This window comes from Pollicipes pollicipes, unplaced genomic scaffold, assembly GCF_011947565.3.
Source record: "Pollicipes pollicipes isolate AB1234 unplaced genomic scaffold, Ppol_2.1 Scaffold_3087;HRSCAF=3621_pilon_pilon_pilon, whole genome shotgun sequence".
Lineage (NCBI taxonomy): Eukaryota > Metazoa > Arthropoda > Thecostraca > Pollicipedomorpha > Pollicipedidae > Pollicipes > Pollicipes pollicipes.
The window spans coordinates 25,403,683-25,454,457 of NW_023596225.1; the positions used below are offsets into that span (position 1 = coordinate 25,403,683).

A 50,775-nucleotide genomic window follows, 5' to 3' on the forward strand; every position below is an offset into this window, starting at 1 on the left:
CGGTTATCTCCAGAGTTCAGTCTCGGTCACTACCGTTCTGTTTGATCTAATCTAAACTAAACCGAAGGACATGTCCTGCTTTAACCATGATTCCGAGATGCAAATACTGTCTACGGAGCGCCAGCGACTACGGTAGCCACACTAGCACCCAGGCGTCCTGGCGCGACAGGGAGACGAACCCGGCGCCTCCGTGTGAGAGGTCATGACCACCACACGGTCACCCCCCCCCCCCCCTTGAAGGGACTGCCAATCATGTGTAAACGGAATTTAATAAGTTGCAGCAGTTTGTCGCGGTATTTTGTTTGTGTGTCTGGTCGCGCCACTATGTACTTACATGTGACGCGTGCATCACTATTGGGTGAGCGTTCTCGCGTGCAACAAGGTCATGAACCTCACTTGGCCCTCCCGTGATGCCCCCGGTGTCCATTCCGTGAGCCAGCTGACCCTACTTTGGGCCTTCCCCAACACTTAAAGTGTTCAGGCGACAGTCCTGTGGTCCTTTCGTCGCCCTCCCGTGACCTTCTCGCGTTACCCTTCCGTGACTCTCAGTGATCCTGTCGTGAACCGGTCGTGACGCTGTCGTGAAGCGGCCGTGACCGCCGTGACGGTGCCGTGTGACGCGGCCAGGTGCGCGTGAGCCGGCCGCCGGCCGCATCACGCTCGAGTCTCGGCCGGCGGCGGCCCCCTGGCGGCGGGGCCGGCGCGGGGCTCGGCCGGCGCCGCCCGACGACAGCCCGTCGGCCGCCTCCGGGGAGGAGGTCGGCTCGTCGGCGGACGAAGCCGGCCAGCTGTCCGATGACGACATGGAGCCGGCCGACCGCCTGGCCCGGCTGCAGGTGGGCAGCGGGGCAGCGGCGGGATGGGTCAGGGTAAGGCGGGATGGGCCAGGGTAAGGCGGGATGGGTCTGGGTAAGGCGGGATGGGTCAGGGTGAGGCGGGATGGGTCAGGGTAAGGCGGGATGGGTCTGGGTAAGGCGGGATGGGTCAGGGTAAGGCGGGATGGGTCAGGGTAAGGCGGGATGGGCCAGGGTAAGGCGGGATGGGTCTGGGTAAGGCGGGATGGGTCAGGGTGAGGCGGGATGGGTCAGGGTAAGGCGGGATGGGCCAGGGTAAGGCGGGATGGGTCTGGGTAAGGCGGGATGCGTCAGGGTGAGGCGGGATGGGTCAGGGTAAGGCGGGATGGGCCAGGGTAAGGCGGGATGGGTCTGGTAAGGCGGGATGGGTCAGGGTGAGGCGGGATGGGTCAGGGTAAGGCGGGATGGGCCAGGGTAAGGCGGTATGGGTCTGGGTAAGGCGGGATGGGTCAGGGTGAGGCGGGATGGGCCAGGGTAAGGCGGGATGGGTCTGGGTAAGGCGGGATGGGTCAGGGGTGAGGCGGGATGGGTCAGGGTAAGGCGGGATGGGCCAGGATAAGGCGGGATGGGTCTGGTAAGGCGGATGGGCAGGGTGAGGCGGGATGGGTCAGGGTAAGGCGGGATGGGCCAGGGTAAGGCGGGATGGGTCTGGGTAAGGCGGGATGGGTCAGGGTAAGGCGGGATGGGTCAGGGTAAGGCGGGATGGGCCAGGGTAAGGCGGGATGGGGCTGGGTAAGGCGGGATGGGTCAGGGTGAGGCGGAATGGGTCAGGGTAACGCGGGATGGGCCAGGGTAAGGCGGGATGGGTCTGGGTAAGGCGGGATGGGTCAGGGTGAGGCGGGATGGGCCAGGGTAAGGCGGGATGGGTCTGGGTAAGGCGGGATGGGTCAGGGTGAGGCGGGATGGGTCAGGGTAGGCGGGATGGGCCAGGGTAAGGCGGGATGGGTCTGGGTAAGGCGGGATGGGTCAGGGTGAGGCGGGATGGGTCAGGGTAAGGCGGGATGGGCCAGGATAAGGCGGGATGGGTCTGGGTAAGGCGGGATGGGTCAGGGTGAGGCGGGATGGGTCAGGGTAAGGCGGGATGGGTCAGGGCGGGGCGGGATGAGTCAGGGCGGGGAGGGGCGGGGCGGGGACAGCGACAGGTGGGAGGTCGCTTGGGATACTTTCTCAGTTTTGCCTTGTTCCGGTGTGCTTGCTCTGAGCTGTTTTCCTTTTGGAGGTCGTAGACAAAGATGAAAGAGGTGTGATGCATATGTGATGATGCATATGATCACGTAAATATGATGATTATGTTGATATAATGCAAAACAAAGCTATGTAATGTTGGAGTTTCAGAATAAACATGCTAATCTCAAGTACAACATTACACGTTAACACATACTATGGATGTAAAAACAGCATGAACATTCGGCTAACGTGAATCACAATGATATAATTATAATAGAATGTGAAAGGAAGCAGTAGACATTTGCAATCAGCATGAATAGACATGGCGTTGCCAGCCGACAAACCTGGTCTCTCCAGCTGGCTGGGGATGCCTGTGTTACCTGTTCGGCATGTTCGTGAATTTCTGACGCGTCCTCGCAGCATCCCTCTTGGTTACTCATTGTGGCTCCGGTTCCCGGCGCGTGGTCTCGGCTCGTCGCACACGGCACAGCGGCAGAGCTGGAGATACACGCGGCCTAGTTAGTGCTCCTGGTCTCTCTGGTCGTCCTTGGGACGGCTTGTTGCTAGCTGAACAATAGCAAATCCTTGAAAACATCGGACTATCGACCATCCTGTTTGTCAGCAGGCTTATGAGCAACTCTGACAAGTGTGTTATTCAAACGTCCTTCGAACCATTCTCCCTCGGCCTCGGGTGAGAATGGCTGATTTCATCTGATGCGGATCGAGCTTCCTCCGGGCGCTGTGTTCAGTCCAGATGTATGTGTCACCGTATGGTGTGTGGCCTTGGGTCAGTGTAGTCTCCTCCTGCTTCCTCCCAGCGAGGACTCTGACGAGGAAATTCACCGAGCGATCTCATCCCGCGTGGGCAGGACGCCTTCTCTGTGCGCCGATGCTGGTGTTGCTCCATTGTCATGGATTGGCTGGCTCTACGTCATCGTGGTCTCTAACAAACTTATGGGCAACCATTACGCAATGGGCAGCGTAACCTTTTCCTAAACGCTTGCTCGCCGCGTTCATCACCATCGTCGAAATGCCCTGATTGGCCTCAAGCATGCAAACGCCAGTGACCTTGTGCGCCCGTGAGGGTCACGCCGTTGCAGGCGTCCCGCTACGGGGCCCCCTCCGTCAGGCCAGCCCCGGTCGGCGCCTCCCGGTTGCCAGCCGGCCGCAGCGCTGTGTCGGCCGTCAATGTTGTTTGCCGCCCGGCCGGGGCGGTATTGGAGGTCTCGATGGCGCCGAGTTTTTGCCACGTGGAGGCAAAGTCGAACATCGAACCGCGCAGATGGTCCACTTTCAATGCCGCGGACTCGAGATGCTTCCGTGCTCGGTGGTTAATTGATTGATGCGTGTTGTTGTCGTCGCGTCATTTAGCGGTCCAGCCGCTGTGAGCCACTCCGTGAGGAAGGCCTTGATAAGGGCGCGTGTTCTCATGTTGCGCCGCGCAGAACACACGAGAGCTGTCGCGATGCGCTGCCGAGAGACGCGTTGCGCCGTTAAACGCGCCCTGAGCTGCATAGTGTCTCTTGATGCTCGGTTCCCCAGCCGCAGTCGCAGAGACACTCGCCGTAACGGACAGTGTGCGCACGCGCCGAGGCTGTGCCGCCGAGGATGTGTAGTGAGTCACAGCATTAAGCTGTGTTCGGGTGCAGTGTGACGGCGACTTGATTGAGCCAGGTCAGGTTCACCAAGGGCCTGGGCCAGGCGAGGTTCACAAGGACCTGGCTCCATCCAGCGGATTGCTGTTGCTCCGCGGCGATGTGTGTGCTGGGCGTGCCGCTCCCTCTGACCTGACCCGACCTGACGTCACCTGACCTGACTCGACATCAGCGGGTTCGTCGTTAACCAGTAGTGGTTTGTTTGCGTGCGTGCCGTCTGACCCGACTTGACCTGCTGTGATCCGCCCTGACCTGACCTGAACCGCCCTGACCTGACCTGAACCGTTCTAATCTGACCTGACATGGCCGCAGCGGATCAACGCGACCCTGGAGAGCAACCTGTCATCGGTGCAGGACATGCTGTCGTCGTCCAGGGCCGACCGGGACGAGCTGAGCCTCAAGTACAGCGCCGTCAGCGAGCGGGTAAGGGCAGGCGCCGGCCGCCGGGCGGAGGGCACCCGGGTCAGGTGAGGGGGGGGGGGGGGCGGAGGCTGCTGCCGGGCGAGCGTCCGCGGGGGGAGGGGGTACAGGATGTCTCGGGACGCAGTCCGGGTAGCAGGTGGTGGGAGGAGACGAACATCGGACATGAAGTGCTCTGTATAGAAAAAAAACGACCGTAAATGGACGATTTTATCGTGAACAGAGCCTGAACGGCCACCGTGCCCTAGTGCCGGGAGATAGCCGGGCTTTAGTCCACGGCTCGCTCGGAGGTAATGCGCTTGTGAGGGCAGCTCTGGCGTTGGTCTTCATTTGGCGACTGCGATTAGGATGTGGGGATTAAAGTTTGTGACGGCCACGAACGAAATTCGTCTCAGCGGGCCTAGATAGCGCAAAATATATTGCACAAAAGTCGTGCGGAAAGCGCATTAACACGTCCTTGGTATAGATGTGTTAGGTATGATCCCAGCGTATCTCCCAGTACGACCTGACCCCTGTGACCTGCGGCCTTCGTGCCCGGCGGTTTGCTGGGGGCCATGCGACCTGTGCGGGTCACGCGACGTGCACACGTGACCCAGGCACTGGTTGACCACATAGTGGTCAGGGTGGTGGTTGAACCGGATGGTGTTGTGATTAGTGTCTAGCCGTGATCAGTCAGGGACTGCGACCTGGTTCAGGTACATCCGACTGAGAACACGTAACAGGGGCTATTTCACTCCTACATGGGAGCAAGGATTTAAGGCTGGATTGGTGTCCTCACGTGACATATGGCGACGCCCATACCAACGCGTGCAAAGACGCCGCAAGGTCTGGACCAGCAAATAAACTTTCATCATCGAGCGGAGCGAGCGGGCTGCGCGGTCCTGTGGAATGGCGTCATCTAGCCAGCCCATCATGTTCCAAACGGGTGGCGTCTGGTCGCGAGGCCGTCAGTATCTCCCCGCCGCAGACCGCTTCGTCAGAGGTGTGCGGCTGGGCTCGCATCCCAACAGGTCGGCCACCGTGGGGGTCTTTTGAGCATTTTATGTGTTGCGAAAATGCCCCGTCTTTGCCAGATACCCCGGCATTAACGAGGTCTTTATCGCCCCTCAGAGCTCTTGTAAAGTTTTTTCAGTGTATGATGATTCAGTATAAGCTGTAAATAAGCCGTGCCTTGCTTAATGTTTGTCGACACAATGCTCACCACGAGTCGCAGGGAATCCCTACCCTGTCAAGGTATTCTATTTTTTGAAATAAATATGGATGTATTACGTTATGTGTGAATGTCTGGTAGAAATCGTATTTGTTTTTCAGCTAAAAGCCAACATAAAGTGCTCTAAATCCGATAAGTTTGGATTTGGTGGCGGAGAAGGGAATCCATAGTTCGGACCCACCATGTCGGGAGAATTTTGCTACCACTCAAAGTTCCTTAAAGGCGCCCTGGAGCCGCCTTCCAGGCTTGGCTGCAGTCGCTGTGCGTGAACACGCGTCTCTGGTGCGCAGCAGTTGAGGGCGCCTGCACCCACGCACACGCCAAAGTTCACACGCACGGCAGGCCGCGGCGGCCCAGTCCGGTCAGTGGGTCAGCTGACATCGCGACCGGGCGCCGCACGATGTAGGCTGGGTCACACACGGCCGTAACGCGACGCAGGGCGCGACCTGTCGCCACGGCCCGCGGCGATCCGGCCCGGTTCGGTCCGGTCAGGGGGTCAGCTGGCATCCCCACTGAGCGCACCGCACGTCGTCGGCTGGAACACACGGCTGGAGCACGACACGGGGCGCGATCTGCCACCAGGGCTCACGGCGACCCGGCTCGACCCGGTTCGGCCAGGGGGTCAGCTGGCATCTCCACTGAGCGCACCGCACGATGCAGGCTGGCCCACACAGCCAGAGCACGACATGGAGCGCGGTCTGCCACTCGGGGCCGCGGTGTGCTCAGGCCCGTGTTATCTGGGAACTTCGGTCCGGATAGAGGAGCCACGATCTGGTGCGCGGCGTGTTAATGTAAACGGCGGCGGCTCGGTCAGCGGCTCCCGCGCGCCCGCGTCACGGGCCCTTCGGCCGTGTCACCGGCTGTATCTGGGTGTCCTTGGCTGTCGGGACACTAATGAATCCGTACGCACACCGCGTGTGGTTGGGCGGGCGGTCTGTGTAAAGTGCACGGAGGCGCGGCCAGCCCGCCGGGGGCTTATCTGGGAGTTTGTGGTGCGCCGAACACCGCCTGGCCTATCTCAGGGCCCGTTTCCGAGGATCCGTGATGGATTGCGGTGTTGTTGCGTCTGTCGGCCGTGATTGTCCTTCTGTCACGCGTGGCCTGCGCCTTTGGCTGGTATCGAGACGTGTCTCAATCCGTTGCTCAAACAAATGGACAGCTGTCTAAAATTGGATGCTGGCAATAAAGAATGTTGATGTATAGCTCACCTCCCGGAGAAGCGACAGCCGGTGCCACGTGTATATGTAGGCATAGTGGGTCCTCTCACTTCGTTTACGGCTCGTAACTTAGGCTTAAGGGGTTTCAGGCTGTTTCAGGACTTCTTTGTATACCTTTCAATGTACACCAAAACAGGATACGATTAGTATTAGTAACACTATTAAAGGGAGTGTTTCACATTGGTATAGGGGGGGGGGGGGGGTTGGAACTGAAATATCTATTTTGAAGATCATTCAGTGCGGTTTATAGCCCTGTCATTCTAAAGGCCTAAACCCATGTAGTTTCTGAGCCACACGCCCGCGAAGATGTGCATATTTTTCGGGGAAACTATTTTGAGGTCAGCGAGACTTCCGTGGCGCCATAGTAACGCCATTAACATTCCGCCATTACGATAGCCATTCGGCGGTCAAGGCCAATAACAATATAATTGTCGAGTCGTTCATGTCCAACGTTCGTGATTACGATTTCCAGATATAAGGGCTGTCAATTGGTTCTCAATCAATGTCGTGCAAGGTACGATCACGTAATCCAACAGTGACGTGTTGGAGAGTATATTTACTCGACAAAGAAATTGTGTTGCCCAAAGCAGCCTTCTCCACTTAAAAGGATACCAATAGATATAAGCGAGGTTATTTCACCATGGAAAACAACTGCCAAAACATTGTAATTGATCTCCGCACTTAGTAAGGGTGGGACTTTCCAAAAAGGTGCATCATTTTTAATTTGTGGTGACGGAACCGCGCAGGCGAACAAAAAGGAGAATCCTCAGGAATCAAGCGACGGAGTCCAGTATGACACCAAACGACTTCGATGGTCTAATGGCAAGGGCATCCGGCTACCAATCATAAGAATAGTTGGAAGCTTGGTTCTGTCATAAACCTTCGAGTACACCACGCGTCCTTGGCTAAGCGTCAAGCATGCAGTCAGACGTGAAACTCAGGTTCGTCTCAGGGAAAATCAACTATCATGTGATCGCGGTGCAAAATCTGACGGGCCAAAACGTGACATGTGCAAGTCCAAACCATTGACGGGGAAAATAGCCAGAACAATTGTTCCGTCTGTACTGACGCCCGTCACAAGCACTTTGTGATAGGAACAAAATTGTGATGCCAAACGGCCTTTGAGCACCAGCTATTAGCCGGAATTACTAGCATGCAGCCAACTACATTACCGTACTCTAGTTGCGAACCGGGTGTGTGAGGCTGGCCTCCGTAGGGTCCATACTGAGGGCAAGACATTGCTAAGTATTGCGGCGTAACAGACCGGCTGCCGGCAAAAGAATGGATACACGGATCGGGAAATCCGTTCAGTCCCGGCGTACTTAACGTCAAAATAACATCGCCTGATCGATCCATTTCATGTGTTTGGGGGAAAGGGAAGCAAAACGTGTCCCCGTAAGTTTTATAAATGCTTCCATGGTAAAGAAACTCATGCGTGTGTTTTCCAAGCTCAGGTTTAAGTGCGAACATTGCGTTCTTTGAAAAAGTTATCTGACATCGCAAATGTGTGGATAATTGAGCCTTAAAGTTGTGGGCACAAGGGGAACGTGCTCGTGAAAACGCCCGAGCAGTACGCGGCATCGATCACAGATGCGTAAGTCGTGGTTATGTACGTACGTGTTCTGGCTTCCTTTAAGAAGAGCGTAGTTACTTTAACGCATTTTGACAATCTTTGTCAGAAAAAAAACACACACACATACGGGTGTTTGTGCTTCTAGATAAACAAGAGCCTTGCATGCGCGCTTGGCTGCAATCCTGACATATAGCTTACGTCACAAATGCTGCCATGCTGAATGAGCTGCGATGGGAGGCGTGGGCAGGAGCTCACCATGTGTGATTTTATCATACGATCAAAGTCTACTGGTGTCGACATGATCATTTTAGAAAACAACGACAATGAGATAACGTTTTTGCTGCTGTTGGTCAAAGATTTCGGTTGAGTTTCCCCAGCAGTATGTGACCGGTGCGTGAAGTACAGGCGTGTATAAGGGCTACCTGTCCTTGGTGTCTCCGGCCGCCCCTCGTTCACGGATCCCCACCGTTACGTCACGCACCTATGTGACTTCGCTCTGCCATCGCCAAGGTGAGGGTCTGAGGACTGGACCAACGCTTCTGACCATGGCCATCATGAGCCGTATGTGACGCTACTCTACCGTGGGATCCTAATATGTTACAGCGTTGTATAGGCAGAAAAGCCCAAACCTAGAATGCTTCCTGCCCCGCCACCCTGCTCATTGCAGCAAGTTCGCCTGTCTCACCAGTCGCTCGTGGTGTTCCAGCTGGACGAGCTGATGCAGGCTGCGGGCGACGGCGCCTCGGTGGGCTACACGCCGAGCCTCGCCCGTGACCTGGGCTCACCGCGGGGTCAGCTGGGCCGCGCCCTCGCCAGCGGACAGCCGGTGGGTCAGAGTCGCCCCGTCGTTCCTCTCGTGGCTCTGCCGGGGTCCAGAGGGAGGAGATTCGGCAGTACGGGCCGTGCTCATCAGTCGCGGTCGTCAGTTGTGGCTCAGCCGTGCCGAGTCTCGCCACCATCAGCGCTCTCGCCTACGCATCACGGTCTTGTTTCCATCGGGAGTAAGCCGTGTCGCGGGACGCGGCCTGTCGTCTGAGATCGAACTCGCCAAGAGTTTGGCGGAAACTGATTCTGTGGTTCAGACTTTTGGTGCCGTTGAGATGTGTGCGGAATGTTTTTGGTTATTTACCGAATTTTGCGAACGGTGTTTACAGCGCGAGTACATGATAGGAGAGGCGAAAACGAGCCTCATGTCTCGTGTGCTGTGTTTGTCGGCCGTGAAGACTGGCCGCATCTGTTGGACGCCATATGGCCGTGCACAGGCGGTCCGGCCCGGCCGGACCCGACCCATCGGCAGCTTTCATGCAGCGTTGCTAGGCAATGCAGAGGCGTCCGGCCGGTAACTGTTTAGGGACGCAACCGACTCGGGGGCCAGCAGGACAGACAAGCTGCGCTCACGAAACCGTTCTGTAAAGACCGCGCGGAGAGCATGGGCAAGGCTTTCGCTTGCTCGGCCGGAATGTTCTCCAAGAATGGCTGTCCTCTAAAGAAGGTTTCGATTCCGCCATACTGGAGAGGACGCGCCATTGAACCGGACAGGCCAGCAGTGCCGAACAGCAGGCGACAGGCTTTTGCATCACAGTTCGCGCCTGAAATGTCTGCGGTGTGCATGAGGCTGAGAACACCAAGGCTCTCAAATCAGCTGCGAAAACCGAGGGCCGACGTGCATGACACATTCCCTGCGTGCTGATTTTCCCGTGATTCAGGCCTGAGCGTGACGCACAGGCTTTTGCCGCAGCGGCCTGGCTGCGAGCCTAATCGGTACGTCTCACGCAACGCTGTCAGTGGAGAGGTAAACTCACCGCTGTGTACACACACACACACACTCAGCTTTTCCGCGTACTTCTGACCCAGCGGGAGTGACGCAGCGTTTTCGACGCAGCAGTAGGGGCCGACGATTGACCGGTGTACGGGCTACCGACATTTCCGAAGACGCCGCTATCGAGGTGGCTGGTCACGATGTCCGCGGAATGCTGATAGCCGGTGGACCCTGGCTCCCGACACCTCGTCGGTGCCTGGCTTGCGCGGGCCGGCTGGCGCTCCGGGCAGGCGTGGCAGCCGCCCTCCGGTACAGCCCGGGCTCCCGCTGCAGACGCGACAGCTCCGGCGACCTCTGCACCCAGGGTCAGACGCGCAGCGAGCACACACTGGACGGAGAGGGGCTCGATGGTGCGGTCAGTCGTTCGCAGTTACGGAAGGGAGAGCTGGACAGACCGGGCCAGGGCCGGTAGGGCGGGCTGATGAAGGGGAAAGCGAGCAATGTCGTCATGAAGACTATAGATGACGTGGGGGAAGGTTTTGAACCCAGGTCAACCCATGCTTCTGAGTTGTGACGGGTCGAACTGGATCATACTCTGAGAAGTTAGTGCCTCGGTGCCTTCAGCGCCTTCATCCCCCGTAATTGCAACAGGTCAGGAGAAACTCATACAGCGGCGTTACCAACAGTGCTGCTTTCCGGAAGTGTTATGAAAGTGATTGTACTGACCTCAGGCCAGCCCATCTCTGCATTTTTTCTCGTATGCTGTTCACAAAAATCATATCTGTGAAACTTGTTTGGCTGGAAATGGCAAGAACATGTCAGAGATGCCTTGGAGGTTTAACTGTCCTGCAAGCTGTACCTTAGGTCAGGTCAAATATGGCATTTATTCGTAACATTGTCCTGAACAGGACGCCATTATTCGTGGTGTAACAGCTGACCTTGTTTGACATGAATATCATCGTCACAAATCAAATGAAACAGCGATCTTTTTCAGCTTCTGAAGATCGCAGGTAATCAGGGCTGTACCGTGGTCAGTACGCAATAAGTGTGCTCCTTGGAGTCCGAGTGACCCTGATTGACCTAACATGAGAGATTGCCGTATCCATATTGTCTCGGTGCGGTCGGAAAGCAGATGAACGAAAGCTTCAGTAGAAAACCTACAGCGCATCGCTGACATTTTTTCATCCTTACAAGCTATCTGATCTTTGAATCTAGCAACGGGCCGGACTAATGTAACCTAACCCGATTTGTATGTTGAACTGTTCTGAAATGAACTCGTTGCATTATTTGTCCGGGCTGCGGCAGCATCTCAACAAGTGTTATGACCCGCGCGTTCCTGATGATAAATGCTAGGAATCTCATGTATTATAACGTCTTTCGACTCAACTATTGGCATACAGTTAACAACAAAGCTTGATTGACAGTCTACGTTTGGATAACTTTTGAAATCGTACTGTGGTGCGATCGATCCAGTGGCATTATGTCCAATTCAGGAGCGCCCTGACCTGGCATGGAAGATTCCATTTGAAGGATTTAAGGACACGGATTTAGGGCCCACTCGTGCCCTAAAACCTCAAATCACCTCCATCGTCGGCTGGTCAGGCGCAGGTTAAGCGTGCGGTGTTGGGAAATGGGCCGACGTGACGTCATTGGCTCTTGTGACGACTAGGGCGCCAGACGAGTAAACCACGCATCAACTGACGTTTTTTCGGCTAAGTTGATCTTAGCTGCCGTACTAATCCTTCACACCGAAGTCAGATCATTAGGCGTCTATAATCTTCATCAGTCTTGGGGGTTTTACGACGCCTCAGCAACCGAGACAACATGGCGTTGCCTGCCCCCCACCGGGGCAGGAAGAGCGGGCACCGCGGGAATCGAACCCGGTCCCTCCGGTTTCCCAGACGCGCAGACGCGGCGCGCTTAACCACTGCGCCACCGACACCCTCGTCCGCGGCAGACCTCCGAACCCGTCAACAGCAGGCAGTAGCATGCCATGTGAACTGTGTGGCTCTCATCTATAGAGAGATGGTGTCCATATTTGTCAAGCTGCGTTTCCCCTGCAACGTTGTTCCAAAACGCAAGTGTCGTTCTGCAATATTGAACTGCATAGTTGGGTGTGGCTAGCAATACACATACAGCTCCCCGGAGTATCGATGACCTTGAAGCTGTCGTTGCTCTTAAATATGACGTTTTAGGCCAGCTACCTTGAACTTCATGGGTATAAAAACATTCCGTTTGAAGGAAAACATTTACTTCTGTGAAGGCCATTGCCGATTGCACGTGTCGCGGCGCTCACGCAGCAACGCGCAGCTGATGGAGCCGGCCGGAACGAAACCAGACAGGTTTGTCCCATGTCATGAAGACATGTTTAGCTTGGACATGTTTAGTGAACGTTTGTCTGATAAACACACATGGGTGATACTTTACAACACCACGATCAAGGTCATTGGTATCGGTTTGAAAGGCGTCTGGCCTTATGATTTCATTTTTGGGCGTTATTCGGCTGCATGGTAACTGACAAAAAATCGGGCCACATGATAGCTGACAACCCCGCAATTGTCACCTCCTCGTTCGTCCCTCGCAGTGCATGATGTCTTATCAGCTGTTGTCACGTTACACTGGAATGCGTATCAATATTGTATCTACGGCAGTGTTGAGCCGTGTTTGACTTCAGAGCACAGCTCAGTTCGGGTTTGGGGGCGTGCAAATTGTTGCCGCGTGTGTCTTCTGCCAGCCGTTGACCTGCTGAAATTGGCTGCAAAAAATATTTCAGTCGGGTGCTTTTAATTCTGACACCCTCTTGAATCCCAACTTTAAGATTCGCCTTCGTTTCATATGTTGGGTCGGGCGTGTTCTCAGCCGGAATCGCTCTGCACCACACGTTAGCTGATCTTCATGACACGCCATCTGGCATCTCATTAGTTTCAGAATCGAATGCCGATCCGTACGGTGACGCGTCTGCGCGGGCGTGCAGACACACGGGCGGTTCAGGCAGACACACCAGGCTGCACGGTCGCGGCCGCCCTGTGACAATGTGGCGTGTGCGGCGCGTCTCCGACCGTTCGGTCCAGCCGTGTGACGCCGCGTGTCGCCCGCGGCAGGCCGGGGCCGGTGGTGGCGGTGTGCTGGAGCTGGAGAACACCTCCCTGCGCCGCCGAGTGGAGGCGTACCAGCAGGCCCAACGGCAGCAGGCGCAGGTCATCACCACCCTGCATGACAAGGTTAGCGACGCGGGGCATCAGCAGACTGCAGGTCAAGGTCGGTAACGCGGGGGGCAGGCCAGGGATGGCCGTCGCCCCCCCCCCCCCGTCGCTCACCAGGGCCCCTGTTGCCGAGCGGTGAGCAGGGAGGAGCGAGCTGTCCACCCCGCTGGAGGCCACGCTGGTGGGCCCGGTCAGGGCGACGGCTAGCGTGAGCTGGGTAGCTGTTGACCGGTGACGGCGGCGCCGGGCCGGGGCGGCGCCGAGGCAGCCGCGGACAGGCCGGATCAGTCACGCCGTCCCGCTCTCGTTCGCGATCGGTCTTCCAAACGCAAACAGTGAGGCCGGATGGGGCTGTGGAGCAGTTGTTGCGGTCCGGACCGGCCGCCTGGCTTGCTCCCCGCTCGTGAGCCTCCGCCGGCGGCGTCCGACCCTGGCACGTGGCGTTACGCGGCGCGGCGCGGCGCGGTGGACTGGCGCGAGCTGGTGCTGCGGTGAGCACCGCTGTGACGACCGGCGGCGCTGGTGGCGCCGGGGTCGGCCGGCGCCGGGAGACGGGACACACGGGGCCGAGCGCCGCAGGGGGACGGGCTGTCTCTCGGCTAACACGCGCCGGGGACGGGACACACGGGCCCGAGCGCTGCAGGGGGACGTGCTGTCTCTCGGGCTAACGCGCGCCGGGGGTCGGCCGGCGCCGGGAGACGGAACACCCGGGCCCGAGTTCCGCAGGGGGGCGTGCTTTCTCTCGGGCTAACACGCGCCGGGGACGGGACACACGGGCCCGAGCGTCGCAGCGAGACGCGCTCTGTCTGTCGGGCTAACATACGCTAAGCTGACTAGAACTGGACTCAGCTGATAGGTATTCTTGCAGAAAATTGTCCTGCTTGATGTGCTTTTCAGCATCCCACTACGCCTCTGGTTTGTGAGTTGAACCTCGATGCTTGATGGTGACTGTAAGTGTTGTCGATTGTAACCCGCCTTGTTTATCGTCAATGGTAAGTAACGCGAGCTTATCGTGCACATGAGCCGCATGACTCATCGCAAATATCGCGCGGATGCAATCTTCACGTATAGGCTCTTCTGCTCGGCCGTCGCGTTTCCTGGGACGAAAGCACTGCTCCGTTGCACTTGACGGTGTTGCCGGCGGTTTGCAACAGCGCTGACGGTGTGGGCTGCGCAATGTACGCGGTTTTGTTGACGGCCGTTTAAGTCCTTGATCTGTTCGGCGTATCGGACGTGTTGACTCAGTTACCTTCTATTGATACTGGGTGTATCAGGAGGCGAAGGTCCACCCAGCTTCTCAGGTAGGCGATATGTTTACCGTTACAGAGATTTCTTCGCACGTAGGTATTTTTATTTCAGCTAGTTCTCCGCACGTGGCACTTCGCACAGTTATTGTGACGCGCAGTTATATGTCGCACCCTTACCGGCACAATCCATGCTGGATGGTTCACAAGATAAATGGCGCTTTGCGTTTTGCCACCAGTCCAGACCCAGCCAGCGTTACACGAATGGAAACGGTAAGTGGTGCTGCGTGCAGATGAGTTTCCCCGGCCTCCCGCCGCGTCTGTGTTAACGGCATCACACTCGTCGGGTGGAGCAGGTGCGTGGTTTTGCATTAGCCTGAGCTGGTACAGATACAGTTCGGCACGTGTGTACCCGCTTGCGTTGGTGCAACGACGTAGTTCATCGTCTACGCACGCACGTGTCTGCGTATTTGTGCGTACTGCGCGCGTGCATCGGTGCAGACGGGTACAGCTGCCCAAGCCTGCGCTCGCGCCGCGCGTGGGCACACGCGCCAGGTGTTGCCACCATGTAGCGGTTGTGGCGCCGGCCGTCGGCCGTCGGCGGATCTGACGCTGAGCTGTGGCCCAGCGGCGGGGATTGGAGAGGCGTGGTGCGCCGAACCGCGCCAGCGCCGGTGTCAGTGTCAACCGGGGTCAGTGTCACTCGGGGTCAGTATCAGCTGGGACAGTGTCAGCCAGGGTCAGTGTCAGCCGGTGTTACTGTCGACTTGGGTCAGCGGCAGCCGGGGACACTGTCAGGTGGGGTCAGTGTCAGGCGGGATCATTGTCAGCCGGGGTCAGTGTCAGCTGAAGTCAGTGTCAGCCGAAGTCAAGTGGCACGGGTGGCAGAGCTGATGGGAAGGGCATGACACTCGTCGCGGATTACGATACCGCGCTCGTTTAGGGCCTGCGGCGTCCAAAGGTCAGACTGAATAGTTGTCGGAACCAGTGCGCTGTGGGAGTGCCGCGCTCCCGCGATCTTCGTTCTCTTCTTACAGTGACATTCAAAGGTGTGGACATAGGTTAACAGGACTTTTCGGGTCTTGATGCGGGATATGCTGAGATCGGTATCTGCACGATGGATTTGTTTGGTAAGCTCATGGGACTATATGGTGATATTGTTGGTCCGCTGAACCTGACGGGGGCACGGTGGCGCATTCAGGCACATATGGTGATCGAACCATTTAGCTTTTATGAACGTATCCTTTTGCTAAGGATTTCTTACAGTTAAGCGCACTCATGGAAACCAAAACCAAATGAATTACGTGGTACGTTTCTTCTGGCACTTTGTGCACTAAACAAAGAAACAGATGAATGTGCTTTTAGGTAACTAAAATGTAATTAGATAATTCTAATCATGTATTTGTATTGCCTTTCTTAATATTGTTCCTTCCCTACAGCTGAAATGAGCGACAAGAAATCAATCCTTAAATTTCACGTCACCCATAGAAGCAAATTTCTCAAGGTTGGGAAAGGTCGCTCGTTTAGAGTGTAGCTCAAAGTAATCTGCATAGCCAGTGACGCAATATTTGACCGAACAGAATGCCTCTGTGCATACACTACAGAACCGGGCTTAGCAACGTTAACACGGGACATTTCCCAGGCGTGTGCACGCGTATCCCAGCGTGCGTAGCCACACCATAGACGTTTGCTGTGTAGCGACCCTAAGGACGGTTGCTGTGTGGCGACACCATAGGCGGTTGCTGTATCCTGAGCTGGCTGGCCGCTGTTCACTGCTGGGCTGGCGTGGTGACACAGCTCACCGTGATGACCCGGTGAGCGGTCATGCGTGGGGGATCGCCCTGTCGTTATTCTGGTGAGGATTTGAGAGGCCAGACGACGGCAAGCAGGTGCCGGGCTGTTCGTCGTCGGGGATCGTTACGACAGTGCCGGGCGGCGTGGCTTCGCGGACAGTGGACAGTGCCGAACAGTGCGTCGCTGGGGATCGGTACGACAGCGCCGAGCCGCGCGGCTTCGCGGCAGTGGACAGTGCCAAACAGTGCGCCGTCGGGGATCGGTACGACAGAGCCAGACGGCGCGGCTTCGCGGACAGTGGACAGTGCCGAACAGTGCGTCGCTGGGGATCGGTGCGACAGTGCCGGGCCGCGCGGCTTCGGGGACAGTGGACAGTGCCGAACAGTGCGCCGCTACGGACGATGTCGAATAGTGAACACCCTTCCAGCGTGGTGAGGACCGAGCTGATCAGACAGGCTGTTGCCAGCGGGCAGCACGTGACAGTGCTGATGCGGGCAGCTTGAGACGCTGTTGTAAGGTGGTTGGAAGAGCTGTTTACGCGGCGAAACGGCTTTTTATGCGGGTGTAATATTTGTTTGGGTGCTCCAGCTGTAAAAAAATGGTATGGTTCTTGACGATACGGTTAGATGATGCTGGACTGTGATATGCTCGAAAAGATGGGTTCCGGCGGGAATCGGACAGTTATCTCCTCCAAAGATTGCACACGCATTCCACAGAGCTGGAGTATGGAAGGGCATATGTTACAAGAATCTATCTAACATGACCTTGATGATACCGAAAACTTTCATGATCAGTTGGCTATATACCCCATCCCAACGCAAAGCAACTGTTTGACATTTAGCAACAACACACCATGCCTCATCGGCACTGCCATTCTCAGCCCCTTTCTCTGCTATGCCCGTCAAACTTTCCGGACTCATCCTGTCTAGATATTTTGAATTTCACCAGTGTTTCAACGACGTTGTTGGTAAGCGTGACTACGCACTTCGCCGACGATGCCTTCTAGCATCCAAGCTACATCGTTAGCGGACAAAAGGTACATGACATACATGGGACCATGCTTTGTCTGAGGAGTGAATGTCGCAGCATTATGGCATTGTTTAGGACGGCACCTAACATCGCAGTGCGAACAATGACTGGGGATGCCGCGGAGCAGCCCAGCCAATATCGTTACTGCAGTACCGTGCATTGAGTCAAACAGCTGACACATGAGCTTGGTGCTGGCTTAAAGGCAGTGTTCCGCATCTTTGTGGGTTTTGGAAATGAAAGAACCATCTTGAAGATCATTTGGTGATATTCACAGTCCTGCCCATCTTAAGACCTAAACCTTTCTAGTTTTTGAGCTTCATGCCCGCGAAGATGTGCAGACTATTCCGAGGAGACTATTTTAAGGTCACCCAGGCGTCCTTGACGCCATAACGATGTCATTCAAATTTTGCCATTTCAGTGGCCATGCTGTGATCAAGGCCAAGAAAAATATGATTGCCGAATCGTTCATATCTGGCGTTCGTGAGTACGATTTCCACATAAAATGACCGTCAATTTGTTACCAATCAATGTTGCGCAAGGTACGATGACATAATCAAAAAATGGCACATTGAGGGGCTAGTTAGTAATTTCCAATTCCACATAACTTGTGTTGTCTAGAGCAGCCTTTTCCACTTAAAATGGTACCAATAGTTGGAGCTTATTTCATCATAGCTGACACTTAATTATTTTCATATGTGGAGCATTCCCTTTAAGGCAAGACGGGGAATTCACAAGCTGGCAGTCCTGTGTTAGTTGTCCAGCACATACACTCCAATCCCGACCACACAGATGCACTCCCTCCCCAGCATGGCAGACTGATGCAGGAATGCCGAACCCAGTCGCACGCAGCGCCCCGACGGCAAAGGAGCCTGCTTCCAGCGGTCATTCATGCCGGATGCCAACCACTAACGGGACCGACCGACTCCTGCAGACTACCGGACCCATTACTTCCCCGAGCAATTTAGGGCCAGCGTGTGGACCAGTCTGAAGTGCGGCATTGCTCACATTTTTTGGTTCGGGTAGGAAGCAGTGACACATACACACACGTTATCGACTGGGAATGGCCTACACAATCGCCAGTCATCAGGAACAAGAAGCTCCCACCCCGTACGATATCCGGGGTCAGGGAACGGAAAAGCTGCTCCCTTCATATTGCGCTCATCTTTTCAGAAACCCGGAGAAAAACTTCCGAGGCTTGTTTCTGCGAACTGAATGCCGACATTTCACCCTTTTCAGCCAGTCACCAAACTGAAACGCACCTTGACATAAAGCGTCCTGGTGCTTATACCAGCCGGAGCGTGACACGGAAACCTCAAAACTAGATTGATTAAACTTGAGCCCCTTAAACGGAGGCGTGATGGTGGGTGGCGGCACCGGGCCAACTGCTGCTCCGCCTCAGAAACAGGGACGTCACCGCCGCGCATGCGGTCCAGTCAGGCACGTACTATCACGCATAGAGTTTGTAATGACAGCCGGTGTTCGTCGATGTCGCTTAGAGCAAACATATCGCGTTCATATCTCCCAGCAAGAAGTAAGAATCATGAAAACTACGTAGCTGGCGCTCAATCTCGTAAACCTGTTTGCAAAAAGTTAAGTCAGGGTCTGAGGTGTTAGGTATACTAACCTTCTATTTAAACAGAAGCTAGGCATGCATTTTTAGCCTACACGTTTGTTGATGTTGTTTATTTGTATAGGAGTGGTTGCCAGCTACAAGTGGATGTTTTTGCGCCAGTTCACGCCTCCCAACAGATAGCACGGACGCTGTCGTATGCAAAAAGATTGACGTAACACGAGAAACAAAATGTCATATAACGTTTAGGCCTTCTTCTCACGCCGTTTTACGACGGCACGGCGCAACACTAGAAACAAGTTATAATGCTACGTTTATGTCCTCTCCTCACGCCGTCTTACGCTGGCATTCCGAGACAGATCAGCTAGGGGAGAGTCTACTGGACACCAATGAATGGACTCGAGCGATCGGGCGGCCTTCCGACGCAGCAGAGCCGGGCGGGCGTGCAACGGGCGTGATGCGGCGCCGACCTTTGGCAGAGCCGAGCGTCGGTCACGCGCCCGTGTGGCCGCCGGCCGGCCGGGCACGCCGCCGGCTCGTGAGCCGACTTCGCGGGAGCGGCGGCTGGGTCGTTCCGCGCCGTCGCCACCGCCGCCGGTGCGGCAAGACCGGCGGACGGCGCGGGAGAGCCGGAGGACACGACACACGGCGCGGGAGACGGGAGGAGCACGGACTGACGCTGTTGGTGGGGAGGGGGATGCTCGATGTCCGAGGGAGCAGTAGGCGGGCGGCACCTCGAAGATGAACCGAGCGGGGGCTGGCTTGGCTTGGCTTGGCCTGGAGTCATTCCACGTGTAGACAAGACGTGAATGCGAGGGAGCGATTGCGAAAGTGGAACGGAAATTTAGCTTCTTTTTTAGTTTAAAGGTAGGGGAGTTGCGTCTATGTTTAGCGATATGATGCGTTGGTCCGAATTTCGTGCATGCTTCGAGACACTCCTTGAAGCGCTGTGTAGGAATAGATGACCAGATCGTTGAAGCGGATTTTTCGTAACGACCCCAACTTGACCCCAACTTGACACCATGCCATCGTCTTCAGATACAAACAGGCAGCATTCCTGTGGTGGCCGCACGCCCCTCCGTCTTTATCACCTTCACTGATCCTGCCAGCAGGTGCAGTTCGCAGTACAATTCAGCCGTTTTCCAAAAGACTCTGGACGATGTGTTCACGCCTGAGAAGGCCTGGCCGACCCGCTGACCTGTGTGTGGGGGTAACTTTGTGTGCGACTCGGCGGCAGGTGGAGCAGTACCGGCTGCGCTGCTCCCGGCTGGAGGCGGACGCCTCGCCGCGCGGCCGGCCGCCGCCGCCGCCCGACTCCGCCGACCGGCCTGACCCGGCCGACCTGCAGACAGCCCTGCTCCGGCTGGAGGAGGCCGACAGCAGGTCAGATGGTCGGCCCGGATGCCCCTTCCCCCCGCTCCCCTGATTCCCACCTCCGGGTGGAGGAGGCTGACAGCAGGTCAGACGGCCGGCGTGGACACCCCCTCTCCTCTGCTCTGTCACTCCTCTCTTCTTAATCGCTCCTCCGCACGAAGCAAAGTTAACAGGTGGCCTTCTGGGCAGATGCATTGTGCCTGACCACATCTTTTGACTATTGTGGCTTGGAACGCTGTGTCCGCCGACTCTTTTGTGTTATGGAATTTCTTTGTCTGTGGTAAGGTGTGGGTACTGTCCGAATCGCTGTTGGGTTAGGTGTCATTTCCATTCATGATCCTGATCGCTCTTTTTCTTGGTCCTTATTTTAGCGAGGGGGATGAATTCAGAACGCAGTATGGTTAATATTGAACCCTCAACATTTATCTCCAGTGCCCCCAGGTGTGTGACCCTGTCAGACATGTTTCCCCAGGTGTGTGACCCTGTCAGACGTGTGTCCCCAGGTGTGTGACCCTGTCAGAATGTGTCCCCAGATATGTGACCCTGTCAGACGTCTGTCCCCAAGTATGTGACCCTGTCAGAAGTGTGTCCCCAGGTGTGTGACCCTGTCAGAGTGTGTCCCCCGGTGTGTGACCCTGTCAGAGTATGTCCCCAGGTGTGTGACCCTGTCAGAATGTGTCCCCAGATGTGTGACCCTGTCAGACGTCTGTCCCCAAATATATGACCCTGTCAGAGTGTGTCCCCACTTGTGTGACCCTCAGAGTGTGTCCCCAGGTGCGTGACCCTGTCAGAGTGTGTCCCCAGGCCTGTGACCCTGTCAGAGTGTCCCCAGGTGTGTGACCCTGTCAGAGTGTGTCCCCAGGTGTGTGACCCTGTCAGAGTGTGTCCCCACGTGTGTGACCCTAGGAGCGTGTCTCCAGGTGTGTGACCCTGTCAGAGTGTGTTCCCAGGTGTGTGACCCTGTCAGAGTGTGTCCCCAGGTGTATGACCCTGTCAGAGTGTGTCCACAGGTGTGTGACCCTGTCAGAGTATGTCCCCAGGTGTGTGACCCTGTCAGAGTATGTCCCCAGGTGTGTGACCCTGTCAGAGTGTGTCCCCAGTTGTACGACCCTGTCGGAGTGTGTCTCCAGGTGTGTGACCCTGTCAGAGTGTGTCCCCAGGTGTGTGACCCTGTCGGAGTGCTTCCCCACGTATGTGACCCTGTCAGAGTATATCCCCAGGGGCGTGACCCTGTCAGAGTGTGTCCCCAGGTGTGTGACCCTCAGAGTGTGTCCCCAGGTGTGTGACCCTGTCAGAGTGTGTCCCCAGGCCTGTGACCCTGTCAGAGTGTCCCCAGGTGTGTGACCCTGTCAGAGTGTGTCCCCAGGTGTGTGACCCTGTCAGAGTGTGTCCCCAGGTGTGTAACCCTGTCAGAGTGTGTCCTCAGGTGTGTGACCCTGTCAGAGTGTGTCCTCAGGTGTATGACCCTGTCAGAGTGTGTCCTCAGGTGTGTGACCCTGTCAGAGTATATCCCCAGGTGTGTGACCCTGTCAGAGTATATCCCCAGGTGTGTGACCCTGTCAGAGTGTGTCCTCAGGTGTGTGACCCTGTCAGAGTATATCCCCAGGTGTGTGACCCTGTCAGAGTATATCCCCAGGTGTGTGACCACGTCAGGAGTGTGTCCTCAGGTGTGTGGACCCTGTCAGAGTATATCCCCAGGTGTGTGACCCTGTCAGAGTATATCCCCAGGTGTATGACCCCGTCAGAGTGTGTCCTCAGGTGTGTGACCCTGTCAGAGTGTGTCCTCAGGTGTATGACCCTGTCAGAGTGTGTCCTCAGGTGTGTGACCCTGTCAGAGTATATCCCCAGGTGTGTGACCCTGTCAGAGTATATCCCCAGGTGTGTGACCCTGTCAGAGTATATCCCCAGGTGTGTGACCCTGTCAGAGTATATCCCCAGGTGTGTGACCCTGTCAGAGGTGAACGACATGCTGCGGGAGCAGCTGGACGCGGCGCAGGAGGCGAACGACGCGCTGACCGGTCAGGTCGAGAAGCTCTCGGACGACTGGCAGCGGCTCTCCGCCGACCTGCAGGCCAAGGAGGCCGCCTGGAGGGAGGAGGAGCAGGTGATGACCGGGTGTGACGCCGGGAAGAGCGAGAGAGCGTGCTGAAACTGTAGGAGCCAGAGCCGGTGGGCTGTGTGTCTGGGGACGTCTGGTGTTAGCGGGGTGGTCCGTTTTGTCGGATTTGTTTGTACGTACTCGGGAGTAGGGCGTGAAGTGCAACAAAAAGGGGGCTGAATGGTCGGCGCCCGGTTTTGCTGCTCCTTCTCTCTAAGCAAATACTCTTTTGCGTTGTCATATATCGATGAGGACGAGATCTGAAGATAAACAAAGCTTCAAGCGCCTGGTCTGTGTTTTTCATAAGCCTGCTTTTCCGTGAGTTTACCTTTAGGCGCACATTAAGCAGTGAGTAGGATCTTCTGTAGTTGAAGCTATTTCGCTCGGGTTCTACAGAACGTACCATTCACTGTATGAGCGAGTCTGCGTTTCGACACACCGTGAGACAATTGGTCTCGTGTTATTTCGAATCACATGACTTGAAATGCGAAATCAAAGGCCCACCCGCCCAGTCGCAGAGCTCAGGTGCCGCAGTTTGGTCGCATCAAACAATTATCGGGTCATTATTGTGCTACCTTCTGAATTGTCAGCACGACCCAGAAACGAGCACGATGTTGGACTGGGGCATGGCCAGTGCATCCACTTGGTGGAATTCAGGCAAGTGATGGCGTTTTTTACATATGCCGCTTGTGTTCTGTGTTTACCTTTTTGTCTGGACGAACCTAATCTGAATTGCTTCCGTTTCTGCCCCAGCTTCACGAGCACACTGTGGTTTAAGACGAGAGCACAAACCCAGCATGGCAGGATGGACAGGTGATGGACGATATTGCTCCCGTTTTTAAGATATGATGGAAAATTTCTGGTCGGGAGAGAAATTTCCGTTTCCGGCCGTTGATCGCAGGAGGTGAACGTCCGAACTGAAACGCGGCCATCGTCACCCAGTGTTCTGGCGACTTGCGGTCTTCAAATGTCCATTTTTATAAACGGTTTGACTCGTCACCCTAAGTTCTATTTTGTGAAAAACTGGCAACGCATCGTATTTCTACCTGCTGCAATGTATGGGCATGGGAGTTATCCTCATGTGTAAGGGACAACTTAAAAGCCAATTGATGATGTTGGTGCCATCAGCCACCTGGCCAGGCCATAGTTCACGTTGTGCTGGAACGCCAAAGCATACGCGAAAACGCCTAGGTGACTACCGGGAGTGCTGAAAAGGCGAAGGGGATGTAAACAGTCATTCTAACCCGAAGCAATTCAGTTTTCTTTGGAACGTTGAGGTGTTCGTACCCAACGCATACTACCAGTTTTGTGAAAATCTGTTCGTTAGAAATCGCGTGTTGTGATTAATCGCACATATTACGGTTGACCTTTGCAGGTCAAACCCTTCGAAATGTTGTGCAGGTCTCCTGTTCAGCGGATTACTTCTGGCTTTGTTGCTGCGATATGTGCGAATGCCTGCTGATGCCATGCGTGAGGCTTGCAAATAAATACAGCCCAGAACATAGTGATATGCTGCTCCCGGGCTGTGATAGTGATTAATTGTTTTACTCGTCCGTCTGTGCGTGGCGTGTGTCGAAAAATACCGATGTTTTATTTTATTTTTCCGTGGAGGGTGTTGAAGGTTAAAAGTTTGTCATCGACGTGCTGTTTCTGGAGTAACAGCGCAGGTCAGGTCAAATGGCATTGATGCGCTGTTGCGAAGTCTTCGGAGCTTGTGTAATGTGTGTGACACAACCTGGCTCAACTGGGAGTGGGCCCCACTTACCTCGCACGGATAATGCAAAATCAGAGGTCATTGTTTCATGTATTCTTACTTTGCTCATAGACAGCTGTGCACGCAGTAGCGCCCTGCAGGCTCAGTTCGGTTCACGACATGTTCGCCGTAACCTCAAGTGGTGTTTTGAATTGTCACAACACAGGCAGCAACAACGCTCATTGTTCAGCGGCTGTATGCATTGAAAATCGCCAAAAAGAAGCACTATGGTACACAAGATGTATCTTTCTGTGGGCGCAAAATGGCCTTAGTAGTCAGCACGCCCTGAAACTCCAATTATCATCACAGCCCAGAATTCTTACTTAAAGTCGCCAGACTCAGCTGGTCCGAATTTCGCTGCCATCCACGGCTTGGCCCGGGGTGTAACTTAACCTCCAGAGATCAGGACGAGGGGACTGCACCAGCCCTGCCCTACCCTGCCGATGCAGTGCGCTGCGAGCCCATGCGTTGCGGTCAGTAAATCGCCATCTGGTCGCCAGACACATGGGAAGCCATTCCAGAGGACCCGCCGCCGGCAGACCTGGGCTGGGACCCGCCGCCGGCAGGCCTGGGCTGAGACCCGCCCCGCCGGCAGACCTGGGCTGGGACCCGCCGCCCACTCAGAGTCATTCCAGAGGACCCGCCGCCGGCAGACCTGGGCTGGGACCCGCCGCCCACTCAGAGTCATTCCACCGCCGCCCACCGCCCACTCACCGCGCCGATATCAACACGTGTGTGCAGATTGTGACCGGCGCGGCTATCTGCTGCCGTCGAGTGCGCCCCGTGTGCGTGCAGGGGCCGCGGTGTGGACGGAGACCGGAGCGTTAGTGCAGGGCGCAGCCGAGGCCGCCGAGGCGAAAACACTCGGTGGTGTGTCGTTTTTGTGCGCCTCGATCAGGCCTGTGTCTTACCAACACTCGGTCCCCCTCGTCTCCAGACCTCAGCAGCTATCAGAGCACCGGGAACTGCGTGCAATCTGCTGGTGTGTGTTTGTTTTTAGGTTTCTTATTCCGGTCCGTCGCGTCCTGCACACCAGGGTCCCCCCCCCCCCTCAGGCCTTCAACTACGACTTCCACGATACACAACACGCAGTCTCCAGACCTTTGGTAACTACTGCAGCAATACCTGACACCGGGCCTCCCTCCACCGGACCTTCCACTAGCTCAGCGGTTGCTAGGTGCGTAACTCCAGCCTCCTTCCCTCAGGCCTACAGCAAGTACTACAGCGCCGAGCACGCCCGCACGCTGCGCCTGTGGCAGACGGTGGTGGCGTTCCGGCGCGACTTTGGCGACCTGCGGCTGGCCACGGAGCGCGACCTGAGCCGAGCCGGCGGCGAACTGGCGCGTCTGGGCCGGCGCGCCGCCGAGCTGTGCGCCGCGCTGCCGGTCGGGCCGCCGGCCGACGGCATCGCCGGCGGCGGCGACAATGCTCAGGTCAGCGGCGGGCCCGACCATCAGGGGAGGCGTTGGTGGAGGGGCTGAGGACGGGAACAACGCACTGGCGAGCCCGACCATCAGGGGAGGCGGTGGAGGGGTGGCTGAGGACGGGAACAACGCACAGATCAGCGGCGGGCCCGGCCATCAGGGTAGGCGGTGGTGAAGCGGCTGAGGACGGGAACAACGTACAGGTCAGCGGCGGGCCCGACCATCAGCGGAGGTGGTGGTGAAGCGGCTGAGGACGGGAACAACGTACAGGTCAGCGGCGAGCCCGACCATCAGGGGAGGCGGTGGAGGGGTGGCTGAGGACGGGAACAACGTACAGGTCAACGGCGAGCCCGACCATCAGGGGAGGCGGTGGAGGGGTGGCTGAGAACGGGAGCAACACACAGGTCAGCGGCGGGCCCGACCATCAGGGGAGGCGGTGGTGAAGCGGCTGAGAACGGGAACAACGCACAGGTCAGCGGCGGGCCCGACCATCAGGGGAGGCGGTGGTGAAGCGGCTGAGAACGGGAACAACGCACAGGTCAGCGGCGGGCCCGACCATCAGGGGAGGCGGTGGTGAAGCGGCTGAGGACAGGAACAACGCCAAGGTCAGCGGCGGGCCCGACCATCAGGGGAGACGGTGCTGAAGCGGCTGAGAACGGGAACAACGCACAGGTCAGCGGCGGGCCCGACCATCAGGGGAGGCGGTGGTGAAGCGGCTGAGGACGGGAATAACGCACAGGTCAGCGGCGGGCTCGACCATCAGGGGAGGCGGTGGAGGTGCTGAGGACGGGAACAACGCACTGGCGGGCCCGACCATCAGGGGAGGCGGTGGAGGGACTGAGGACGGGAACAACGCACTGGCGGGCCCGACCATCAGGGGAGGCGGTGGAGGGGCGGCTGAGGACGGGAGCAACACACAGGTCAGCGGCGGGCCCGACCATCAGGGGAGGCGGTGGAGGGGCGGCTGAGGACGCCGATGTTTGCGGTGTGTAGGATGGGCTCGGAGGATTGATTCTCGCTGCTGTCTGCCAGCCTTTTGAGCGTCATTTTCAGTTCATGTTCTCGTTGATCCGCTACATAGTCAATGTTCTGTTTCTGGTGAGTCTCCGTGCGTGTGCCCTGGTGATCAGCAGCTACTACTCTTGAAATGTGGCGCTCACGGCTGGCGAGGAAGCCTTAGGGCATCAATGGGCACGTTTCTCCGTGAATGATCCCGTCCGGTTGCTGCCGGTGTATCACACCGCTAGTGAGCTGTCTGACGAGCCCTACGCTGGTGTCAAGCGTAGTTCTAAGACTGGGTCTCATTTGGAGCATCAGCTAGTAGGGCACGATCGACGGTAGAATCGACGTTTAAAAGCCAGGAGACCAGACCAGTAGTGGATCCTCGCAACAGTAGCCTGGGAACGGCTGGAACATCTTTTGCGGGACAAGCCCATCTATTTTGACCTGTGTTTACGTTGCTGCCTCTCTGCACCAGATACAGAACAAATCTGGCGGATGGATTTGACCGAGCAAGCAAAGCCTGTCTTTGGACAATCGAAGGTTATATCCTTACCTCCCAGTTAATTCGGTAATGAAACTGCCGTCGGCTAAACACGCATCGCTCTTGGGCGCAGGCGGCAGCTTCTGCGGCGAGTATCAGTGTGCTGGAGAAGATGCAGGAGATGCAAAAGCAAGAGATGACTTTCCGCTCCAAGACGCGAGAGCTGGAGAGCAAGCTGAAGGAGCTCAACAGCCAAGTACGCTGGAATGTTTCGCATTACTTTTAATAAGCTATGGCGCCTAATGTCCCATGACATCAGGCGATGCAATTCCTCATGTAATTCTTGATTCCAGCTACAAAAAAGAGTACGCATTTGCCAAAGCACCCAATACAAATGCAACGGAAACGTGTCTTACCTTTCTTCGGTAACATGGCGTTATTGTCCGCGTAGATCACCACTGGCCGGGAAGAAAACAGGGAGAAAGAGAGGGAGATCACATCCCTCAAGAAAATCATCCACAACCTGGTGAGTGCTGAGTTTGTTTCCCGTGGCTGCATGTTCCTCCTATCCAGTGATAGCTAGTGCTAGGTCACGCACATTTTATTGACATCGGTGGCATGTCCGGTGCTGGCTCAGTTACCATTCAGTGATCACCCACCCAGTGACTGTTCAATGACCACCCACCCAGTGACTGTTCAGCGATCACCAACCAAGTGACTGTCCAGCGATCACCAACCAAGTGACTGTCCAGCGATCACCCACCAAGGGACTGTCCAGCGATCGCCCACCAAGTGACTGTTCAGTGAACACCCACCCGGTGACTGTCCAGGGACCAACCACCCAGTGACTGCGCAGCGCCCGTGCGATGACGAGCCGTCGCTGGCCGGCAGGAGTCGAGCTCGGCCGAGCAGCAACGCCGCCTGGAGGCGCACGAGCAGCTGCTGCAGGACGGCGAGGTGCTGGCGCGGGCCGTCCGCGAGGTGGCACAGCTAGCGGCGGCACAGGCCGAGCCGTCCGAGCAGCAGCAGCAGCCGCAGGAGGGGGAGGGCGCCGACCGGCTGCCGGTGCTCGTCCAGGCCACCGCCCTGGTCAGGTCAGTCCACGGGTCGGGCCACGTCAGGACACCGTGGGGTCAGGTCAGGCCAGGTCAGGTCAGGTCAGGTCAGTCTTCTGGTGAGGACAGCTCCCCGTCCCGCTGATAAACATTGTTTGTCTGTGCGACTGACACGGCCGGTCCGTCTACGTGCCTGACGTCGCTTCTGCCTGTGTAACAGTGATCGGCTGAATCTGTGCAGTTGGCGCATGATCTGTACAGCCTCTGACACGGTCGGCTTCTATACGCTTTTGCGTATGTAAGAGTGATCGGCTGGATCTGTGCAGTCCGCACATGACCTGTACAGCCGCTGACACTCTCGGCTTACACGGTCGGCTGACACGGTCGGCTTTACGGCCACTGACACGGTCTGCGTGACTTGCGTCGGTCGTCGTGAGGTGATGCCGACATGACCGGCAGGACGCCCTACGGTCCGGCGACGGCCGGCTCGCCGGTGCCGGCCGTCACGCTGGCTGAGAGTACCGTCATGGCCGTACAGGCGGTGCTGAACAGGCAGCAGCTGCGTAACCACGAGCTCCAGGTGAGCCGGCGGCCGGGGATACGCCCCGAGGCGTGCCCTCTGGTCACGGGTCGGCCCCGGATTCGTACCCCTAGCTATGTGTTCAGAAACACGTTTCAGAAGTTGATCGATGCTGTAAGCTTTACCCTGGCTTTCGGCCTGCCACCAGAGCCGAGTAACGCCGATATGGAACAAAGAGCCTGACAGTCAGTCTGGGGTCTGAAGGCCGGCGCAGCATCCCACGGTTTGTCGGTCGCTGCCTGCGTGTCACTGCCGGGCACGTGACTCCCTCTGGCGACCTCACGAGTTGATGTGGCCGGCCTGCGCGCGCACCCGCGGCTCGGTGTGCGTCGTACCTGTAGACCAGCCCGTGACCCCCTCCCCTCCCCCTCTCCTGCCGGCCGGCAGGTGAAGCTGAACAGCTCGGCGGAGCAGCTGGCGCAGCTAGGCCGCCGCTGCGCCGAGGCCGACCAGCTGCAGCAGCGGCTGCAGGCGCAGCTGCTGGAGGCGCAGGAGCGGCAGCTGGTCACGGAGCGCGAGCGGGACGAGTCGCGCCGCCAGGCGGAGCGCGACCAGCTGCAGCTGGTGACGCTGACCGCCGAGCGCGAGCAGCTGGAGGGCGCGCGCGCCGGACTCGTGCAGCAGGTCAGACCCGGCGACCCTGCCCTCGTTCGTGGGCTCTCCGTCTCCTCGGTGACTAGGTCTGAGAGGCAGAGGGAAAGACCACGAGAGATGCTTGTTCTATCATCACGAAGGCACATGTGTTATAAAAGAAACGACGTGCGGGCGTGGCATGTTGTGGCCTCTGGGGCCGGTAAGATCATTGGAGGGGGAGGGGGGGGAGGGGGGGGGGGCTCATGATATTGGGACCGTAAGATGAACGCTCGGCTTCTGTGCAGCGGCGGTCCATGATCGCCGATGGCCCAGCAGGCTGAGTTGGTGTCCGTCGCCTACCACACGGGGAGCGTGCGTTCCCCTCAGGGTGGGGGAGAGCAGGGTGCCGCCAGGGCCGGACCAGAACCGCCGGCGGCCACTGACCTGGCAGTGCAGTGGTCAGACGTGATCTGTGGGGCGGGCTGGCGGCAAACAGCCAGCGAGATGTCAAGCGTGGCGATCGAGTCGGGGTCGTTCTTTTTGATTCACGAATTGGCATGCGTTTTTGTCTTTGCCCCTGGATTGTTAGCAGGGGATAACGAGCTGACGTGGTGCTGCAGGTGGAGACCCTCAACAGCGAGGCCGACAGTGCTCAGGCCAGTGTCCAGGAGCTGCGGAAGCAGAAGGACGCTCTGGAGGACGAACAGCACCACCTCAGCTCCGAAGTGGAGAGACTGAAGTCTGCACTAGAGGACTGGTGAGGGAGCGCCTTCCTCCGCGGCGTGCGGTCATGCCGACAAAGTCCCGTGTGGTCCACCATTGATATGGGCTGGAAAGATTGCCTGCATGTGTGTCCGCGTGTCTCGCCGGCCACAGCAGGGGACAGTTTTTGCTGCCCAAGGATGTTGAGGTGTCATGCACTACTCAGGCCTGGACCACTAGGTGTCATCCTGGTGAGGGGGGACTAAGCTGGGGCAGGACGTTGGTCCGTCTGGTTCGCTCTAAATGACGCGTTTGTGTGTTAATGAACTTCTAGATGCTTCGTCAGGAGAGAATAGTGCAACTTTGTAGTGGTTTTGAACTTTGATAAGAGAACGGTTTATGTGTCTCCCAGGCCGATAATGTGAAGACTCAGCGCTCCCGGCTGGATGTCTAGGCCGATAATTGGAGGGCCCGGCGCTTCCGGCTGGGTTGGTCCTGGTCTTTGCCAGTGCATGACATCGTAACATCTGTGGGCAAAAACTCTCCGTTAAGCCGGAGTCGCTCTACGGGGCTGAACCTAGTGGGGCCATAATATACACAAAAGCTGTGGGTGATCCCATGTGACCGCGTCCCAGAGTGAACCTCACAAGGTATGCAGGCAGCTCGTTTAATTTTTAGGTCCGACGATCCCTACAAGTGCCTGCTGGCGACGGAGTGATGCGTGATGTGTGATGACCCCAGCCATTGTCGGCTGGTGGCCGTGTTTAATGTGTGATGACGGCAAGCAATGTCTACTGATGTCCATGCATGGTGCCCCAGACAGTGTCTAATGATGTCCATGCCTGATGTCTTATTTCCCCAGCCATTGTCCACTGGTGACCACATCTGATGTGTCATGTTTAACGCCCGCAGCCAGCGTCTGCTGGAGGACAAGACGGCCAGGTCGGCAGAGCTCCGGGAGACGCTCGTGGCCCTGAAGGAGGAGCTCAACAGCATGCGACTGGAGCGTGACGTGCTAGCACAGGAGAAGGCCGAACTGGACGACATACTCGGGAAAACGGAGCTTGACAAGGGTGCGGCTGTGCGGCTGCCGCATCGCTCAGCGTGGCCCGGGTGTCTGGGAGCATGGGTTCGGTTCTGCGGCTAGCTTTTCAGCTAGCGAAATGTCAGTCACGAAGCTCAGTTGAATGCCTTGTAGTGACTAGGTGGAATGCAGTTCAGTAGAGATCACTTTTTAGGTCACTGTTTACAAGCTTTCACTCTTGCGCTACCCCAGAACAATCTTGAGCACGGCAGATCATGTAACAGTCATTTGCTGGCTGCTCTGTTCCATAGGTGGTCTGATTGAGCGTCATTTGCCGATTATTATCTGCGGATCCCAGGCTGGGCTAGTAGGGGGCCGATGTGCCCTGACCCCAGGTCACGCCCTGACCCGTCTGACCCCAGGAGACCTGGAGGCTCAGGTGACCCGTTTGGAGGCGAACGAGACTGCTCTTCGTGACGCCCTGCTGAAGATCCAGAACCTGAACGAAGGCCTGGGCGTGGACAAGATGGACCTGAGTCAGATGGTGGAGCAGGTGGGGAGCGGTGCCTCGCTGTACGGGCGCAGTTATCGCCTTCCAGACATACGGTATTAAAAGCTGTGTGGGTGTGCCTGGGGTTGTGGTCTGTGCTAGGAGCGTCAGGTTGCGAAGACCCTGACTCCGCCACCCCCGTGGAAAAATGCCGCCTAAACGGCAAGTTTGTATTGCCTCAGTCTGCTGGCCAAATGGAACAAAGCTTGTTCGTTTCGCCTGGCGACATCATAACGCGTCCTCCCGGTGCCAGTGCGGCGCTCTCCTTCCCAGCGGCCAGCTGACCGGCCTGGGCCGGGCGATCCTGGTATGCTGCGTCGGGGCCACGGCAGAGCGGCGCGCGCGTCGCTGCCGCTCCAGGGGTGACGCAGAGATCTGGCGCCCGGGCCGTCTGTGGCGCGGGACCGTCCCCTGCTTCCGGGGGTGGGGTCCGTGCCCCGCGGTGGTGTCTGTGCCCCGTGTCTCGCGCTGACCTGGTGCCAGTCAGCCGGCCGCCGGACGGCCGCTGACTCGGCCGATCGCGCGCGCCGCTCTGCCGCGACAGCGGCCGATCCGTCAGTTCCGCATCTGTCCGGCAGATGGCAGCGGAGGCGGCGGCGCTACGCTCGGAGCGCGCCTCGCTGGACGCCGAGCTGGCCGCGCTGAAGGAGGCGCTGCTGCGGGCGGAGCAGGGACGCACGCTGGCGGAGGCCGAGCGACTGTCGCTGCAGGACAGTCTGACGCAGAGCGAGCAGCAGCGGGACAAGGTCAGTACTGCGCCAGGCTCGTCCGAACCGCGCCAGGGTCGTCCTAGCCGCACCAGGCTTGTCCGAACCGCGTCAGGCTCGTCCGAGCCGCGTCAGTCTCATCCGAGCCGCACCAGGCTTGTCCGAACCGCGCCCGCTGCAACACTTAAGTGCGCGTTTGCTGCCTCAGCTGAGCTGATGGTGTGGGGTTCCAGCCTCCGTGAGTGTGGTGTATGTACGGTTTCTACCGTTTGACCTCAGCTCCGTCACCTGACACGACCCGGTGTCTTCGAGCGCCTGACCAGATGTGTGAGCTCGTGATCCTTCAGCTCCTCGCCCGACCTGACATGACCTGTGCCAGCAACGGGATGGCCAAACGGCCCGTGACGACCGTGACGATGGCCAAACGTCTGTGTGACCGTGACATCTGTGCTCCGTGACCCCGTGTGATCTCAGCTCCGTGACCCGTGTGACCTCAGCTCCGTGACCCCGTGTGACCTCACCTCCGTGACCCCGTGTGATCTCAGCTCCGTGACCCCGTGTGACCTCAGCTCCGTGACCCCGTGTGATCTCAGCCCCGTGGCCCCGTGTGATCTCAGCTCCGTGACCCCGCGTGACCTCGGCTGCGTGGCCCCTCCTGTCCTCAGCTGGATGACCAGGTGTCTGAGCTGCTGGCCGACCAGTCGGAGCTGGAGAGCCGGCTGGCGGCGCTGGAGCGGCAGCGTGCCGCCCAGCAGGAGGAGCTGTCGCGCACCAGACTCGACTACGAGCGCGCCAAGGCCGAGATGAACCGGACGGCCAGCGAGCGCGAGACGCTGGCGCGCGCTTCCGGCGAACTGCAGGTCCGTCAGAGGGACGGGACAGAAGGCGCCTCGGGGGGGGGGGGGAGGGGTGGTAGAGAGGCGTGAGGTTCTGAACTCGCTGTCCCTCGGAGACAGGGGAACGGCGCAGCGAATTGGACGCGCGATGTGACGTGTACTCACTGTGTCGTGCGGTGGCCAACTGACCGGCGCTGTATGGTCAGAGCTCGGTGGTCCTGTGACGTCTCCGTGCGGTCGTGAGGGAGCCGCGCCGAGGTCTGGCGGCGCTCGGCCGCCGTGTCGGGTGGGCGCACGCCTCGGTCTGACCGCCGCCCGCTCCACAGGCTCGCCACGCGGCCCTGCAGAAGGAGCAAGCCAGTCTGCGCGAGGTGCTGGCCGCCGTGAGGGCTGAGAGTCAGCACGCTGAGGTACCGGCGAGCGCGGCGGCACGGCGCAGGCCGAAGGCTCCAGTCGCAGGCAGACTGCGCTGGCGATGGCCGACAGGCGCACCGAGCTCTTCACGGTGCCGGTCGCTGAGGGCTCGAAGGAGTGGAGCAAGTTGTCGGCGTCGCTCAAATGGATGTATGTCTTAGAATGCTGTGATGAGCCGTGATCTTGCTCCTCAAGACGGCGGCGTGATCTGCTCAAGCAGAGGTGTACGGGAGAAAACGTTCACGGGAAGGCGTACGAGCCGGAATGTCATTAGAAGCTTTATTCATCATGGACAAATATACCGGATGACACGTGAACTGGGTCGGTAGATGCAACTTTACGAGAAGAGCTGCGCCCTGGAGGCAGCCGAGACGGCGCGCCGGCAGCTGGAGAAGGACAACAAACAGCTGACCCTGCGGCGGGAGGAGGTGCAGAACCAGCTGAACCTCGCCCGGCGGGACATGGACCAGGAGGGCGGTGAGTCGAGATGTCGTGCGAATGGTGCGCGCGCTGCCGGCAACAGTACAGAAATACCGAGTGCTGTCTCAGGTGTTTTGATTCTACATGGGCATCTGTGTTTTAAAACTGTGAGCGCCGGTAAAGCAATGTATGGCGGATGTAGCAGCCGACGTTGAATTGAGAACATTCACATTCTCGACCTAGGAGGGTCTGGGAGGAGAACGAATACAAACGCTTGTCCATCCTGCGTGATTGGTCTGCCCGCGGTCACGGCGGTCACCTTGCACCGGGGCTGCGGGAGGTGTGTGTTGTAATGAGGGCAGACGTTCCGTGGCCAGCCCGCCTTGTGACCGCCTGTCCGAGCTGAGCGGTCGTCGCCTGTTGGCCACAGGGCAGCTGCGTGAGAAGTGTGACGAGCTGCAGCGCAGGCTGGAGGAGGCGCGCACCGAGCAGGCCCGTCTGCTCTCCAGTCAGCAGCACCAGCACGATGTGGAGGCGGCCCGGCTCACGCGCGAGAAGGTGACTTCTTCTCTCTTTCCTCGGCCCTTCTCTTGTGCTCCTTCGGCCTATTTATGTATAGGGTACCTCTCTTCTGCAACGCGTCGCGCGCGCGTGCTTTTGGGCGCACAGGATAGACGCTGGGTGTCCGCTGAAGCATTCATCCGCCCGCGTGCCAGAGGAGCCACGTCTGAGGGTCTCCCTGGAGGCTGTTCGCACCGTGTCTGGCCGGTGTGTCCTGCTGCGCGCCGACGACCGCCACGTCCCGGTCCTCGGTGTGGCGACCGCTCCGCCGGGGCGTCGCTGACGAGCTCTGAGCGCCGGTGGCCGCTGACGCCCCCCTTACCCCTCACCGCGGTAGGAGGAGGCGGTGCGTGCGCTGGAGTCGCAGCTTCAGAAGTCGGCACACGCCTGGAGCCGCGAGCAGGACGACCTGCTCGGCCAGAAGAAGCAGCAGGTGCAGGCGCTCCAGCGCGAGCTGGCGCAGCAGGCGCGCGCCGGCGAGGCGCAGCTGCTGGCGGCCGAGGAGAGCAAGCAGCAGGCGCTGACGCTCGGTGTGTGACCTTTGTCCTTCTCGTCCTCTTATCACACCCGTCAGTCGCGGTGCCAGTTGAAATGACTGTGCAGACCGATGCTCTGTGTTTTGGATCATCGGTGATTTATGCCATGTGTTCAGGAGCCCCTGCGCTGTGCATGCCTGAACTTTGTCGCCTTGTGCCCTGATCTTCCACGTGCTCTAGCCCTCTTGGCGCTGAGGCATTCCTGTGCTGTGGCATTATTCCTGTAGTTTGGACCCCTGTTCTATGACATTACTGATATGTTCACCGGTCTGTGCTCCAGTGCTCTGCTCCTCCCGCTGCGTCCCAGTTTATCCTCGTGCTCTACCTTCTCGTACCGCTGCCGCCGCCGCCGCCGCTGACGACCTTTGGACTGTCCGTATGCAGCGCAGCAGGAGCAGCAGGCGGTGCATCAGCGGCTGCAGCAGGCGCAGCAGCAGCTGGAGGAGCACCGAGCCGAGCTGGAACGGCTGCGGGGCGAGGCCTCCTCGCACGGCCAGCTGTCTCGCTCCAGCGTCGGCGCCCTACACACGGACATCTCCCGGCTCCGCACGCAGATGGAGGACAAGGCGTGAGGGCGGCGTACTGGGCCCGCGGACAGGCCGGCATTTGGGGTGATGACTTTGGTTCCTGAATAGCGCGGTGTAATCAGATGCGGACAGAAACGCGTAGCTTGTGCTGGAGCCTATCTTGAATGTTGTACAGGCCGATGTCAGGACAGCGGCGAGAGGGCTGCAGCGTTGTGGATTGCTTGAGGCCCGGCAGCGTTGTGGATTCGTGTGTGGACGTCGAATGAGGCAAGTAAGAATGGGTATGTGCCACCGCGGCTCTGTCTTGTGACGCGATCCCTAGATGTGACGGTATTCTGCTGCGGTCTGCCGCTGTTTTGTATGCGTACCCGGCTGCCGTGGGGCTAAGTGTTCCTCGCAGGCCGATATCCGTACTCTCCCCGGCAGGATCACCCACGAGAAGGAGGTGGCGTCACTCTCCCATCAGATCCTGGACGCGCAGCGCCAGCGTGACTTGACGGACGCGGCGCACGGCCAGGTCAAGGTCAAGCTCAAGGTCACGGAGGAGCACCGCGATAGGCTGGAGCGTGACCTCACCGAACTCAACCGCAAGCTGAGCGAAGGTGCCTGCGGGGGTCACATATGCTTTGCTTAGCGGGCCCGGGGGAAACAGTGCTCTCCTTTGTGAGGTCATGTTTTGTGGGGACATCCATTTGGCTGAGCTGAAATTGGGCATTGGTATTCTGAGATGGGGGAAAATCAAAGTGATGACGGCGCGTACAGTGGTATGCTCATCCTGATCGGCTACAGTGGTGAACTAGTGCACGACACTCGTAATGCATCAGTGCATCGTGCACTGGCGCATCACTGTGCGCTGTGACGGCACATTGATAATCCATTAGAAAGGTATCTTATGTTAGGTTTGATGCAAGCAGGAGCCCTATAGATGCGCTGGGCTTGGGAGCCCCTGCCTGCAAGATATTGCAATGCCATTAAAACATGATCATCCACCAGTGGACCTACTCGTCTTCGGCTGATTCAACAATGTGGCTCTGCTTAACTTGCGCTCGGTACTTTCAGCCTCGTGCCTCTATTCCACATGTATGTATTCCGTTCCAGTGGAGACCCAAAACGCTGACTGCAACCGCTCTTTGGCGGACACCAAGCGGGCTTTGCAAGAGGCTGAACATGAGCTGGCAACGCTAGATGGCATTAACGGCGAGCTGCGCGACAAGATTAAACGGCTCGAGGCTGAGAAGGGTGAACTCAAGCGGGTCCTGGACGAGGCCAACCAGAGAATAAGCAGTGAGTGGGTTTTTGGTTCAGTAGGTAACCTTCTGCTTGATATGAGGAAGCTGGATTCAAAATAACCCAAATATGTGAAGTGTATTTGACTTGTATCGCTTATCACCTGGTTCAAAAACATGTCCGCCGTTGTGCTGCAATCACCTGTAAATTTTCACGCATCACGCCTGCGTATAAAATGCCACAGCTTCTGGAATATAATGTGTAATCCCGCAATCAACACCAGCGATCTCAGGTCCAGCCCTTACCGAGAATAGCAGTCCGCCGGTAATCCCTATATGTTACATCATGACAGACATGGACGTGTTCCGCATTTGTCCACACATGGGACTGTGGCCTCCGGAGACCGGTGGGGTTGGCCACAAACGGGCTCGTGACCCGGTTCTATCGGTCAGCCAGCTTCCTGGCACCACCCCGGTGCGAACCCACGGAGAAGGTCCCGACTCTAGTCTGACTGTCCGTCCGCCGTACCGCGCGGCACGCGTCCGTCACGTCAGGGCCCTGAACCGGCCCGGGTCTGCCGGCATACGGCCTCGGTGATAGATTGCGAGTGACGTCACGGTGCCGCGAACGCCAGCCGTGCTGTCTCCCGTCACGTGACACCGGCGCGCTGCGCAGTTCTGGACGGCGCGCAGGAGAGCTCGGCCAAACAGAGCCACGAGCTGCGCACCCAGCTGCGCGACCTGGAGCGGGCGCAGCTGGAGTCGACGCGCGAGCTGCAGGAGCTGCGCCACCAGGCCAAGCAGCTGCAGCTGCTCAACCAGCAGCGGCTGACCGAGCTGACTGACAGCAGGCAGCAGCTGGCGCGCCAGCAGGACGCCAACGACACGCACAAGAACGACATCCACAACCTGCAGGTCCAGGTGGGCGGCTGTCGCTGCTGCGGCTCGGATGGGTGATGGGCCGTTTGTCGGGCGCTGGGTCTGCCGGGCCCTCCGTGGTCATTCACTATGGTCTGATGAGCAGGCACCACTACGTGGACGGCCTCCGTGCTCCAGTGTCCGGTCCGCACTGAGCCGGATTAAGGAGTAACATTTGCTCCAAGGCATCTCTTTTTGCCTTCCTGGAAGTGACGACTGCCTGAAATCATTTGTGAGGCGGGGTCGAGCCCAGATGTCACTGATGGCGTTCACTGGCCTCACCGCTGCTTTCGGAGCGCACCAGCTGATGTGACGCTGCCGTCGCCCGTGCGGCTCTGCACAGATGCGGGACCTGGAGGCGGTGCGAGAGGGCCTGCAGAAGCAGCTGGCCGAGGCCGAGCGGCGGCTGGCCGAGCTGCAGGAGAAGGCGCGCTGGCGGGAGCGGGACCTCTCGGCCGCCCTGGAGGAGTGCCGCGCCACCGGTCACCGGCTCGAGGAGGACAAGGAGAACCTCGAGATCCGACTGAGCGCCTCCAGCCAGGAGGCCACCGACCTCAAGGTGCGCCTGGTGGCCTGTTGTTGCCCGCTGACTTTAGCCTGGCGGTCCCACTGCGCTGCAGGTGATGCGGTGTTTGCGTGGAGTTGTGTGCTTGGAGGACCTGTCGATAACCAACGATTGGACTAAGCTAAGAAAATTTAACTCAGCCGGTCGTAGCATGGGCTGGGTGCATGTCGCCATCGACTGTAACGCCGCGCTCCCGGAGTCCAGGCCTGTCAGGCAGGTTTAGTTCATGATTTGTCCACCGCTGGCTGGCTGGCGCTGTCTGGTGCGGCTGTTTCCCGACCGTTGACGTTGTTGTGGCTGTGGCGCCGCAGCTGAAGCTGCTGTCGGCCGAGGGCCGGGCGGAGACGCTGGAGGGTCAGGCCGGCCGCCAGGAGGCCACCCGCCGTGACCTGGAGCACAAGCTGGCCGCCCTGTACTCGTCGCTGCGGCGCGTGGTCGGCATGCGGCTGGACGGCGGCGGCAACGGCGGCGGCCCGGTCTGGCGGCGCCCTGCTCCGCCCGCCACCGCAGGTCAGGCGCCGCACGCACTGCCGGCCGGCAGACCGTCGCCTGGGCACCACCACACGCAGAGGGGCGCGGCTCCACCGTGCCGAGTGTTGCTAATAGCTCACGTTTTGTTATTTTGCGATACAGCTGTGTGTGTGCGGAAGTGCTGTCTGTTTACTTATGTTTGTGGCCTTTTTTGTCGCACGATTTGCTTCCAGCCATGCATGACTTCGCTGCCAGTCTGTGCCCGTTTTCATTGGAGTTTTTTTTTAGTGATGGATGAATGTGTATGTGTATTTGGTTTTAGACGTTGAATGTGTATATATTTGGTTTTAGACGTAGAGAGCCCGAATCTGTCCATCACTCAAGACGAGCTTTGCTCTCTGATTATCTCGATGGAAGAGAGCAGTCCCCCGCCGGACCCGACTCCCTCCGCTGGTACGTACCGCTCCGTCTACCTCCGACCCCGTGGTGACCCCCGGGCGTGTTCCCGGCTGCCCCCCCCCCCCCCTACTTGGACGGATCGGTGGTGCTGCGAGTGGAGAGCCAGGAGTCGTAATCCACGATCTACTACGAGACCCGAAGCTGAGTAGAGGCTCAAATGTCGCTCTTTATGGCTGTGAGCCCCTGCTCTACTGGAGAAAGAAAACAGGGAGTCAGACCGAAACAGATGATGCAGACGAATTAACGAGAACGCCGGCGGAATAGATCAGACGCTCCATGGCTCAGTGTGTCGTCACCTGACCCGATCCGTCTCGGCGGCAGGGTCAACCGACCTGCTGGACGCGGCGCCGGCCGGCCCGCCGCCCAACGCCGTCGACGTCGACCCGGAGTTTGTGCGCCAGGGCCTGAAGGATCTGATGCAGCAGGTGGCGCGTGTGGAGCGGCAGCGGGTGAGGCCGCGCCCGGGGCGCCACGCCGCCGCCATCACGCCGACCAGATGACTTGCGACTGGTGGGAGCAGCCGTGCGGTGGTCTGAACTAGAAAACGTGCTGAGGACTTCAGCTGGGGCCGTGTGTGTGTTTACCGCCACGCGGTCATTGTGCATGCTCAGTTTCTGTCGCGTTTTACAGCTCTAAGCGCATCTTTTGGTGAGCATGCAGTTGACCCGCGTGGCCGTGGTGTTCGGCATTGGCGAGGCATCGTGTCCATTCCCCTGTCGTGCCACCACGTGCGTGTACAGCCCAGCGCGGCCGCCACCGCCGCCATCGCTAACCGCAGCTTCATGCCCAGGACGAGGCGACGGCGCGCTGCCAGAGCCTGGAGACGGAGCTGGAGGAGCGCGGTACCGGACAGCGGCAGGCGCAGCAGCGGCTGGAGCGGGCGCAGCAGGAGCTGGCCGCCGCGCAGGCACAGCGCCGCCTCCTGGAGACCCAGCTGGCCGCCGGCCGCGCCCAGGCCGGCAGTCAGGTGCGCGGCCGTTGCTGGCGTCCCCTGTCGGGCTGGCGTCACTCCCCGGCGCCGCCCTCTCTCCTCACTCTCTCCTCACTCCCGCCGCCCGCCCGTGTGCCCGCGCCGCCGGCCGTTCTGGCGCCGGACGGAGCCGTCACGCTGCCGCACTGCATGGCGCCAAAGTCCGTCCGTAGTCCGGGCTTGCGGGAAGGCTGGGGGAAAATTATTTTCCGAACTGCAATTTCAATCACTGGGGGTTGGCAGCACACATAGCAAGCTGTGCTTCGCATATAAAAGCTCTGGTACAAGCGAAAGGTGCGAAAAATTTGGAGTGCGTTTGTCATTGCATTGCCTCAGTATCGGTGCCAGGTATCGTCACCTTGTTACTCGCATTGTCCCCCTGCTGTCAGCTGTTTCACATGGCGCGCGGTCATTCGCCAGTTTGCGTGTTCCGCTTAACCATGTGCGCTTCCGCTTGACCATGTGGTGCCGCCGAGCCTGGCTTGGGCGGTCCATCGGCTGATCGTCCCGGCTGATCACTGGTCGGGTGGCAGGCGGTCCTCCCGCCGCCGATGGGTTGTGCGCCTCGCTGACCAGCCCCGCTCTCTCTCTCTCTTCCCCACATGTCAGGAGGAGGCCAACAAGAAGCGGGAGCGCGAGACCAAGGCCCTGCAGGAACGGCTGGTGCGGCTCGAGACGGCCAACACCAAGCTTCAGCTGGAGAAGGAGGTGCTCGAGGTGAGGCTGCTGGACGGACTGCGCACTGGTGTCTGGGCGGCGCTACTCACTGCAGTCCGCCGGCCGACTTGTTCGTTGAAGCCTGCGAGGCTGGCTGCACACCGAGCTGCGGGTCCGGCCGTCTCTTTGTGGTGCTGGCGTGCCGGCGCCGCGGAGATGATCAGGCAGGCAGCACACCACCCTCCATCGGCGCGTCACGACGGTGGCCCGCGCGCAGCACCGAGCCATGACCAGTGACGCCCCCCCCCCCCCCACCCCACCTCCGTCCCTTGCCCGTGTGACCCGGTGCTGGCGGCCCGCGCAGGACAAGCTGGGCATGCTGCGCAGCCAGGAGAGCCAGCAGGAGGAGGAGCGACGCGCGCTGCGCCACAGCCTGGAGACGGTGGAGGCGCGCGCTGCCCAGCAGGAGACGGCGCGGCGCGCGCAGGAGGCCGAGCTGCACCGCTGCCAGCGGCTGACGCTGGACAGTGACGCCCAGCTGCAGGTGGGTGCAGGCTCGGCCGGTCGCCGCAGATCTCTCTATGCGTGCTCAGCGTCAGCTCCGTCGCGTAGCGAAGTGAACCCGTAAGCACTTCTGGTAACCAATTGTGTTCATAAAAACACATAATGCCGGTGTACGTCCGTATGTGTGTGTGTGCGCGTTTGTGTGTGTGTGTGTGTGTGTGTGTGTGTGTGTGTGTGTGTGTGTGTGTGTGTGTGTGTGTGTGTGTGTGTGTGTGTGTGTGTTTGTGTGCGTGCGTGCGTGCGTGCGTGCGTGCGTGCGTGTGGTGCGGGTACGTTAGGTGCGTTCCTTAAAACAATGACGGTTGAGAGTAATGAATACAGTTGCCAGATAATAGGATACTCGGCTTAGCTAGTCGTACAGGATGTAGTTTCCTATTTAGACGGAGGGGAGTTAGAAGGCGGAGCGCCCCTGGCCCCTGGTACCAGAATGCAGAGCCCAGCCCACCACCATGCGTGTCACCATGAAACTCAACACCAGCCAGCGTTTTCCCCATAGCTCATGCCCCAAGGCTCAAGCCCTTGAATCCCCCACGCGAAGGAACCCCACCTACCGCTTATGCAAAGTGTAGCACTCTATACGCAATCGAAAATATGCCGGAAAAACTTGACGATCTCTAAGTTAAAGGGAGTGTTCGAAACGATGTCTAAGTGAAAGGAACTGTTCGAAATTTGAAGATTTTGAAGGAAACATGAGATATGGAATAAGCTCCCTGATACCTATTAGGTATACTCTAATTGTAGATGACTGCTCTAGACCGTCATTGTTTGGCTGCGTACTGGAACGTTTGTATGACGAGGTGCCGCCAAACTAGCCGTCCGAAATTGCCGTCGTAGCACTCTCTTATAGTATTCCAATCTCTCGAGAGGTGGCGGTGGAGGTGCTGGAAGTGTGCTGAACCAGATACCGTTGTGTGCTCGTGTTTTGGCCTTTTCTCGCGATGTTCTTGCGTAGTTATTCGTGAGTTTAAGATGTGTACTTGTATTCACATACTCGATTATGACGCCATTCTGGAGTTATTCGATTATATGTCTAGTTTCCGTAATAACTGGCTATCATGTCCAACTTTTTATATTATGTAGAATAAAACTTGATCCCCGTCGCATTCGTCCTCATCTCCCATCTTCTTTGTATCGTCGTGGTGTGTTGATTGTCTGGGGTAGGCTCCATGCGTTAGCTGCGAGTGAGCCGAGAGGTCCCGTGGGAGGGGGGCCGCAGCCGGATACTTAGCGCACATGCGAGGGTGAAAGCTTAGCGGTTGGCTCCCTCCCTCAAACGCATGCTAGTTTGCCCCACCGGCAATCATTTTTCTTTATTCTTCGCACTGCTCTGAAATGGCAATTTGTGATCGAAAGGTCTGTATTCCAAACTAGATCCGGGCCGGATTATCTTTTCATTACTCTCGCTATATCTTGAATCCTCGCGACGTCCCGCTTGTCCGAGGCAGGTGAATTGGAATGACCTATGAAATTGCAGGATTCGAATTTCGTTTCTATGGTGGTATGCATACCTGAATGACTTTGAAATAGTTTACACATCTTCGCGGCCGTGTACCTCAGAAACTAGGAGTCTTTAGGCCTTTAGAAGGGCAGGATTATGATCTGCATAGAATAATCTTCGAAGTGGCCAATTCAATTCAAAACCCCGAACAAATGTGGAACACTCCATTTAAAGGGCGAAAATTCCATGAAAGTTAGCGATTTTGTGAATGGCGTTGGCGTCAACAAAATCGTTAATCCGTTGAAAGATTATTTCAGTGATATGACGGATGAACTGTTGAAGGATGTGTGCACACCTCTGGCTTTTACCGCGCCCCGTAAATGTGTCTGCACTATCGCTCAGGATCGTTACGAGCAACAGCCCCCCCCCCCCCTCCCCCGACGGAGGCAGCATGAATAACCGAAATTAAGACTTTATCTTAAAGTTTCGAAAACAACTTTACAGGCGAAGATATTTGTCACAATATAGGAGGTGGATCAAGATCAAATAGGATTGCCTTGTGCCACTGTGCCAGGGTGTTGCTAATGGTTCCGGAAATACGGTTTGTCAAGTTTGGTACCATTACATTTGCAGAGGCCTGCACCACTTTCGAGCTCTTTTTATTCTCGCTTTACGGGCGTGCGGGCTTAAATGGGACACCTCTGGGGCGCAACAGCTGACGACTGCATAATGTGCAGAGGGCTCTGTAGCCAGTCAGCAAGATGTGAAAGGGCCTTAGCTTCCTGGCTGTAAATCCAAACGCTCATGAAGACAGTGCCACCTTCCCACATGTTGGTGCATTCCATGCTTTCGACCATATTCGTATTTGGAGTCATATCGCAGGGCGCTCGAGCTGGTCGAGCGCAACAGTGCGAGCTCCTCGCGCCCAGTGTGACAGGCGTCGCTTCGGACGCCGAGCGGCGCACCCCTGCTGGTCGTGGGCTGGTCAGGTCCCGAGCCCAATCCACTGGTCCGACAGAGGCCCACACTCCGTAGCTCCCAGCGCTGCAGGCCACTGGATCACGTCGACGGTAGCTCGTCCGCTGTCTCTGCGGCGCACGGTCCGCACGCACCTCCGTTGGCGGGCGGCCTGGCCGGTCCGCCGTCGGCGCCGTGCCCGACGGATGGCACCGGCCTGGCCGGTCCGCCGTCGACGCCGTGCCGGACGGACGACGCCGCGCCGCCCCTTCCCTCCACGTCGGCCACCGAGTCGGGCAGACCGGCGCCGTGCGTCTCCGGCAGCAGCAACGTGGCCAGACCGGCCAATAGCGTGGCGGCACCAAACACGGCTGACGGCGCGCTGGCCTGCAGCTCGCTCACCAGGTCCACCACGAACGGCGAGACGGTGGCGCCCAGCCGCAGCGCCACCTGGCACACGCCGAACCCGACAGCACGCGCGCACGTTGGCATGTACTCGGGCGAGTAAGCGAACAGTATGTTGAACGCCATGCTGACGCTGAGCTGGCCGACCAGGCCGAACGCCAGCCGCACCGGCGGATGACTGACGGCGAAGATGACGAGCATGGCGGCGGCTGAGAGGAACAAGCAGGCGGCCGTGGGCCCGCGGCGGCCCAGCCGGTCGATGATGGGGAAGTAGAGGATGCAGGGCAGGTTGAGCAGGCCGAGGAGCACGCCGGCCAGGTGCGGCTGCCGACTCAGCTGCGTCATGTCGAACGCGATGCCGAAGTACGCGCCGGCGACGACGAACCAGACGAAGGCGCTGACCAGTGTATTGCGCCGCATACGGGGCGTCCTGATCAGCTGCAGCAGCTGGCTGAGGAGCCGGCTGCAGCGGCCGCCGGTATCCGCCTCTGGCGCCGGCTTGCCAAACTGTACCCGCGTCATCATTTTCAGCACGACGTCCCGCGGCGGCATGGCGGCGCCGTTCCAGCGGGCCGCCGCCGCCAGCACGTCGTAGGCCTCGGTTGGCCGGCCGCGCATGAGCAGCCAGCGCGGCGACTCGGGCATGAGCCAGATGTTCGGCAGCAGCGCCAGACAGGGCACGGCGTAGACCAGCTGCAGGAGCCGGCGGTTACGCACGGCATAGGACAGCGCCGCCATCAGCGCCGTGCCCACCGGGAACGGCAGGAGCGTGAACGCGCTGTAGCGTGCGCGCTGGTCGATGCCGCCCAGCTCGGTGACCAGCACGTACTGGCTGCCGATCATCAAAGCCATGGCCAGCCCGCTTAGCAGCCGGCAGGCGGCGAACAGCGCGTAGCTGGTGGCCAGCGCCGACGTGAAGGCCATCAGCACGATCAGCAGCATGGCCGGCAGGAAGACGGGCCGCCGACCGAAGCGGTCCACCAGCTGGCCGGCAGCCACGGCGCCTAACAGGCCGCCCAGCATCAGCAGCGACTGCAGCAGCGACAACAGCGGCTTGCGACCGCACACCAGCGCCCACTCCGTCACCACCGTCGACTCGTACACGGACCGGTCGAACACCCAGCGTCGGCAGGCGGCGCTCGCGTTGGGTGGGTGGCAGCGCTGGGCGGCGGCCGGCAGCGAGGCGTATGTGGCGTTCGCGTCGAAGCCGTCGGCGCACTTGAACGGCGGCGTCGCGCCGATGAACATCATCGACATGGAGAAGAACGGCAGGATGAGCCACTTCAGCGACATGTAGGCCAGCAGCGCGGTCTGCCAGCGGCCGCTGCCGCACGTCTGTCGCAGGAGGTCCTCGAAGCTCTCCGTGTCGTGCTCGGCGCCGCCGTCGGGCCGGGCCGCGTCGGCTGGCTCCGCGGACGGCCGGCCCTTCTGGGCGCCACGTGTCGGCTCCATCAGGGACCGGAGCGGGGCGGAGAGAGGTCCGCCCAACTCTGCGGCAGGAAACGACGCCGTTCAGATCGTTTAAAGCAATGATGATGTTCCCACATTCATGTCATGGCACGCAGCGATTCCTCGCGTTGCAACATTTCTAAATACGGGCGCCAACTTCATGCTCGGGCGCGAGCAGAATTCAGTGCTTGGGCAATGCCGGCACGAGAACCTCCCTACAGCAGGGCAGGCAGTGGTGAATATGGTGGAGAAGACGCGTCACGCGAGTTGGCCTTCAATAGAGTCAAGGAACAATTGGTAGCCTAGTTCTGAATGATTCGAACTATGCCAGGCTACCAGAGTTTGTCGATGTGCCCTCCGATCAAGCAGCGACCTTCCGGTCAGGCCAGGCCCAGTAAATGTGAGGGCGGTTTCACGATAGTTTTGCTAAAAAAAGAGCTCGCTCCGGCAGGAGTGCTACGACATTGCTTAAACACGACACTAGGGTACGTGACAACACTTGTGCTGCAGGAACTTATCCTCGTCATTACCTCTACGGCAAAAACAGACGCAGTCATTACTTATATACGACCCTACTTCTACTGCAGAAACTTATACGCGACAACTTAAACTTATCTGATTTATCCTTACCACTATGTATCCCGTTCTTTATCCCTGTCGACGGTTTGTCCTCCCGACTTTTTCATATTCGACTTTTATCACCTTCCGCCATTTTCGCACGATTGTTTCGTTTGATTTTTGTCACTCGACTTTTATCTCCACTTGACCTGTTGTCCAGGAGCGGGAGTCAGCGACGCCTGCTTGATGTACGTATGCCGAACGCCCGCCATCCCTGCATAACGGGCGTCTGGCGTCTATGATGTCTTCCCGGCATGTCTGCCTTCTGACGTCTGGCATTCCTTCCCTTACCTTTATCATTCATTGCCTGATCTTTGTCATTCCTGGCTGGCGTCTGTCATTCCCGCCTGATATTAGTCTTGGCTGCCCGAAGCATGCTTACCTGACGTCTGTCCGCCCTGCTCGACGTTTCAATCCTGTCTGAAGCTTGTCTTCTCCTCCTGACGCCGGCATTGGGCATTGACGTCAATGATGTCATTATCAAAGCAGTTGAGTCCCACCCGTCACACTTGACCTGTGGCAAGATATTGCGCCTTGCGACCCGTGCCGCTGGCCCAGCCTCGACTGTCAGGGCGTACCGCCCTGACTTTGAGGGCTCAGCGTCCTGGGTTATACAACTTCGCTCCGTCCTTTGTCCTGGTCCGTCCAATCCAGAGGAGGCTTCTCATAGGCGCGCGGCTTCTCATACGACTTCGGTACCCAATCAAACGTACCTTCTCTGTGCCTGGACCCGCCGTTGCTTGCCCGCCCACAGTTAGCTTGCGCAGAGGCTGTTTTTTTCATAGCCAATTACTCCGAGATGAGTCCATTCCTTACGTATGACATCATGACACGGGCCCATTCCCTACTCGGCCGCGAGGCGAAGTAAATGCGTTTGTTTATAGTAAGTTGTCGGTGCTTGCACAGCAGCGCCTAGCGGCGGTTGATATGCTGTAGACGGTCCTGTATGTCCGGGAGATAGGCAGATCTTGATTGTATGTGGAAAGTGTGTTAGATAATGAGTGATTTAGCTACAGATAAATTGCCAGTAACTGTTAGTTGAATGAGTTTGTTTGCAGCCAATCATTGTTATGCAGGAACTTGCCGATTCCAGTAATTGAATTGAGCTCCCTGACAGGTCACAAGGTGGTTTGTCATGGACCTCGTCATTTGCCCGAAATAATCATCAGCGTACGAGGTAAGCCGGCAATTCATTTGCGTTTTATTTTGGACCACAGCAAATATTACGCAAGCTATCCGTTCCCGATCCCCGTACCAGCCGAACTATATCATAATCTAAAAGTGGTTCATGGTCAGGAGAAGCTGGAACGCAACGATCCAAGTATCCCGCACTAAATTGGTACATTTTGTGACAAAAATACAGCACACTTTTAATTTGCATGTGGTCGCACAATCCGCACCACGCCAGTGCTGGTTGCCCGGTCCAATGCAGTCAGACACTCTGTTCGTCGTAAACAAATGACTGGAGGTGTTCAAACCAGCGTTGAATGCACTTGGTGCATCTGATAAGCCATAAATTCAGAAGCCGGCAACTCAGAAGTTAAGCATTTCCGTTCTGTTTGACCGAAGCCCAATCACTAACCATTTGAATGTTTGGGAACAGCCAAGAACACTCAAGAGCAACTCAAGAATAAAAGGGCTCAGGGAACTCTCAACACTCAAGAACAAAAGCGCACGATTTCGGTTTACCAGAATGTTTGGTGGCAAACCAGATATCCCATGCCATGTAGTCGCAGCGCGCGTTGTTCAACAATCTCCAATGCCGACATTCCGTGTATCATCACGTTTCACCTCATGTTCACTCAACTCTGCACTGGCATAAACCATAACGCACTCCAAAAATGTTTCCGACCAGTGCGCACCATAAGCCGCTGGCATCATGAATGAAGGTGGACTTCGAGCAAAGTAAGTGATTTACCGTTTTTTTCACTCTCACGAGATTTGGCCAAACTGAATGGCTTCTAGAAGGCACAGACGCCTAAATATCACGCATGAAGCCGTTTGAAACAAATAATCCACACGTTTAGAGAGGGCGAAATGAACAAAATTTCGGATCCTTGATTTGTAACACAATCTTTTCTCTCATCAATGTCATAGTTGAAAACGCGACAAAATGCACAGCCTCACCCAATCTAATACTTTAAACGCTTCGTTCATGCACATAACCCAACTGAGGTTGCTTTATTAGCCCACCGGTTGATGAATTTGCAGTGCGGTGTTGACGGCGTCATTCCAGTGGGAAGTGGGAAGACAGCACAAGTGGGAAGACAGCACACGGAGAAATGTTCCGCAAGGACCTCGCTAAAGTCAACTCGTCCTGAGCTCCCCACCCTACCGGACTGTCGCGGTCCTCGGAGGCCTTGCCGTGATCTGTTGCGGCCGCTGGTGTAGCGCTCCAGCCGATGCCTTCCGTCCCGCGGCTGAGTCTGGCGGACTGCGTGGTGCAGCGCGCCGGCCCGAGGTCGCGGGGAGGGCGGTGTTGCGAGCCGCCCCCCGGAGTCTTCCGGGAAGGGAAGACTCTCTGACCACTCTCTCTCTCTCTCTCTCTCACTCTCTCTCTTCTATCTCTCTCTCTCTCTCTCTCTCTCTCTCTCTTCTCTCTCTCTCTCTCTCTCTCTCTCTCTCTCTCTCTCTCTCTCTCTCTCTCTCTCTCTTCTCTCTCTCTGTCTTGTCTCTGTCTCTGTCTGTCTCGTCTCTGTCTCTGTCTCTGTCTCTGTCTCTGTCTCTGTCTCTGTCTGTCTCTGTCTCTGTCTCTGTCTCTGTCTCTGTCTCTGTCTCTGTCTCTGTCTGTCTCTGTCTCTGTCTCTGGTCTCTGTCTCGTCTCTGTCTCTGTCTCTGTCTCTGTCTCTGTCTCTGTCTCTGTCTCTGTTGTCTCTGTCTCTGTCTCTTCTTGTCTCTGTTTCTGTCTCTGTCTCTGTCTCTGTCTCTGTCTCTGTCTCTGTCTCTGTCTCTGTCTCTGTCTCTGTCTCTGTCTCTGTCTCTGTCTCTGTCTATGTCTCGGTCTCTGTCTCTGTCTCTGTCTCTGTATTGTCTCTCGTCTCTGTCTCTGTCTCTGTATCTGTCTCTGTCTCTGTCTCTGTTCTGTCTCTGTCTCTGTATGTCTCTGTCTCTGTCTCTGTCTCTGTCTCTGTCTCTGTCTCTGTCTCTGTCTCTGTCTCTGTTCTGTCTATGTCTGTATCTGTCTCTGTCTCTGTCTCTGTCTCTGTCTCTGTATCTGTCTCGTCTCTGTCTCTGTCTCTGTCTCTGTCTCTGTCTCGTCTCTGTCTCTGCTCGTCTCTGTCTCTGTCTATGTTCTGTCTCTGTCTCTTCTGTCTCTGTCTCTGTCTCTGTCTCTGTCTCTGTGATGTCTCTGTCTCTGTCTCTGTCTATGTCTCTGTCTCGTCTCTGTCTCTGTCTCTGTCTCTGTCTCTGTCTCTGTCTCTGTCTCGTCTCTGTCTCTGTCTCTGTCTTGTCTCTGTCTCTGTCTGTCTCTGTCTCTGTTCTGTCTCTGTCTCTCTCTCTCTCTCTCTCTCTCTCTCTCTCTCTCTCTCTCTCTCTCTCTCTCTCTCTCTCTCTCTCTCTCTCTCTCTCTCTCTCTCTCTCTCTCTCTCACTCACTCACTCACTCACTCACGCACTCCACGCACTCTCACTCACGCACTCACTCACGCACTCACGCGCTCACGCGCTCACGCACTCACGCACTCACTCACTCACTCACCCAGTCAGTCAGTCAGTCACTCTCAACCTGGTCATCTGGAGGCCCTTATAAGGATTCACCTGACCATTTCTTGAAGCGGAAAACTCTCTGACCCAGGAAATTTCCCCCGGATGGATGCAGGGCCCTCTTTGACGCAAAACGGTCCCGTATCGCCTCAGGGAGTCAAATCATTTGGAATCCTGTCCGACTTTACGGGATACTGGCTGAAATGGGATGGAGAGCCCCTGACTGACACTGGGCCCTTCCACTGTCTCATTGCGACCTCTGTCATAAGTTTGCATGCATCCTTTGGGTGTCCAGGACCCTGGCCACAGCGAGGGACCCCCTGGCATTCAGGGCCCCGTCTGTGTCCCTGCTCAGCAAATGTTCCTTCGTCTGACCCTGGGCTCCTTACAGACACAGACTCCCTGTTTGGCACTTTTGGTATTTTGGGCCCCTGGCCGACACAAGTGTCCCTGATTATTTCAGGGGCTCCGACGAATGCAAATATTGGACAACGACCTTGTCACTACTTGGGAGAGCAGGGACAAGGCCGGGCCCTGCTTGGGTCCCCAGGGCCTAGACGGACACTTTTCGGTACTGGTGTTAAGTACCGACTGTTTGGTACTGGTGGTGCCTAACCGACAAAGAATGCCCTCATCAATTCAGGGGGGCCCCCGATCGGCGTAAAGGCCTCCCTGGCCGAAATTTGCGGCCCCGGCGCTGCGGGCTGGACCTTTTCTTACCACCTCCAGATAACCTTTCTGGCCCCTGATCGTAAGTCCGGACGAGCCGGATGTTGGGGGGTGGGGGTACAGCTGGTGGCTCCATTGCAGATGTCATCGGAACAAATGCCCCATAGCAGCCATATGGCCGTGGTATTGATCGCGAGTTCTAGAAAGAAAGCTGTCAGAAAAGGGATAGACACATTTGGTACGCAAAAGCCCAGAAAAGGGTTATGAATTAAATGTCCGCACACAAATGCCTCCGGCGAAATGTTCGAACGTCCCCGGGACGGTCGAAGGGCTTCAGGAACTGTGCATGACTGCAGGCTGTAAGCTGCAGCCTGCAGCCAGCCAGTGGCAGGG

The 50,775-nt window shown here is 57.7% G+C and overlaps 4 protein-coding genes across 4 annotated transcripts; 3 read left to right on the forward strand and 1 right to left on the reverse strand.

Annotated features, from left to right (window-relative positions):
* Nucleotides 1-802: 802 nt before the first annotated feature.
* Nucleotides 803-22,218, forward strand: LOC119089936 (rootletin). The gene is made up of 6 exons (XM_037212738.1): nucleotides 803-836; nucleotides 3,989-4,099; nucleotides 8,803-8,922; nucleotides 12,957-13,076; nucleotides 19,933-20,078; nucleotides 22,008-22,218. Exons 1-6 carry the CDS (start codon nucleotides 804-806, stop codon nucleotides 22,216-22,218), a joined length of 741 nt encoding a protein of 246 aa, XP_037068633.1. The 5' UTR covers nucleotide 803.
* Nucleotides 22,219-25,313: 3,095 nt separating this feature from the next.
* On the forward strand, nucleotides 25,314-28,815 carry LOC119089937 (uncharacterized). The gene is made up of 6 exons (XM_037212739.1): nucleotides 25,314-25,353; nucleotides 26,961-27,083; nucleotides 27,279-27,353; nucleotides 27,719-27,921; nucleotides 28,342-28,462; nucleotides 28,804-28,815. The coding sequence occupies exons 2-6, from the start codon at nucleotides 27,000-27,002 to the stop codon at nucleotides 28,813-28,815; spliced, it is 495 nt and encodes a 164-aa protein (XP_037068634.1). The 5' UTR covers nucleotides 25,314-25,353; nucleotides 26,961-26,999.
* Nucleotides 28,816-32,731: 3,916 nt separating this feature from the next.
* LOC119089938 (rootletin) lies at nucleotides 32,732-41,190 on the forward strand. The gene is made up of 16 exons (XM_037212740.1): nucleotides 32,732-32,878; nucleotides 33,181-33,264; nucleotides 33,598-33,745; nucleotides 34,119-34,246; nucleotides 34,587-34,682; nucleotides 35,211-35,351; nucleotides 35,830-35,914; nucleotides 36,411-36,596; nucleotides 37,215-37,288; nucleotides 37,409-37,459; nucleotides 37,800-37,850; nucleotides 37,926-38,034; nucleotides 39,273-39,376; nucleotides 40,531-40,638; nucleotides 40,943-41,026; nucleotides 41,152-41,190. The coding sequence occupies exons 1-16, from the start codon at nucleotides 32,822-32,824 to the stop codon at nucleotides 41,188-41,190; spliced, it is 1,545 nt and encodes a 514-aa protein (XP_037068635.1). The 5' UTR covers nucleotides 32,732-32,821.
* A 2,164-nt stretch (nucleotides 41,191-43,354) lies between these two features.
* On the reverse strand, nucleotides 43,355-45,235 carry LOC119089939 (organic cation transporter protein-like). Its single transcript, XM_037212741.1, has 4 exons — nucleotides 44,531-45,235; nucleotides 44,126-44,389; nucleotides 43,823-44,080; nucleotides 43,355-43,366 (listed from the first exon to the last, which is right to left on the reverse strand). Exons 1-4 carry the CDS (start codon nucleotides 45,233-45,235, stop codon nucleotides 43,355-43,357), a joined length of 1,239 nt encoding a protein of 412 aa, XP_037068636.1.
* Nucleotides 45,236-50,775: the final 5,540 nt, after the last annotated feature.

Coding starts and splice junctions, on each gene's coding strand:
- LOC119089939 (XM_037212741.1), bottom strand. CDS start 45,235: ATGTCGCTGAAGTGGCTCATCCTGCCGTTCTTCTCCATGTCGATGATG. Junction 44,390..44,530: donor GGCCAACCGAGGCCTACGAC/GTGCTGGCGGCG, acceptor CTCCTCAGCCAG/CTGCTGCAGCTGATCAGGAC. Junction 44,081..44,125: donor CCATGCTCGTCATCTTCGCC/GTCAGTCATCCG, acceptor CTGGTCGGCCAG/CTCAGCGTCAGCATGGCGTT.
- LOC119089938 (XM_037212740.1), top strand. CDS start 32,822: ATGAACCGGACGGCCAGCGAGCGCGAGACGCTGGCGCGCGCTTCCGGC. Junction 34,683..35,210: donor TCGGCCAGAAGAAGCAGCAG/GTGCAGGCGCTC, acceptor CGGCTGCAGCAG/GCGCAGCAGCAGCTGGAGGA. Junction 37,460..37,799: donor TCCACAACCTGCAGGTCCAG/GTGGGCGGCTGT, acceptor GGCTCTGCACAG/ATGCGGGACCTGGAGGCGGT.
- LOC119089937 (XM_037212739.1), top strand. CDS start 27,000: ATGCAGGAGATGCAAAAGCAAGAGATGACTTTCCGCTCCAAGACGCGA. Junction 27,354..27,718: donor AGAAAATCATCCACAACCTG/GTGAGTGCTGAG, acceptor GCTGGCCGGCAG/GAGTCGAGCTCGGCCGAGCA. Junction 27,922..28,341: donor CAGGCCACCGCCCTGGTCAG/GTCAGTCCACGG, acceptor CATGACCGGCAG/GACGCCCTACGGTCCGGCGA.
- LOC119089936 (XM_037212738.1), top strand. CDS start 804: ATGGAGCCGGCCGACCGCCTGGCCCGGCTGCAG. Junction 837..3,988: donor ACCGCCTGGCCCGGCTGCAG/GTGGGCAGCGGG, acceptor ACATGGCCGCAG/CGGATCAACGCGACCCTGGA. Junction 8,923..12,956: donor CCCTCGCCAGCGGACAGCCG/GTGGGTCAGAGT, acceptor CGCCCGCGGCAG/GCCGGGGCCGGTGGTGGCGG.